This window comes from Juglans microcarpa x Juglans regia, chromosome 8D, assembly GCF_004785595.1.
Source record: "Juglans microcarpa x Juglans regia isolate MS1-56 chromosome 8D, Jm3101_v1.0, whole genome shotgun sequence".
Lineage (NCBI taxonomy): Eukaryota > Viridiplantae > Streptophyta > Magnoliopsida > Fagales > Juglandaceae > Juglans > Juglans microcarpa x Juglans regia.
In genome coordinates, this window is record NC_054608.1 from 22026803 (window position 1) to 22098891 (window position 72089).

Genomic DNA, 72089 nt, shown 5'->3' on the forward strand with positions numbered 1-72089 from the left:
ACTTAGTTTCTCCAGCGCGCGTTGTGTTTGCAAAAACCTGTAAAACGGTTGTCAAGAAAGCCTATTAATGTAGGTATGCCAGCAAAGATTGAACTACATTGAACATGAGATAGCAAGAAACTTTCAATCTCTCTCTTTTTTCTCAAATGCATGCATCTCTCTATCCTCACTTCATAAAGCAACTTTTTAAGCACTAGACTAATCTCTTAAGCCAACTCTTTTCTTTATTTCTGTCACAACTCCCACTTAAATAAATGACGAAAAATTCTTCTTATTAGCCATTATTCACCACTTCACACTCCACACCTTATGAAAAACACTCTTACACCCTATGAAAAAAATAAAAATAAATTTTTACGTCATGTGTGAGATGTGTAATGTGAACAGTTGCTGATTTGTAGCAATATAAATGACACACCCTAGTACTACATAACATAGCTAAAGTCCTTCTATAAAACCCCCCCTCTTCCCTTGTAGCTCTCTCTCTTCAATTCACCTGAAAATTTAAGCCATGGAATCAAATGAAAGCAAGGGATTCCATGATCTACCTCATGCAAATGTCCTTTTACATTTCCAGAGTCTTTCTCACACCCACAAACACAATCACATCTTGAGCCTCCTGAACATGCAGCCAGATGAAGCTGAACACCATAGCCTATCCCATGCAAGCCTATCTCGAAATCCAGAGTCCATACCATTTTTCTTTACTAGATTCTTCCCTGACTCTCAAACTCATGCCCCACTACAAAAGTTATCTCCAAATGCATCATCTGATCTCAGTAATGACACCACTTCTGACAAAGCAAAAGACCTCCAACAAAGCATCATCAACGAGAGGAGGCTCAAAAGAATGATATCTAACAGAAATTCTGCTCGGAGATCGCGCCTGCGGAAAAAAAAGCAAATTGAAGGGCTCCAATATCAGGTTCAACAGGTCCAAATTTCGAATCAACATCTCTCCCAAAAGCTTATCCAACTATTTGAGTGCAACCAACAAATCCTCCAAGAGAATGCTCAGCTCAGGGAAAAAGTCTCTTCCCTTCAACTAGTCCTCACCGACGTGCTAACGCCTCTAGGCCGAAATGTGGAAGAGGACACTTGCAATGCAAATCGATCCACCACTGAAATTTGAGAAGAAAAATGGTCTGGAACATATATTCTATATCAGGTACAACATATAAATAGCCAAACAACAGCTTTGAAGGACATGATTTGGATCACCAACTTTTGTTGTGATGTTTGTGATCATTTTTAGATATATAGCCTAAAGATACCTTCGTGATTCTGAGAACATTAGTTGTCTGTGGTGTAAATATATCTCCATTTTCTTGCTGCATATATAAACACTTCAGCAGTTATGTGGGAATGAATTATATATGATGTCTCTGCTATCCCTTTTGTCAACCCTATTTCGTCTTCATCAAAACATTTCTTGTCTGTCGACTTGGGTAAACGAATTAAAGATATACATATATATATATATACATGTATATAATAAACAAGCATTTGTGACGATAACGACTATTTGCCACAAAAACAAACTCATTTTGACAGGAAATAATCATTTTCACTGAAAATAACTAATCACAAATAAACAGTTTTTTTGTAACTTTAATCATCGAGGTGATCCCCATGGAATCTTGATTAGGAAATAGAAGCAGAATTCATGAAAAGCAAGTTGCAATAGCGCAGGTAGTTTGTGATGCATAATGAAAATAATATTTAAAAAATTGAAAAGATAATATTTGGATTCTCAAAATTGATGTTGGACGGAGAGTTTAGGGTTTTGAATGCTCAAAATTTTACCCTTTGAACATTGTTAATGTGGTGTAATATATACTGACACAAGCATTGTATATGCACGATTAGCTAATTCATAGGATTACATGCTTGAGACAAAATATAGATTCAGATGCCTTTTTGTCTCCCCAACTCCCTAGAGATCTCCCGTTTAAGCTTCGCAATTTGTACGTTTCGATCATTTGAAAGAAGGAAGGATCCCAAAAAATTGATCTTTCTATTGATCCTTGAATCTCTTGTTGATTGATTAATAAAATTATATTTTGAATCCTTTTGCTTTTATAGGAAAATAACTTCATTTCATCAATAAAACAGAACAACAAAAACTGTTTATCAAGCCAAATAACATTTTCAACAAAAGGGGCAACACTATGCCACCAAACTTGCATATCAGTTGCACTCCATGCATGTCTTCCAAGCGTATGTGCTGCCACATTTGCTAATCTGCTTGCATATTGCAGTTTGCACTCCTTGAATCCTCGCATCAGCCTTCGAACCTCAAACACCAGTGTTTTCTGTCCGCTGCAAAAGACTCAGTACCACTATTGACCTCTTCTATCATCAATAAGCAATCACTTTCAAGGATAAGATGATCAAAATCTATGTTCACACATAGCTGTAAGCCTCTTAACATTGCCAATACCTCAATGCTTTCGGGACCAAGTACCTCACCTTCCATCTTGCTAACAGCCATAAGCACTTCACCACTAGAATCCCTTAAAATAGCCCCTACACCTGCTTTTTTCTGAATAAAAAACAAAGCCCCATCTGTATTAAATTTGAAGAAACCAGTAGGTGGGGGGGACCATTTGTAATCCACTCTCTGGATACTACCCTTCAAATGCACCTTAGAGACGGATTTAATCTTCTGAGAAAGGGCAAAACCCATCACCTGATGTGGAAGCAAAACCCATCATCTATATTTCGAATCCTGATTGTTAATGAGATCGATATGATTTCTAGATTAATTAAGAACAATCTTTCAATTGGTTAAAATTTATATCTTTAACAAAATTAGATCTTGACCCAGGGCCAACTTGCATGAGGAGAGGAGAGGAGAGGAGATCGTCCCCTCCCTTTGAACTCTCTCTTCCCCTTCAGCATGGTGCCCACACCTTTCCCTCCCTCCCCTGTTTTTGTTTTTGTATGTTTGATAACAAAAACATTCTGAAACAACCAAACAGAGCAGCTTTCAGAATTTGTCTTTCAAGTCCACCACGCTTCATCATGTAAATAATGAAATCACGTCATGGGTCCGATGGAAGAGATTAATATTGCACCACATAGACCAGAATCATTCTTTATCAAATTTGAAATTCAGATACCCATACGAAAATTGAATCTTTTCTTTCAATTTGTTTTGGTCAGGAGATCCACCTACAACTGAAAATGGATTAAGAACACAACTCCTACAACTTGTTAGCCTTCTGGTATGTCAAAGGTGAATAATACAGCAATCTCAGCAATCTTTTTTTTGAATTATTATCCAACTATTCAAGTTCAGCAATGCTAGAATTGTGTCGTCGACATGAAGCACATTCGGATGCTCTATATAAGCAATATAGCCATTATTATGCCAAGGTGTATGTTGAATGTAAATCCTGCCATATTTCGCACCAATTTGCAGCCTTCACTTTTTTAAAGTGTTCATGATGGCTAATAATAAGCTAAAGTTTCTGGAACCAAATGCATTGATAATTGCATAAATGTGTACATTGCTTACATTAAGTGGGAGTCTGAGGCAAAGTTGTGGTTCATTTCCGCTGGTAGCTTCTTGGTCCACAACATGCATTCAAGTATACACAATACCATATAGGTAGGTCAAAATGGCTGGGAATAGCGGAAAGAGATCTATCATTAGCCATTCTTCTTCAAAGGGTGCTTCCCATTGGAGATAGTAGTTGGGGATTCATCTGAATAAGCAGAACCGCTGCTTCTTTGATCTTCGAAACCCTGCACGGGGTCTGCATATGATCGAGTGCAAGGCCACCTATAGGGACTAAAACAGATCAGCTTCTGCTACAACAGGAGTAAATTCAAGTTCAGAAACACATGGTTCAATTTAGTAGTACCTGCTTGACTTTATGACCTCATCTTCTATTGTTATATCCCCATCATAAATGTTGCCTGCAAAATGACAGAAAAAACTCAATAACAACGAGAATGACAAAGATAATATCAACTAAAATGATGAAACATAAAGAAATTTATGTGCAACATAGTTTTCCACTACAATACAAAAGAATTGAAGTTTATCAAAATAACTTTTGACTGTGGTATGGAAAACCTATAGAAATTGAATCATTGTCTTGTGTTCTGAATTGCATTAGAACAGAAAAGTCGGTATTACAATACGAAAAACTTATATAATATGACGTCAACCTAGAATCTTTTTTTTTTTTTTGCAAGTAAAAATAAAGAAATTATCCATTCCATAGCATGAAACAAATATCAGAGAGAAACGACTATCAGGAAGATGCTGTACTTGCTTGAAATATGAGAAAAATAAAAAAATTGCCCACTGAACTTGCACTAGAGAAATTGTAGCAACAGCACGTTAAGAAGATAGCCAATACGTTGTATGATTTCCTATGCGATGACTAATGATGAGATTTTAATACAGGTTCAGAAAAAAATGGCTAAATCATGGTTACGTACAAAATGGTGTGAAAAAATAGGTCTATATAAGTAAAATGCAGTTGCATGATGTTCACAAAGGTATGTGGTACAGGGTGCCAACCATATGGCATTCAATAAACCATCATACAAATCTCAAAGTCCTGGGAGATAAAGTGAGCAATTTTTACAGCTTTTTTTTAAACAGAAGAAAATTAACAGGGAAAGAAATTAAAGCAGAAAAAACGGTTAATAACATTAAAATTTGAGATGCATCTTAGATTAATCAAACGAAATGTACAAGGGATAGGATTAGTTATATTAAAAGTACACGACAGAGAGAAAGATAGAGAGAGCTGTTGTATTGATAAAAGGCGTATAAGAAAACTGGCCGTCAAGAACATCTTCTTGCTAACAGATATACAGAGGGAACTCAAAAAATGCAAACCACTTGCCAAAATCTCAATAAAAACAAATCATATAAAGTCCTGCAAAGCACATGAGTATACGAAAAAAACACAGAATGATCCATATCAAACTTTTCAGAGAAAGGAAGAAGTTATAGCAAACATTGCTTACCACCATAAAGATTCTTCTTTGAGAAGTATTTTGCCATTAGCCGACAAGTGTAGTCAGCTTCATATTTCTTGAACCTCTCAATGTATTCTGTGCTGTCAAGATACCTGACAAAGAGCAAGGTATATCTATCATCTAGCCTCTGATACACATCTACAAATGGTACTCCATTTCTCTGAAAATAAGTGTCCTCATTGAAAAAAGGCCACTTTTCTTGAAGAAGAAGGATCAACAAATGCATTGATAACACACCTTTTTGTATTTTATTTTGTAATCTCAATTTCAAAGGTCTAAGAGGATAAAACATATTTCAAAGCAGCGGTTAATATAAAAAAGTGCACAGTTGTATGCATTTACTTATAATAATGAGCATGTTTTCCTTTAAATACAATTCAATAGGAAAACAAAGGGGGGCATCTTTTTATTTTACAGAAAATAAAACAAAATAATAACATTATGATATCACTTAAGCACAAAGAAGTAAGTAGAATACCAAGGAACAGAAAGAGCATTTGCTATCATTCTATAGATATGCTTGAACTAACAACTGAATCTAAGCTATACTGAATGGTTCTAAGTAACTCCATGTTCAAATCGCAAGATAGACAACTCATGTAAATTATCTAAAGTATGCCATTTCTATGTGCTTACCTGAGCAATATTCAATCACCAGCATCATCTATAAATGTAATTAAAGGAAATCCCTTGTGGGTAATATCAATGATTCCAACTAATGGATATGGTTGAATTGCAATCGGACACAATTTTCCCCAACCTTAAATATAGGTTAAATCCCAAGGAGGAGCACAAAGGAAGACAGTTGATCCCAAACCAATCTAAAGCAGAGATCAAAGGTAACAAAATCATTGTCTTAAACCTAGAAGTGACAATTAAAATGCTTCAACCATCTTTTGAAGGACAAAGAAATTCTCATGTACTGAGATTGGAGACAGCTTAAGTTTTAGTAAATTCTGTGTAGATTTCCAACCTACACTGCCTGTTTGGCATTTTTGGCCATTTTGACAAATAATTGTTGAACAGTTTATTGGGCATTTTTGTCCCATTTCATTAAACTCAGCATGTCAGAAACCTTTATTTATTTCGGAGCCACACTTGAAAGGAGGTTAGCTGGTTGGAAAATGATCTACATGTCTAAGGGGGGAAGATTAACTCTAATAAAAAGTACTTTGTCTAACCTTCCCACTTATTTCTTATCTCTTTTTCCGCTGCTGGCAAGGGTTGAAAGAAGATTTGAGAGTTTATTTCGGAATTTTTTAAGTGGAGGAGTTGAAAAAAAGTTTCATTTGGTTAGTTGGAAGGTTTGTCAACCGACTGATTGTGGTGGGTTGGGGATAAAAAATTTGAGATTGTTTAATAGAGCATTACTTGGGAAATGCTTTGGAGATACCACTTGGAAAGTAATGCCTTTTGGAAAAATGTTATTGATGTAAAATATGGTAGTTTGTGGGGAGGTTGGTGTTCTAAAGATACTAGAGGTGCGTATGGGGTGAGTTTGTGGAAGTTCACTAGAAAGGATAGAGGGGTATTTTCAAATCATATTAGATTGAAGGTGGAAGATAGGAAGGGGATACTTTTCTGGCATGACTTCTGGTGTGGGGATTCTTCACTTAAGCTGGACTTTCCCTCTCTTTTCAGAATTGCAGGGGATTAAAATGCAGCTGTAGGAAATTCTTTCTGTTGCATTGACAATAATATTCAGTGGAATGTATCTTTATCAGGGATGTTAATGACTGGGAAGTGGATGATGTTAAGGCTTTTCTGGAAAGACTTTACAGTTCAAAGTTGATGCTGGGTAGGGAGGACAGCATGCTGTGGATTCCTGCAGGAAATTCTAAGTTTTCAGTCTCACCTTTTTACAGAATATTAACCAGTCACAGGAGTTGTGAATTTCCCTGGAAAAACATCTGGAAAGTGAAAGTTCCTTCCAAGGTTGTTTTTTTTCTGTTGGGTGGTACCCTTGGGCAAAGTGTTGACAACTGAAAATCTTAGAAGGAGAAGTATGTACATTGTTGATTGGTGTGTCCTGTGCAAGAAGGATGGGAAATCTGTTAATCACCTCTTTCTTCATTGTGAAGTGGCCAGGTTCTTGGGGAATGAGGTTTTGAATCAGACTGTTTTACTTTGGGTAATGCCCAAGGAAGTGGTGGATTTATTGGTAGGGTGGAAGGGATTGAAGGGTAGCAAGAATACTGTTCATGTTTGGAAGACGATTCATTCTTGTCTCAGGAGGTGCCTATGGCTTGAAAGGAATGGGAGATGCTTCGAAGACAACGAACGTTCATTGGGAGAACTTAGGGATTTTTTCTTTAGTACTTTGAGTTTGTGGGCTAAAACTTTTGTAATGGAAGATAATTTCCAGAATCTGTTTAGTTTTCCTTTCGTTTTTGGAAAGTAGTAGATATTTCCTTTGTATACGTCCTATGTACTTGGGCTTATGCCTATTTCTTGGGAATAAAATCTTTTATTACTTATAAAAAAAAAAACTTGTATCAGCAGCATACTTCACAGATTCTAAGAGGGGTTTACCACCAAAGTTTTTTAAATATTGTTTAATTACAGTCATGTCTATCTATTGTCACGGTTCATAAAGATTTGACCCACATATTATTTGTCGAGCAAAATAACAATGCTCAATCTTACAACTTATGAACAACTCAATCTTTGTATTTTTCACACAACACACTTTCTAGTACCGTTGATACATATAAAAGGCTGTTTTTCGCAATTTAGTTTGCAGATACATACAATTCGAATTAGTAAATTCCTCATTTCCCACCCTTCAGTAATCCAATACAAAAAAGACATTTGCATAAGTTTATTTCCCTGAATCATTATAAAATATATTAGTCAAGCTTGTTTTGTGGGCTTCCTTTATGATCCATTTGGTTGCTCAGAATGATAGAAAAGCAAAGGAACTCACTTCCTTGAACATCAGAATTTTCACTATTTGAGAACCTTTATAAGTATTTGAATATACTCATATGCAATGAAAAAAATAATGCTACTTGGTCAATATATGTTTTAAGGCTGCATTTGGATGCTGACATGATCTCAAATAATCTGAATTGATCTATGAATAGTACTATTTTGTAGATCTTATTGAGATGCGTTTCAATCTAAATAGGTTGAGATACCTGTTTAAATATATGAAGTAGGTTGTAATAAGTTTAACTTTTCTATAGGAAGTTGAAAAAGTAGTAGCTCCCATTAATAATTGGGTTGAGATGAGTTTAACAACTAAACACAGTCTTAGAGTGGGTTAAGGCAGATTCTTTACTTTGTCCCTACGCTTGCATTGATTTCCCGAGCAACCAAATAGATCTTAAGTGAAACCCGGTTGCAAATAAGGTCTATTCTTATTTACACCACACAGATAAAAGAAAAACGAAGAATGTGTTCCAAACGGGATTAATCTTAAAACCAGGAAAAGAAATATACTCATCCCAAAACTTTGTATGGATATACATTCAATAAATGACAAAGGAAAGTCAGACAAGTATAAATATAAGACACTAACTCGAAGTTCTCGGGCAAGTCAGGTTCTTTCTCGTCCAAAGTAAGAGTTCCTCCATTATGCGTTGCTCCCTCAACCTTACAAAGAGAAGAAACCCTAATAGAAATCATTACACATAACACAAACATACTTTAAAAAATAAACAGAGAGAGAGAGAGAGAGAGAGAGAGAGAGAGAGGACCTGGGGCTTCTGTGTGTGAGAGGTGGTGGGGCTGGTGGCGGAGTTCTCGGAATTGGAGGCTGAGGGAGGTGACGACGGAGGCGGTGAGCTCGATGGCACGCTGGCCATTGCTTCAGATTTTGGAGGTTTAGAAGGGTAGAGGCGCCGGGGGGGTGGGTGGTGCTAATTGCTTCTTTTGTTCCACGTTTTCTTTCTTTCCAGAGAAAAGTCAGACCGATGAACGTAAAATTATAAATTAGTTTTTTTTTTTCTTTTTTAATTGACAAGTACACGGCGATGGTGGGGATATTTGCTTAAGAAAAACTCTAGAAAACCTCCTACTATTCTATTCATACAACTTCCACATACTACATGATTAGAAAAAAAAAAAAAAAAAACTTCCACATACTACATATTTTTTAATTTTTATTATTTTTTCTTTTATTAAATATTTAAGGTATGAATAATGAATAAAAAAAATTAAATTATTTTAAAAAGAATAAACTCAAAAAAAAATTTTAAAAATATTAAAATTTAAAAAAATGTGGTGTGTAGAGGATGAAGAGGTTGTGTAGAGAAAATATTTCAGCTTATCATCTTTACATATTATACATTGAACTTATTTTAATTTTTTTATAATAGATGTATAATATATAAATTATAAGTAAAATAACTCAATTAGTTTAACAATAATAAAAATTAATATTAAAATATGTAAAGTGTGTGGTGTGGATGATGAGTAAAATCTCTCAAAAACAAATTTTTTTGAAATGGAATTACTTTTTTTTATAAAGAGACTGTACATAATTTATCTATTTGAAATTTATACAAATCATTTCTCTTATTAAAATAAAATAAATAATGAGGTTTTTATTTTTATTTCATGCATAAAAATTAATAAGGGAGCATAAAATATGTGACATGCACATGTTTCTTTTAAGAGTGTGTTTGGATGTTGAACTAAGTTGAGTTGAGTTGAGTTGAGAGAATAAAATATTGTTAGAATATTATTGTTTATTATTATTATTATTATTTTAGAATTTGAAAAAGTTGAATTATTTATTATATTTTATATTGGTATTTGAAAAAATTGTGATGATGAGTTGAGATGAGTTGGTATTTTCATCTGTCTTTTACTTTTTACATGCTCAATAAATATATATAATTTTTAAAATAGATTAGGAAACTTCCTCCAACCCAGTTTGAAACAAAATTTTAATCCTTTCTTATTGATGAAGTGTGAAGGGAAGGGGTAAATTTTAATCCTTTCTTGTTGGGAATGAATGTGTCCTGAAAACAATTTGCAATTTGCAATTTTTACATTTTAAATTATTGAATTTGGAGAAATTAATTTGAGCATTTAGCAGGTTGTTTTAAGTCTATAAATTATATCCAAAACGGTAATAGAATTGGGCGGTCTATTTGAGAAATTCTAAGGCCCGGTTTGGATACACAAAATAATCTCATCTCATCTCATTTTATCATTACAATTTTTTTTAAACTTTCATATAAAATATAATAAACAACTCAACTTTTTTAAATCTCAAAATAAAAATTATATTAAAATAAAATATTTTAATAATATTTTATTTAATTTTAATAAAACATTTCATTTTATTTCATCTAAACTGCGTAACTAAACGAGAGCTTTAATCTATGATTATGATAATGATCATAGGTAAGAGATTTCAAATTGACATGTCAGTTTAGAGACAATAATTAGATCATATTAATCTCTCTGCTGGCTGTAACCCAATAAATAGATCGAAATCACAAGTCTCTATGCTGATCACACGTAAAGATTACCACTAAAATTTGCAAGTATAGAAACTCTACAAACAGGGTGCTATACATTGGGTGCCCACACCACACTTTTAGATGCTACTTTTTCACTGGAATTAAAGAGAAGGTTATGAGATTACTTTACTGTGCCTTTGATTAAAAGAATACCACTACTCTGTTGTGCATATGATATCAGTATCATTTTTATATATTTTTCTTATTAGCATCAATCTCCTGGAACAACATCTCGACTAATCTCAACGGTGCACAGCAAATGATTTCAATATCATAAACCAACAACGGCCTAGTTTAGCAAATTATGCACTTTGGAATAACCACATGAAAATTGAAATCCATAATGTATGACATATTTGTGGATTATCGCCAGGATACACCATTTCAGATGCTTATAAAGTGGTGATAACTAGAGTGATTTGTTAATACCCACAATATTCTACTTCATTTTAATTATCACATAAAAATGAAGTTTCATAAAGATAGTAGCATCTATATTGATATTTCATTTATGTAATTTTGAGTCAATTTGTTGATGAAATTTATTGGCATGCTTGGGAAAGAGATGATATGAGAATTTTGTGAATTGTAGTAAGATAATTTGTTAATAGTAGTGAGATAAGTATTTATTGTGTTTTGAAAAAAGAAAGAGAAAAATTTGAATAAAAAATATTATAAAGTTAAAATATTGTTAGAATATTATTTTTTAATATTATTTTTGTTTTGAGATTTCAAAAAATTGAATTATTTATTGTTTTTGGTTTGAAAAGTTAGGAAAGTTCTGATGATTAGTTTAAAAAAGTTGTAACGATTAGTTTGAAAGTGTTTATGTTCGGATAATTTTTGGGAATGAAGTGAGATGGAATGAGATGAGATAAAATGGGTTGTGATGAAAAATGTTTTCAAATATCCCCTTAATGCCAACGAAGTTGTTGTATTTTAATTATCACATAAAAATAAAGTTTCATAAAGATATTAGCATCTATATTGATCTTTTAGTTATGTAATTTTGAGGACGAAATTTATTTAATGTCAACGAAGTTGTGGTTGTCAAAAATATTTTAGAAGATTGTTAAAAATCCAACCATTAATCCAAAAGTCTTAGGACTATTGGATACTAATTTAGTTAAATATTTAACCTTTGTGATCATAACATTCTACCATACTTCTGAATCTGATATCCATGACGATCCACTCTATGAACACTAACTCGATAGTAGCTCTTTCCCTCTATCAGTATTTAATGACTTAACACTACAAATACATAGTACTAAGGCATTTTTATCTAATCTATGGATCACCCCTGCATGACTTGAACTTGTGACATAATTCTTACTCTCATACTAATTGTTAAGGACTCAACTATTAATCTAAAACCTTAGAACTATTGGATACTAATTTGATTAAATTTTTAACATTCAGCATCATAACAAAGGTGGTGTTAAAGTGATAATTATATTATAGAAGATCATAAAGATTATCGGGATTATAATTTGTAATTAAATCATGAATCTGACTCGACAAGGAGGTCTTAGAGTGTTCATCTGACTGGAACAAAATTATGACTCGACCCAGTTTCAAACAGGTCGAAAAGTGTTTTGAATTGAATTCATGTTTCAGCAAAAATTCTGACTAGGGGCGAAGAAGTTTCAGTCCGAACTGAAAAAACCAACCAGACTAACTGGTTCGGTCCCCGAAACTGTATGTGGTCGATTTTAGTGCCACAGATGGTGGACCAAATGGGTTTCAGTCCAATCCCGAGGTTTGTGATTTTTAGACCAAATCGAAACCGACCAAACTATATTTATTTTTTTTAAAAATATATATTTTTTATTTATATAATATAATAATTGTATTAGTTAATTATGTGATTTTCATCTAATCTATTATCATTGACCATATAAAATGTTAAATAATATATGTTATCAATTAATAATATATCATAAATCATATTATGATTTATGTTATTATATGTAGATACATTCATACATACTCTACTATTTACACTTAATTAAATTAATACTAATTAGGTAATTTTTTTTTTAAAATACCTAAGTTAAGCATGAATAATCTATGTACAATAAAATTATTTGATATTCATTAATTATATATAAAATGTAGGATATTATAAATAATTATACATATTAAAGAGTAAAATTTAAGTTAGTAAATAATAACTATCAACATCATAAATATAATTATAGTGAAATATTTTTTTAATGAATTAGTTACATGATTTACATTAATAATTTACTTAATTTTAATTTTAATAATTTAAATAAATTTTTAATCATTTATTTTAAAAAAATGAAATAAAATAACTAGACCAGATCCATAGGACCATAGCTATCGGTATGGTCCACTAGGGGTGATCAATCCACTGGATCGTTTTACACCCCTAATTCTGATCCGACTCATGTTTCCGAGAAAAAAGTGATTTTCCAATTCACTCCCTCCCTCCATCTTTACCTTTTGGTTTTCTTTTTTTTTTTTTTTTTTTTTTCCCAGTTTAAGGGAACGTACTCCGGATAAACCTTTTTAAGAAAATTACAAATAATACGGAGGAACTAAAAGCCCATAAAACTTAGTACAAAAAATATATCTATTGGAGACAGAGCCGGGGTAGACAACTAAAGCAACCCCCGGGAGTAGGCCCCCCAAAAGGAAAAAAAAATTATATTATGACCTTAAAAAATAAATTATAAAAAAAATATTGATTAGCATAAAAGATGGAAATATTTTTACCTAAAATAAAATCAATCTTAAATAGTAAAATTTGGTAAAAATAAAATAAAACCAGTAAATATAAAAGCTTTACTAAAAAAAATCTTACTCAAAATATACAAAATTTTTAGACAACAGTGAAATTGGAATAGAAATAGCAAAATGATGATATATTACTCTTGAATATTTTATAAAATATGATGTTTATTTTGATATCGATGACCTTATTTGTTTTCATAATAAAATATTAAAAGAAGTATATATACGAATAACGAATAATATTTTATTTACAAAAAAAATTAGATTCTCTTTCAAATTGTTATAGTAATTATAGATATTATTAATTCATATTTGTTTTGCATTTCAGAAAATTTTAATAAAATTTTATTATTTAATATTTAAATATTATTATCATTTTTAAATTAAAACGTTATGTACTTTATGGTTGCCTTAGGCCACAAAATACAATGAGCCCTCCCTGATTGGAGAGTGAATCCATCCTCAAAGTGCAGTGTGGGGTGGCATCTTCTAATTTCAGTTTGACATGGAGCTTACAGTACTTAGCCATAAGGCCTCATTTAGATGTTGAGATGAGATAAGATAAAAAAAATTGTGAATAATAGTGAAATGATTTATAAATAGTAGTAAAATAGTTTAAATTAAAATATTTTATGAGATATTAGAATATGAGATAAAAAAATAATAAAAATATTATAAGGTTAAAATATTATAAGAATATAATTTGAAATTTGAAAAAGTTGAATTTTTTTGTGTTTTGTTTGGAATTTTGAAAAAGCTGTAATGATTAGGTAATGATTAGATAAAAAAAATTAAATATTTAAAATTGAAGAATGTTTGTGCTTGAGTGATGTTTGAATACTGAGATCATCTCAACATTTTAACCAACCCGGTTAAGTCTTTATATGGAGCTAGGAAGTCTCTTGTTAAGCTTTAGAGAGTACTCTTCCTTGGCAATGTAAGTTGTAATTTCAATACCAACTAGTTAAACACCCCCCAAAAAGTATTTGTATTGAATCAAAAATTTGTAAACAAACACAATGTTTCCCAAGAGAGAGCTAGAGAGACTTGGATGGAGATGTAAAGAGACTATGATGGCGAGGTAGGCTAGGGTTTCCAACTTTCCACTACAAGAGACAGAGAGCCAGCGAGCTAAGAAAGAAGAAACTGAGACGTAAATCGACTTAGGCATTAATCAAGAGCAAAATGACAGCGTATAACAATGGTTTCAAGTGATTCGGAATTATAAACAGTTATCGGGTATAAACCGATACCCAAACTGAAATTTTCCGAATTTGGATTTCCATATTTGATTTTTGACTTGTTAATATTGAGTTTGTTAATTTGTCTCAGGTCAAGTCGAAATGGTTGGGTTGGGGAAATGAGGTTGGATGGACAAATATTTTCCCAGTTGGATTGGGCTTGATCCATCTTACAGAGGCCCCCAAACGAAGCACCACAGGCCCAGCGAGTATCGCACGAAGGATCAAATAGTAAAACTACGTAGAGATATCAATATATTCGAATCACATTAATTATGGATTAATGATGTAATCGTCAAGGGAATCTCGAACCTTCCTAAAGAGGATAAACATCCACGATACTCGCCCACGATGCTGTTTCCCTCTTTGGCCTATCCAAGGCCCAATATTCAGCACCGTCAAAATAACTGGAGAGGATCGTGTTGTTATACTATCCTTATCGGTCAAGTGAACACATCTATATAACTGATACCAATTGGTGATTTGAGGTAACTCTTTAACCCCATTGATTTTATACTTCACTATTATAAACACTGACTAAGCCATTGAAGGTGTTTTCAACCCACCGAGCCCCTATGCTTCTTTCAGTGTAGGTTGATTGAGTTCATTGGCAGTAGTGCGAAACATGTTCTTAACAGTTGGCGACGTATATAAAATCTAGTCGGTAACCTTAGCGTATTTTTCATATGCCTGCTACAATGCATTCTCAAGTGACATGCAATCAAGAAGTTACCACGATAAACATGGAGGGAAGATTTGTAGAGATGGAGGACAGAATGAAGAAGATGGTGTTGGAGATGGAGAATCTCCAGTGGGAAAATGAAATCCTGAGGCAAAGGAACACTGATTCTGGGGAAAGTGTTGAACCAAGCCAAAACGATCGAACCGAAGCGGAATCACAAAGTGCTGGCAGGGTGGCTGCCGACGATGAGGATAATAAGAGCATTCACAACAAGTAGCGCAACCTCGTGGATAAATATGAAGAAATGGCCAAGAAGATAGGAGCATTGTCTTTGGTCGACCAGTTGCTCAGTAGCATGGATCTCCCTTACAATGTCGAGGTTATGGCCACACCGCTCCCACCTAAATTCGAAGTTTCACAAATGGAGATGTACGACGGATCTAAGAACCCGATCGAACATCTAGAGATGTTTAAGGCTCACATGATGCTCCAAGGCTTTCCTCTTGACGATTAAGGGGTCAGCCAGGGGATGGTTTGAAGTTCAGCAGCAAAACACCATTGACATTTTCGAGGAGCTGGGAAAACAGTTCCTAACGCAATTTATGGTCAATAGGAGAAGAACACCACGACCGCCTAACTTCTCACCGTAAAACAACAAGATGATGAGAGCTTGAAGGCTTACCTTTCCCTGTTCAACAAGGAGCGCATGTCCGCGGATGACCAAAATGAGAAGATTACACTAGCAACACTTCTGGACAACATTTGGCCTAGGAGTCCTTTCATGGCGAAATTGGTGGAAAAGACCCCTGCCATGCTACGAGGTGCGACGCCAGAAGGCCATGACCATCTCCTTTAATGAGAATCACCGTGAGGGGGTGATTTACCCCCACACCGACACCTTAGTGGTAACAATGCCAGTCACCCACTTAACCACCTGAAGAATTTTAATAGATAATGGAAGTTCAGCCGACATACTTTTTGGGAAGTGTTCGCAAAGATGAGAATCGACCAAAGCCGGTTGTGCCCATTGCCAACACTCCTAAGGGGATTCTCGAGGGAGACCATATAACCTTAGGGTTCCATAATCCTACTTGTGACAGTCGGGTCAGGGACATGCATAACTACCACTATGGTGAACTTCTTGGTGGTCAAAACTCATTCCTCCTATAATGCGATCATCGAACAACCGACCTTCAACAACCTGAGGGCCGTAGCTTCAAAGTACCACTTGAAAATGAAGTTTCCGAAGGAACTAGGCGTAGGAGAAGTGCGTGGCGAGCAAGTACTAGTGAGAGAATGCTACGTGCAAGAACTCAAAGATGGGGGAAAGGAGGTGCTTACAACGGAACCACTTGCAACCGGGCCATGAGTTCCACCCCCACCTCCTAAACTCATCAAGTGAGAAATGGAAACTCGAAATAAGCAAAATCTAAAGCACGGGGAGGTTGATGAATCCCTAGAGTTGGTGGCACTAGATGATGCTCATCTAGAGAGGAGGGTGAGAATAGGCACAAGAATGGAGCCCAAGGTGAGTTCACAGTTGAAACGACTACTCGTCGAGCACAAGAACGTCTTCATTTGGAGTCACGAAGACATGCCCCAGATCGATAAATATGTGATCAAAAGCCTTTTCAGTAAACCCCGATGTCAAGAAGATTCAGAAAAAATAGAGAAGTTTCAATACTATGAAGTACGTCGCAATTGCATAGGAGCTTCAATATAGTCCTGGTCCAGAAGTTGAATGGCAAGTGGAGAATGTGCGTCAACTTCACCAAACTGAACAAAACATACCCCCAAGATAGCTTCCCCTCACCACGTATTGACTTGATCGTTGATTCAACACCCAGACAAAGAATGTTAAGCTTCATGGATGCCTACTCTGGATACAGCCAAATCCGGATGAGTCCTGGTAATGAGGAGAAAATCACTTTTGTGATGGACCAGGGATTGTACTACTATCGAGTAATGCCTTTAAGCTAAAGAATGTCGGGTCGACCTATCAGAGGTTGGTAAACAGGATGTTTAAGGAGCAAATCAGGCTTAACATGGAAGTCTACATAGACGATTTGCTCATCAAGAGCATAGAACTAGAGCAGCACACCAACAATTTACAAGAAGCCTTCACGGTCCTTAGAATTATAAAATGAAGCTTAGCCCCATGAAATGCGCCTTTGGAGTAGAGTCAAGGAAATTTCTCGGCTTCATGGTCTGAGAAAAGAGGCATTAAGGCTAATCTGGAGAATATCTAAGCCATTATCAACATGAAGTCTCCTAATACCCTTAATGAGGTGCAGAGATTAGGGGGAAGGATCACAGTGCTCAACATATTCGTTTTCAATTTGATGAACAAGTGCTTGCCATTTTTTTAAGTGCTGTGAATGGTCCACGAATAAAATGAGAGTGTGAAGAAGCGTTCACTTGGCTCAAGGAGTACCTATTGAACCCTCCATTTCTGAGTCAAAATTTATGAGGAGAAACCCTATACCCATATTCATCCGTCACGATAGAGGCTATGTCAACAGCATTGCTACATCAGGTATGGATGATGCAGCACTACCATGGGCATTGATCACCAAAACGTTGGAGACCCCAATCATTGCGCTCGAAGTCTCATAAGTGAGGGTGGGAGTACCTGAATGGGCACAAGGGATAACCAAGTTCATAACCACCAGGGAACTACTGAGTGAAAAAGAAGAGGCGAGGAAGATGAAGAATAGGGTGGCCAGATTCACCTTCTTCAATGGAACACTGTACAAGCAAGGATTCTCCTCTCCCCTCCTGAGGTGTATCTCACCGGAAGAAACCCAGTACGTAATGGCTGAGAGACACAAAGAAGTATGCGAGAATCACTTGGGTAGAAGAACCCTGGCGGGAAAAGTCATGAGAGCTGGTTATTATTGGCCCCAAGCCTCCAAAGACACAGAATGATTCATTAAGAAATGCACGAAGAGCCAAATACATGCACCAATTCCACATTGTCCGCCTAAGGAGCTAACATCGATTACTTCCTCGTAGCCCTCTGCACAATGGGGGTTGAGTATTGTAGGAGCCATGCCCCCCAGGAAAAGGAGGTGTAACTTTCATCATAATCGCAGTGGACTACTTTACAAAGTGGGTGGAAGAGAAACCCTTCACAACAATAACTGGGCCAGCATCACTAGGTTTTGGTGCAAGGTTGTAGTATACTGATTCAACATACCACAAACCGTTATTGTGAATAACGTGCGACAATTCACCTTCAACCACTACCGAGATTGGTGCACAGAGTCTAGCATAATGGCCAAATATCCTTCTCGTGACACCCCTAAGCCAACATGCAAGTCGAAGCAACCAATAAAACTATGGTACGAATGAAGAAGAAACTGGAGGCTAAAGGAGCATGGACAAAAAAGCTCCAAGGGGTGTTGTAGGCATATCTAACCATTATTAAAACCCCGATCGGGGAAGTGAAACAGTGATCCTAGTGGAGGTAGGAATGCCGAGCTATAGAATCATGTGCTTTGACGAATGACTAAACGAAGAGGCATTATGCGAGAATCTAGACCTAATGGAAGAAAGGAGAGAAGCGAAAATAAAGAAAGCGACCAATAAGAGGAAAACATAGCAATACTTCAACAGAAGAGTGAGGCCAATATTGTTCAAAGTAAGGGATTTGGTACTAAAGGAAACAAGAGTGATCTCCCAAGAAGAAGGGAAGGGGCTGAAATGGGAAGGACTGTACGTGTCCATTTGGTCCGCTGTGACTGCATACCAACGACAATGTTCCTTGGCCTCCTTTAGCTCTACTTCCAATCGAGCTACCCGATCCCACCCAATATCTCACTCCGCTTCCAACAACTTGGCCTCGAGGTAACAACGAGTTATCTCCTTTGATTTTTCTAAGTCACTCTGGAGGTAAGACGCATCCACACGGAAGGCCGAGATGCTCCTCTAGAATGAGCAGGAATAAGCATCCGCATGAGCAAAGGTGGCTTCCGCCTCATCCCTCTCGGTGCTCACCTTGGTGACCTCCCGGTGAGCTTGGACCACTAAAGACTACAGTGCACAAGACTCGTCCCCTAGATTGGCCCTTTCATCAATGATCCATGTAGCCAGCGAGTCGACCCCCTAACACAAAATCACAAATTGGTCAACAAAGGAATGACAAGGGACAATAGACTGAAGATGAGTGTTGAGAAAGTTTATTGAGGAAAGACAACTTTTAAGCTTGTCGGCAGTCTCACGAACAAATTTGGTCTAGGCATTATGAGTGCTTGGACTGAACCTAGAAGGACGAGACCTCGATGGATGGGACCCAGAGGGCCAGGGCAATCTGAGAAACCGGGCCTCTAACCCGAGAGGGCGGCCTTAAGCCTCCCAGCTAGCCTAGCTAGTAAGAAAGATAAGGGGAAGGAGCCTGAGATTAAAGATCCACATTCCCGAGAGCGTCGGACCTTTGCTTACTTAGAGGCTCCACGTTACCCACAGGAGGAGTCGGTGGCATGGTCCCTCTAAAGCCATGAGTGAGACAACCTTTGGCTCCGAAGAGGTGTTGAAGGGTGAGAAAGGTGTCGAGACCTTAACCTCACCCAGATCCATGGTCAAGGGATTATCTTGGGACAAAAGCAAGGTCAAAAAGAAGAGTCAGGGTTTCACCTCTAGATACAGTGAAGTGAATAGAGCAAGGGGTGTGAGCACCACCGTCACCAAGGCCCTAGGAAATGCCAACATCCGAGTAGGAAGGCACCTCGGAAGTGGTCACACACACCCCAGCACCAGCGTTCGAAGGTGTAGCGATCTCCACAACATCCTCATGTGTGGACACCTTTGCAACATCCTTGGAAGGAACATCCAGAATGGGTTAGTGAGAACCTCTTGGAACGGGTTTGGTTTGAGAAAGGAACACCTAGTGAGAACCTCTCAGAATGGGTTCCTCCTCGTCCCGACCGAAAGCCTCAGCCAGCCCCTAGTATCCTGGTAGGGTAGAATGCAAATCCAAGGAAAAGTGATGGAGTAGCACACAAGCCTGACCAAGGACATTCAAAACCCAGTGCCATTGCCAAATTGACCTTAACTTGCTCCAAGATGTCTTCAAGGTTGTTTGGGTTGGACAGGTCATGCCAAGTTGATCTACTAGCCCTCGATGATGATTGAGCTCACAGGGACTAGCTAGGACCACTGAGCGGAAAGGGTGCCTCTCGTTCAGGCCCTTGGCAGTTAAGAACTTACGGCCACTAATGCACGACCGGTCCTACATCACTAAGAATTAGTTAATATTAGCTCTAGTCGAAAGAGCATTAGTTCAAACCTCTTCCTAGTGCCACAGTTAAACAAGTTCAGAGAAAACTCCTTGTCTTCTGGAACGACTCCCCACACAGCTCGAACCAGAAACTCTTGACGAATGACCTCACCGGCAGAGAATCCCAACCACTTCCCGACACAAGAAAATAACCTTTTAAACCACTCCTTAATGCGAAAGAAGCAGGGTTCCAGGTGGGCTACTTGGTAGTTGGTACGGGAACGAAAGTTGCACAAGCTGCCGTCATGACATCGTATCCTGGGTATAAAAAAAACACCCTAGCAATAAAATCGGGGTATTCCTCATCCTTAGTTCCCAGGACTAGGTGCCATAGGATGCAGCACGATAGGAGAATCCTCCACACGTTAGGATGGAGCTGCGAAGGGGCCAACGCGAGGTAATCCAAAACATCTCGAATGGGATGGTAGAAAGGAAGTCATAGCCCGTTCGAGAACATAAAGGGCTACAATGCGACCTTCTCAACATATCCCTTGAGTCAACAGCCCCACGGCAAGCCCCCTGTACTTCCAAGATGATGGAGTCAGGCACTCCGTAGGAATTCCTCACAACATCTAGGTCCAACGAGGCAGTGGTCATAGACCAATGGTATCCTTCCAAATACCGAGGATTGTTCTGGATAGAAGCCCCAGGGTTTTTGGGAGATCCCTTAAGACGTCACGAATGCGAGCCTCGAGATGAAAAATGGTAGGTGTTCATGGGTGTCATTTGCAACCGAGGGAAAAATCGGAAAAACTTGTCGAAGAGAAGGTAAGAACAGTAGAGAGTTGTAGGAAATAGTTGATAAAAATCGGGACTTGAAGTTTAAATAGGAGGACAATGTTGATTGGATGACTCTTAGTAGGAAAGTGACAAGTGTCACCAGAAAGAAAACGTTAGCGGCAAAAGCCATTATCCCCATTGCACGAAGAGATGTGGGAGCCTGGTCGTCACACATTACCCCAGGCATGGGAGCGTGTACCACCTTAGACAATGAATACGGGTCACTGAAGCATTGCTAGGTAAAAAATGAAATTCTCACCACACATGTACGGTAGGAATTTACGGGATAACTAGATGGAAAAATATTTCCCTAGTCAGAATAGGCCCGATATATCTTACAAAGGACCCTAAACGAAGCACCACAGGCCCAGCAAGTATCACACAAAGGATCAGGCTGTATAATCGCATAGAGACATCAATATATTCGAATCACATTAATTATGAACTGATGAGGCAATCATCGAGGGAATCTCAGACCTTCCTAAAGAGGATAAACATCCAAGATGCTCGCGATGGTGTTTCCTTCTTTGGCCTATCCAAGGCCCGATATTTAGCACCTCTTAAATTAATAGAGAGGATCATGCTACTATAATATCCTTATTGGTCATGTGAACATCTATATAATTGACACCAATTGGTGATTTGAGGTAATTCTTTACGACCCCATTGATTTCATGTTTCACTATTATAAATATTGACTGCGGCATCGGAGGTGTTTCCAACCCACCAAGCCCCCATTCTTCTTTTGGTCCAAGTTGATTGAGTTTGTCTGCAGTAATGTGAAACACATTCTTAACAAGAGTTTTCTACAGCCTGAAACTATCCTTATTTTCAGGTTTTTATGCCCTCAGGCAATGCCAGTACAGCGAACCAGTCCTGGTAGAGGACAGGGAAAATAAATGCATGCAGTGCAAGCAAATCAAGAGTGTACGCCCTTACTTCAGGAGAATTCAAAGAGGACATCTTATAAACTCAGGAAGCAGACGTACCCTGACTTTAGTAATTAGTTAAGAATTTAAGGAGCATAGTGTAAGTGGCAAGTTGTTCGGTCATTTCAGGATGAGTTGAATTATTACAACATTACACGAGTATCCTATTTGACTCGAGTGGAACCAAGTCATTTGTGTCCACTACGTTTTCTAGGATAAGTGGTCTTCAGGCAGAACCAATGTAGCAAAATATTTATGTAGCATTACCTAATGAAGAGACAGTTTTTGCACCAAGATGGTTGCAAGTCACTTGGAGATAGGCGAAACTCTCTTGAAAGCGGATCTGCTAGAATTTGGTTTATTGTGTTTCAATGTCATCTTAGGCATGGATGAGTTATTTAGGCATTTTGAAAATATAGATTGCCAATAGAATACGGTAACATTCCGAGTGCTTGGAATGGAAGTTAGAGTATTCCGTGATAGCAAGTTGCAATCAATGTCGAGAGTAATTACCTCGCTACAAGCCAATAAGGAGTTGGTAAGCAGGGCTAAAGCCTATTTAGCACATTTACTACTTGAGGAGAAAGAGCCTAAGGAGGTATGAGGCATACCAATAATAAAGGAATTCCCAGAAGTGTTCGGAGAATTTTCAGTTTCTATGCATAAACCACCCTATAGGATAGCCCCAACTGAGTTAAAGAGTAAATAGAAGGAATTACTGACAAAAAGATTTATTAGGCGAAGTATATCTCCTTGGGGAGTGACGGTGCTACTTTTTAAAAAGAAAGATGAGATCTTTAGGATGTACATCGATTATCGGGAGTTGAAGAAGATGACCAAAAACAATAGATACCCCTTGCCAAGAATAAATGACTTGTTTGACCAGTTGAGGATTAAGGAGGACAACATACCAAAAACAACATTTCAGACGAGGTATGGCCATTTTGAGCTTGTGATGATGCCATTTGGGTTAGCTAACACCACAACAACATTCATGGATATTATGAACAAGATGTTCTGTCCATTCTCGGATATGTTTGTGGTGGTGTTCATAAATGATGTTTAATATATTCCAAGAATGCCAAGGATCATGACGATTACTCGAGAATGGTGTTAGGAATATTTTTGAACAAAGATTTAAAATCCAACTTTGTTTCCTTTCCACCAAAGTCATTTCTTTCTTTGCATCCCATCCTTCTAAGAACACGAGCCTAGTGTAAGAATTTTGAAAGTAGAATAACTTGTAATTGGGAGTCAAAATGCCTATTTTCTTTATTTTCATCATTCTAGTTGTTATGGACATATTTCACCGCCACCACCTCACGATCACCTACAACCAAAGTGTAGAGACCGCATGGGTCTGAGGGAATGTCTCCGATGCCTAAATCAGTAATTTGAGGATAATAATGATAATAACAATAATCCAATCCCTTTACTTACCTAGGTTTTTCCCTATATATACAGTTTCGTGATCTATCTTTATTCTGCCATGGATAATGGTGATCTTTTATTCAAATTTAGAGATGACGATTCATCTCTTAGCAGATTCGAATAATAACCTCATTTATCTTTTGCCATTGACTGGATAGCTACCCCGTCAGTATTAGCTTATCCGGTCATTATCGGCCATGGGCTGGTTTCCTTTGCACTGGGCTGGGCTCCTCGGTTATGATATAGGTTTTAATCATTGGTAAGGGCCAAAACCCATCTTAGGGGCTAACCGATTGGGATATCCTCTCCAGTTAACCTGCAAAGTCTCATTGCGCATGGCGTGATGGGACTTAATTATTAGGTATCGTTTCTTTCTTCGAGGCGTGTTAGTACGCCGCTTCATTTTCTCTTCTCGGGCACGTCAACCGTCACCTCATTTCAACTCCTATTTATTTCCCATTTTCCCTTTTCTTTTGGTCTTTCGTCACGCTTCTTGCTTTCCACTTCTTCTCTGAGTTCTTGCACTTCTCTTCTCTGGATTCTTGCATTCCCTTTCCCTCTCTGAGTTCTTTGACTCTTTGCAATTTCTTTCAATCCTTCCATGGCTTCCTCTTCTTCCAAGGGTAAGGTTGTTGCTACTCCGAACTCTTCACCACCCTGCGACTTTCCTCCCCAACTCATCATTGCTCTGTCGGCTTCCATTTTTGTGGGTTCTCGTTGGTCTTCCGTCGTCACTGCACGTGAGTTGAAGAACGCTAGGAATAATCTCAACATCCCTAATTTCGTTGAGTTGAAAGCTCTAGCCCCCAACCAGAAACCTATCGACTCCAAAGGTATGGCTATCTTTGTTGCCCTTTATCTCGCTATGTTCACCATGGGACTTTGTCTGCCTTTTGTGCTCCCTGTTCGCGACTTGCGAGACGTCCTAGGGCTTGCTCCCGCTCAGTTGGTGCCCAACGCATGGAGGATCTTGATGGCCTACTGCGTTTTGTGGCGACGGGTGCTGGAACCCATGGGCGATGAGTACCTAGACCTAACAGCCCGTGAGTTTTTATCTCTTCACGGGTTTAGGCATTTGAATGGTAATTTATGCAGTTTTAGAGCTCGTCGAGCCTTGGTTGATTTAGAGCGCAAGTACTCTCATGTGAAGGAGTGGACCAATACAATTTTCTTTATTGCTGGCTCTGGCTGGGAGTTTCCCCCCGATAAAGTTCCTAATCTGAAATTTCCCATTAGGATCAGTTGGTGTCTTGTCCCTGACAGGGATGACTACAAAGTGATTCTTTCAACTAGTGAGGAGGCCCGTGTTAGGCTGGTAGATTCCTAGGTTCAAACCCACCCTAGCCTGTGCCTCTCGGATGCACTTTTAACCCCAGTAACATTGAGAGGTTCGTTCCCAGTCGGGCCCATGTTTTGGGGTGTGAATTTTTTGGTGCTCCCCCGCTGGCGGGAGATTTGAAAAAGAAGAAACATCCTGACAAAGGCGGGATGAAACAAAGAAATGTTAAAAAAGCTCGTGTCCCGCCTCGCTCCGATGAGTCCATCTCATCCAAAGGTGGTGTTCTACTTCCCTTAACGGTGGGCGGGGATACAAAATTGGTACCTCCCAAAAAACAGAGTAGGACCAAGTTGAGTTCTTCTCAGGAGTTGCTGAGTAATACTGTCCCCCAGAAAGGTGGGAGCACCAAGGTGGCCACTTCTCAGGAAGAACTAAGTGTTATGGAGCCACTACCTCTTTCTTTGGATGACGTAATGTTGTAGGCCGAGAAAGACCTTGATAGTATACTTGCCGCAGAGGCGGCCACCAAAGCTACTGCATAGCCTTCGATGGCTCCTACTGATAATTCCCGACAGCAATGCGAGGATACTCCAGTGGACGAAGACATTCTTGTTTTGAACCTTGTTCTCCTCACAATGCCACCATCTGTTCCTGCAAGCTTCCCGCCCTTTGTAGCTTCTACGCCTTTACTGACCTCGCACCTGCCAATTGTTTTTGTGCCTTGTGATGGTCCTTTGGATCTACCTAGATTGGAGGGAGGCGAAGAGGGGAGTGCTCAAGAGTTAGTTGCGGCGCTTAGTTCCCCCATTGCCTCAACGACTTCAGGTGGGGTTACTTCGGATTTGCCTTTGTTTTTCCAACCCTCTCCCTCGTTAGTGGCAGCAAGGTTTCGATTCCTTCTCCGCCTTTTAGTGTGTCTCCTCGAGGGAGTGGCGATGCATCTTTGTCAACTCCTGAGAGGGGTCTCGGGACCGATCAGGCTGTACCCTACCAGGATGAAACTAGTGAGATTGGGAAGGCCAAAGACTGCTTGGTCCCTCTTGTTGAACCAACTGTTTGCCGCCCTTTATTCGTTGCCAATGAAGCTGCTTTTCCTCAGGGGGATTTTGCTAACGTCTCCTGGCCGGCTGTCAACCCAAGGGGCTCTTCTAGCTTTTATCTAGTGGCTTTCCCGGCCTCCCTACATACTCGCCGAGCTGAGGCTATCAATGCCTTTGTTCAATAGCTTTGTGGTGTTTTTGCACCGGTATTGTTACGTTCTCATTAATACTTTGGTCAATAATTTCCGAAGAGTATGTTTTTAATCCTTCTTTTCCCTTTTTTTTAGGGTATTAATCATCTTGTTGTCGGCCTGGAGGATGATTATGCATTTGGAGGGCAAGAAAAACCAACTGGCTGACGAGTTGGCTCTTTTTGAAGCTCGCTCTCATTCTTCTGATGACGAGTTGGCTGCTCTTCACACCCAAGTTGCTTCGCTCCAAGAAGAGCTGGCAACTTCTTCTGTGGATGCTGACCACTATCGTCAGGAGGTGGTAGCAATTAGGAAAGAACGTGATGACCTTGCTATTCGCCTGAATGAAGCAGAGGGAGCTGTGCGTGAGAGGGACAACTTGGTTGCCCAGGCAGAAGTTTTTAAGAAAGAACGTGATGAGTTGGTTGCTTAGGTGGAGCGTGTTTTGAAACAGCGGGATGGCTTTACTGCCAGCTTTGATCGCACGAACTTAGAAATCGAAGGATTGGCTAAGTCCAAATCTAAATATGCTTCTTGCCTAGCCTCTCTTGGAGATGAAAAGATGGAGTTACTTATAAAGCTGGGGGCGGCTAAAGGGACAAAAGTTGAAGTCGAGAAAAACTTGGCTGAGGTGAATGGCCTTTTTAAAAACAGCGATCTCCAATCCCTTCACCTTGACAAGGTTGTTAAGTCTGCCAAGAAAACAATTTCTATCCTGGAACGCCAATTGGCTGAGATGGGATCTTCTTTGTAGGATTCTCAGAATGACCTTAATCAGGTTCTTCCCCAGTTGGCTGCTGCCCCCAAGATTCGATTACGAGCCTGGGGTATAGGCTTTAAGTTGGGGGTAAAACAACTTCGTGAGCTTCTTCTTCGGGAACCCACAACGAACCTGCACACCTTAGAATGGAAGTCTTTTTAGGCTAGTGAGGTTGCCCTTCATTTTTATGACTCCCTCGGTAGGGTTGAGATGCCTGACGCTTTTCGCCGCCCGTCCTGACGCTTTCTAAGTTTGGAGCTTTTTCTTTTAATTAGAGATTTTTTCCTTTCTCTCTCTTTTTTTTTTTTTTTATAAAAAAACCTTGTAAATGACTGAATTTTGGAACCCTCTCTCTTTTACATATTGGACTTTTTTAAGCCCTCTTTGTGGCTTTTGAATCTTGTTTGTTGGCTGTGAAACATTCATTGTTGCTTCTGTATAATGATATCAGTTCATGCTATTCGTTCCCTATGTATTGGCTTTGTGTTGTTCTTGACTACGAGTGTTACATCATCTATCAGTAGGAGCTTCTTTTGAACTCCTTTAACCCTTTAGGGCTAGCGGGAGAGTTCATCCACCACATCGTCTTCTTGCGAGGAGGTATTAACAGGAGGTTTCTTCGACCGTTTTTACCCTTAAGTTCTTAGGCTCGTGGGAGAGTTCCTCCATCACATCGCCTTATGGCGAGAAGGTGTTAACGGGAGGTTTCCTCTACCGTTTTAACCTTTAAGCTTTTAGGGTCGTGGGAGAGTTCCTCCACTACGTCGCCTTATGGCGAAAAGGTGTTAACGAGAGGTTTCCTCTACCATTTTAACCTTTAATTTTTAGGGTCGTTGGAGAGTTTCTCCACCACGTTGCCTTATGGCAAGAATGTGTTAACGGGAGGTTTTCTCTACCGTTTTAACCTTTATGTTTTTAGGCTCGTGGGAGAGTTTATCGACCACGTCACCTTGTGGCGAGAACGTATACACGGGAGGTTTCCTCTACCGTTTTAGCCTTTGAGTTTTTAAGGTTGTGAGAGAGTTCCTCCACCACGTCGCCTTATGGCAAGAAGGTGTTAACGGGAAGTTTCCTCTACCGTTTTAACCTTTCAATTGTTAGGCTCATGGGAGAGTTCCTCGACCACGTCGCCTTACGGCAAGAATGTATAAATGGGAGGTTTCCTCTACTGTTTTAACCTTTTGAGTTTTTAGGCTCGTGGGAGAGTTCCTCTACCATGTCGCCTTATGGCGGGAAGGTGTTAACGGGAGGTTTCCTCTACCATTTTAACCTTTAAGTTTTTAGGCTCGTAGGAGAGTTTCTCGACCAAGTTGCCTTATGGCGAGAACGTTTACAAGGGAGGTTTCCTCTACCGTTTTAACCTTTGAGTTTTTAGGCTCATGGGAGAGTTCCTCGACCACGTCGCCTTCTTCTTTTATATATATATATATATATATATATATTATCTTGGATACTTATTGAAAAGCCAAAGGGAGCAAAACAAGAGAAAGGGTGGACAAAGTGTGCTGGCATTTATTAAAAGCGATATTCATATGTAAATCAACAAACGAAATAAGAGAAAACTACATATCTTTACTTTAAACGCAGTACTTTCGCAAGTCCTCTGTGTTCCATGGGTGAGGTAGATGGTGTCTTGTGGCATCCTTGAGGTGGTAAGTCCCGGGCCTGTGGCTTGCCACTACAACGTAAGATCCCTCCCACCGAGGGCCTGATTTCCCTTCTTCTCCCGAGGTCACGCCAGTTTCCTTTAGCACTAAGTCGCCTGCTTTGAATGACCTAGGTCTCACTCATTTGTTGAAGTACTGCTCCACCTTCTTCTTAGAAGCTGCAACTCTAACTTCTGCATGTGCCCTTATCTCCTCTAAGAGGTCTAGGATTTCTTCTAACTCTGCTATGTTTGCCTCTGGATCAAAATTTCTTCTTCTGTGGCTTGGTAACCCGACCTCTACTGGTGCCATCACCTCACTTCCATAGGCTAGGGCAAAGGGTGTTTGGCCTGTTGAGGTTTTTGCTGTCGTTATGTAAGCCCACAAAATTCCTAGGAGCTTGTCGGCCCATAGCCTTTTTCTGGCGCCTATCTTCTTTTTTAGTATTCCCATGATGGTTTTATTAGTTACTTCCACTTGTTTGTTTGCCTGGGAATGGCTTGGGGAAGAGTACTTGACCTTGATTCCTAGCTCTACACACCATTGACGATAATGTTCGGAGTCGAATTGCCTCCCGTTATCAAAAATGATACACTGAGGTATCCCGAACCTGCATATTACAGCCTTCCATAGCAACTTTGCTATGCTTTGAATAGTTATTGTAGTCATTGCCTCAGCTTTTGCCCACTTTGTAAAGTAGTCGACAGCTGCAATGATGAATTTGGTTCTTCCTTTGCTAGGGGGTATTGGGCCTACCAAGTCTACTCCCCATTGGGCGAACGGCCATGGGGACGTTATGGACCGCAACTCTTCAGGGGGTGCACCTTGAATTAGTGCATGAATCTGGCATTGAACACATTTTCTTGCAAACTCTTTCGTATCTTTGAGTGCATTTGGCCAATAGTACCCTGCCCTTACAATCTTTGCGGCGAGAGATCGTCCTCCTGAGTGACTCTTTTAAATCTCCTCATGTACTTCCCTCATCACATACTCAGCTTCTTCTTCCGTCACGCATCGCAACAATGGGTTTGAGAAACCCTGCCTGTAGAGTACCCCGTCAATGAAGGTAAACCTGGTCGCCCTACTTTTTAACTTTATCGCCTCTTCCAATGGTGAGGGAAGTTCTTCTGTCTCCAAATACTTTTTTATATTAGTAGCCCATCCTAGCGTGTTCCCCTTGATATGTAAACTTTCTTCTCCTATCGCTAGTCTAGCCATTGCTTGTAAATCAACCTTCCATAGTAGTGTTTCTTCTTGCTTTGCTGAAGCCGTGCATGCCAATCGGTCAGCTTTGGATTTGTCTCCTCGAGGTATCTTCTCGATTCGAAAGTACTTGAGATTTTTGCTTTGTTCCTGTACTTGGTGAAGGTATTTTATCAACTTGGATCCCCTCGCCAAATACTCCCATGTGATTTGCCCAACTACCACTTGTGATTTGGCTTTCATCTCGACTTCTTCGCCTCCTAATACCCTCGTGATCGCCAAAACGGCGAGTACTGCTTCATATTCAGCTTCGTTGTTTGTCACCTTGAACTCCAATCGTACTGTGTGGTATAATTCTTTCCCCTCACTTGTTACTATGTACACCCCAACTCCTCCACCTGCCCGGCAGGCTAACTCATCTACATACACCTGCCATGGATTCTTCTTGGGTGGCTTGTGGACTTCTTCTTTGAAATGGAGAACTCTGCTAAAAAATTGACTAGTATCTGCCCCTTCACAACGCTTTTCGGTATGTAGTTGATGTCGTATTCACTTAGTTCAATTGACCATTTGACTAATCGTTCTGAGATGTCTAGTTTCTGCAACACTTTTTGTAAAGGCGACAAAGTTATTACCCTTATTGGGTGGGCTTGGAAATAAGGTCGTAATCGCCTTGCTGCTACTACCACGGCCAAGGCGACCAACTCCACTTTTGGATATCTGGTCTCTACTCCTCTCAATGCTCTGCTTATGTAATACATTGGCTTTTGCTCCTTCCCTTACTCTCGTGCCAATGCAGCAAATACTGCGTCTAGAGTTACTGCTAAGCATAATGACAGTGGCTCTCCCGGCTTGGTGTGATTGAGCAATGGTGGCTTAACTAGATACTCTTTCAACTGAGAAAATGCTTCTTCGCACCTAGCATCCCACTCTCGTGCTTTTTTAAACAACTAAAAGAAAGGAAGACATTTATCCGTTGATCAGGATACAAACCTGTTCAGAGCTGCGATCTTGCCCTCCAATTTCTGTACTTCGTTCAAGTTCATGGGCGACTTCATGCTTTGAGTTTCTCAGGGTTTGCTTCGATTCCTCTCTCTTACACCATAAAACCGAGGAACTTTCCCGACTCTACTCCAAATGCGCACTTTGTTGGGTTGAGCTTCATTTGGTAATGTCATAAAACTTGAAAAGCCTCTCTGAGGTCTTCTATGTTTTGGTCAAACTCCTTACTTTTTACTAGATGATCATCGACGTACACCTCCATGCTCCTTCCGATTTGGTCTTTAAACATTTTGCTTACCAACCTTTGGTAGGTTGCCCCAGTGTTCTTCAAGCTGAAAGGCATCACTTTATAGCAATATAGTCCCCGGTCAGTTATAAAGGCAGTTTTCTCCTGATTAGCATTCTTCATTTTATTTGATTGTATCCAGAGTAGGCATCCATAAAGCTTAACATTTTATGCTCTACTATTGCGTCTACTATCAGGTCTATCATTGGTAATGGGAAGCTATCTTTTGGGCAAGACTTGTTGAGGTCGGTAAAATCCACACATATTCACCACTTCCCGTTGGAGTTTTTTACTAACACCACATTAGACAGCCACTTTGGATAATGTGGTTCTTTGATGAATCCAGCTACCAATAACCGATCCACCTGCTCTGCGATTGGTTCGTACTTCTCAGTACTAAAGTTTCTTTTCTTTTGCTTTACTGGGCGTACTTTTGGGTCTACGTTCAACTCATGTTCGATGACTTCCTTGCCTATCCTGGGCATATCTTTATGACTCCATGCGAATACATCTTTATGGTTTAGAAGGAAATCTATTAGTTGTTGTCTTTTCTTTTGTGCCAATTTTGTCCCGATTTTCACATGGCTTTCGGGATGGTTTTGCTCAAGGGTGACTAGCTCTAGAGGCTCATCTGCCTCTCCATGCTTCAGTGTATCTTCGTCCCTAGTCTCTAACTCTGTCGCCATTACCTGCGGTCCCAACGGAAGGATCGTATGCTTTTCAGAATCCACCATACTGACCTCCTTTTGCCCTTGTCTGAGCTCCTGCACATAACACTCTTTGGCCAAGACTTGCTCACCACATACTTTGCATATTGCTCTTGGTCCGTGTACCTCGCCTGTTGGGAACTTCATCTTTAGATGATAGGTTGAGGTAATGGCCTTTAATGCATTCAACGTGGGCCACCCAATGATCGCATTATATACCGACCGAGTTCTCACTACTAAAAAGTCAGTCATCGTCGTGGCGATATAAGGGTCTGTGCCCATAGATACTGGTAACGTAATGGACTCCATTAATTGTACTACATCTCCAATGAACCCTTTCAGTGTAGTTGGTGTTGGTTTCAACTGTTCTTTGCCGATTCCCATTTTGCTAAAAGCATCCCAGAACAAGCTATCTGCCAAACTTCCGCTATCAATCAGTATTCTCCTGGTGGTAAAATTTGCCACCAACATCGTTGCTACCAAATCATCATCGTGGGGGTACACAACCCCTCGACAATCTTCCTCGTTGAAAGATATCGTGGGGGATCCTTGTACTCGGGGCTGTTTGACTGGCTTCTCTACGTTATAGATTTCTTCATACCTTGCCCACCTTGCATAGGTCTTTCTCCCTAAGGAAGTTAGGCCACCTCCTGCATATCTGCCAGCAATAGTGTGTATCTCGCCCACAGGTTGGTTTCTTCGATTTTCATTTGCTCTCACTTTTCGGTCCCTAGGTTCATTTGACCTCCTCTCCCTTTTAGATGATTTCTGTCGCTTGGGGCTCTTACTTCTTCTTTTCTTGTACTCATTTTTCCTTTCGTTTGTTCACCGTGGGGAGTCATGTTTTGGGTGATCAATCGTTCTAACTCGCCATTGTTCCTCATTTCTTCTACTTTTCGTTTTAGGTTGTAACAGTCCTCGGTTCTGTGTCCCCTTGTCTTATGATAAGTGCAGTACTTCTCGGTTTGCCGTTCTTTCTCAGCTGGTTCTTCTTCTTTTGTCTTTTTTGAATAGTGTACATAACCGCCATTATGCCTTCTTACACTACCATCCCGCTTTGACTCTTGCTGGTCTCTCTTCGCCCTTTGTCCTCCATCTCGGTCTTTCCTCTGTCCTCCTTTTATTTCCCGCTCACTCCTTCTTTCTGGTTGGGTGGTCAAGGCAATTAAGGTGTCTTCAGCATTAACAAAATCATCAACTCTATCCGTGAACTCTCATAAGGTAGAAGGGATTTTTCGGGCCAGCTCGGCCATAAAAGGGCTCCTTGGCCAAATACCTCCCAATAGAGCTACTAGCATGATTTTCTTCCCTTGGTCATCGGTCGTCATCTTTTCTTTATTGAAGCGAGTTAAATACGCTTTCAAGCTTTCATCCTCCCTTTGTTTGACAGTCAATAAGTAGGCGACGGGTCTCCTGCATTTTCTACTCACCATGAATTGGGTCAAAACTGTTGGCCTAGCTCTTCGAAACACTCGATGGAGTTTGGTTGCAGTGCACCAAACCATCCTCTCGCCGATCCCCCTAGAGTTAGAGGGAAAGCTCTACAAGCAATTGCCCCCAAGAACCCGTGAAGCATCATATGAGCTTTGAAAGTCTCAAGGTGCTCCACGAGATCTTTCGAGCCATCGTATAGGTCCATTGTCGGGACTTTAAATTTTACGGGCAGGGGCATCACCAGGATTTTAGTAGAAAACGATAGATTTGTACTTGTTAGCAATTGATCTACCGAAGAAGACGTTCCTATCTTCTTGGCCATCTCCTCATATTTGTCCATCAAGCAACGCACGTCGTGGTGTAATTTCTTTGCTTCCTCGCTCATGGGCTTTCCCACACTATTTGCCTCCATCTCTACTCTGTCAGCTTGACTGGGTGTCGCATCCTTGCCTGATGGCCTATTTCTTGACTTAAGAGTCTCATTTTACTTACGTAAGGAATTCATCTCCGTGGTAAGCTTTTTTATCATCTCCTCCATTTCCGTGATCTTCTCCTCCATGTTTTGTGAAGTTTCTCATTGATCTCTAGTTGCCTGAGATCAAGTAGTGATGGGCATGTGAAAAGCACGCAAAATGTGATACTTAATCAATCCCACAGACGACACCAACTGTTATGGACGTGTTTCACCGCCACCACCTCACAATCACTTGCAACCAAAGTGTAGAGAGCATGGGGGTATGAGGGAACGCCTCTGATGCCTAAGTCAGTAATTTGAGGATAACAATGATAATAACAATAATCTGGTCCCTCTACCTACCTGGGTTTTTTCCTTTATATAGAGCTCTGTGATCTATCTTTATTCCCTCATGGATAGTGGTTATCTTTTATTCAAATTCAAATTTAGAGATGAGGATTCTTCTCTTAGCAGATTTGAATAATAACCTCATTGATCTCTTACCATTGACTGAATAGTTACCCCGTCGGTATTAGCTTATCCAGTCGTTACCGGCCATGAGCTGGTTTCCTTTGCACTGGGCTGGGCTCCTCGGTTATGATATGGGCTTTAATCGTTGGTAAGGGCCCATCTTAGGGGCTAACCGGTTGGGATATCATCTCCACTAGTCTTAGTTTTTAACAACGTTGCAGAGGAATTACTTATAATTTTTAATTTTTCATGTAATTACCCGAATGGTTTGAATGTCTCACATGACATCTAGAGCAAATTGCTTATATTTATAGAATTATGCTTCTCTATACTCTGTTCGTACTAGAGTAGAGCCATAGAAAATCATTTGTTGTTTCGATTATTTATTTATATCAATTAAAAAGGGGTACGGTAAATAAAAGGATATTAGAGATAGTGTGACTTGATTTTTCATACTAACTTATTTGCAAGTTCTTTTCCACATTTCTTAGGATATCCACCGAGTCCCCAGCCATACAAACTGATAGATATCTATAATTGCTTGCAAGCGGCATGCAAAGTTTATGCACAATTGAAATGCAACATGAGAAACGGTGGGTATCAGTGGGTCGAGGTTCACCTTTGCTTTGACATGCAACAATGCTGCCCATATCAGTTTAGCCAATGCAGTAACAACGATCAGAATTTAGTCAATTTTTCCAACGAGAATATTGTGCACCAAATCAAGGGGTAAGTTTTTCTTTTCTTTTTTTCGTCTCTGTTTTTTTTTCTTTTTCTTTTTTTTAATTGGGGGAGGGAGGTTTTAAACTCCAGACCTTCATTTTGGAGGCCGCAGGTTATACCAATCAGGTCACATGCCTTTGACATTACCTAGCCATTTTTTTATGAGTAATACTATTTTTCTTCTTAAATATTGTCATGCTTAGTGATACTCGTTGATGTGATATATTTTAAATAATTCCATATTTCAACCACTTAAATAATAACCACTGAACATGTGCCATATGAACAATTGTAACTTATGGTGATAAGATTTAAAATAATAAATAATATTTCTTTTTCTTTCTCGCCTTTAGGTTTTTTTTTTTCAAATTTCCATTCAATTTTCTCTATATGCAAGCCATAATTTCATTCTAATTGTTATTTGTTTCTTTTTTCTATCGAAGTAATGTGACTTCTAGGACCATTGGTCCCACTACAGCCACGTAATGGTTAATCCAAATCCAATCCTCTTTGGTGATACGAATAAAAAATGTCAAATGATTAAATCTTGTTGGGACACCAAAATGTATAAAATGTAGAGATAATTTTCCAAGTGATTGAAATATAAAATTATTTAAAATGTGTCAAATCGACAAGTATCCCTAAGCATGACAATATTAATAACATTACTTATAAAGAAAATGGATGGGGAACGAAGGAAAAAAAAAAAAAAAAAAAAAAAAAAGCAAACCCATTATTTTGTCCATTGGGGAATAAAACAAATGCTTTATGGTTGTAACCGCATGATGGGCTGAAAGAACAATTACGAAGTTTCCTTTGACGGTCAAAGCAAATACGAACCTCAACTAGCTGCAGATACCTACCGTATCTCTTGTTCTTGCATATCAATTGTCCATATGTGCGGCGAAGTGCGTGAAACAACGCATTATTGATAGTTTCCCATGTGTATGGCTGGTGTCTTGGTGGACATCCTTAGAAGTGCATGTGGAAAAGAACTTGCAAATCAATTGATATGAAAAATCAAGTGGCACTAACTCGAATATCCTTATTTACAAAACCCATTTGCAATTGTCAAACCAACAGATAAAAAAATAATAATCGAAACAACAAATAATTTAAGCATATCGATGGCTCTATTCTATAAATAAAAACAATTTGCACTGGATGTCATCTGACAAATCTTAATATATGCCAGAAGTTGAAGTCATCATGGGGACCAAGGCTAGGCCAATACTCTTGTAGCTTACTTAATATAGGACCTGGGAGCTACAAGTCATGCCAAGATATATATATACATATCAAATTTAAACCGAGTGAAAGGATTTTTGAGCAAACGTGACTGTAATGTAGTCTAATTACCTGGCTAGAGCTTGTCAATTCATTTCCCGTACAATTTTGCACGGAAGGCCACAGACCGTGTATTAAAAAACTTCGATAGTTCTCCCAGCGTTCCGGACAAGCTCGATCACCACCCACACTATTGCATACAGAATTTGGCCATTGGACTGCCAACATATATGGGAAATTCTCTGCAGCATTGCTAGAAGCTAAGACTTGAATGATGAAAAATAAAGAACGTAGAAACCCTTTTTCTTTTTTCTTTTTTCCAGAATGAAAATCAACTTTCGTTGAAACAGATGAGGATACCATAAAATTCTAGAATAAAGCCAAATGGAGAGAGAGAGAGAGAGAGAGAGAGAGAGAGAGAGGGATCAGGGAGAGAACACAAGCATGCTATAAGAGACCCCATAAAAAAAAGCAAATCAATTTCGGTGTGCTAAACCTACCACGAGAAAATTGCAAAACAAAATAAGAACTGGAAAAGTAGGATTAATAAGCGAAACTATAAAAGTAGGACTAGTAAGCAACAAGAACGAAGCAGCAAACAAAAGCGTGATTTTCACTTCCATGACAAAGCACTTGGACCGAAGAGAGAGAGATATTTGTGATGAATTTCACATGCTGGTCTGGGAATATTTATAAGGTTTCGGGATATTGGGTAATCGAGTTTGGGTCCAAAGTACGTACATTCACTTTATAGCTCCGAATATTTACATTTGTCTATACATCTCAATATGCAAAGTCATATTTGCATGAGTCTAAATTCTTCTATATTGATTTATACATCTCTAAATATTTAGCTAGTTATGAATAGGATCTATGTAAATTTGGAAATTAACTATTCACTCCCCAAAATATATTTTGTTTGTTTTTTCTCTCTCCTCCCTTTCTTGAAAAAATTGTATTGTATTGTAATGATGTTGGAGAAATTTTTATTGTAATGATCTTGGAGAAATTTGTATTGTAATGAATTTGTATTGTAATGTATTTGTATTGTATTTCCATGTTAATATGTGTTGTTTATGAATTTGATATACTTTTTTTTAATAAGAATTTGATGCACTGGATGCTATGAAATTTTATTTAGGTAAAAAATTAATAATAATAAAATAATAATATTTTATTATTATTTTGTCTCAAATATGTATATATAAGTCAATGTAAGAGTTTTGCTTGAATGATAAAGTGGATATGTAAATTAAAGAGGTAATGTATAAATCAATGCTAATACTGCCAACTGTTTGGTATTTTTTAATTAATAATATTTTTAATAACATTCCTTTTTACCGATGCTTTCCTTCACATAAATGGCAGTGTCATAGATAGATATCTTCAACGTTGTTTTTAACGGGCATTAATCTTTTTTTACTTTGGGAAGAACGACGTTGGCTCTGAAGGGTTTAAGATTGTTCATCCGAAGTTTGGTCTGGAATATAGGTATATCCGACCAGAATTCACATTTGAAATTCGAGCCAAAATCTGAATTAGCACGGATCAGATCCGGGTTGAAACACGAATAAATCCAAATTTTTTTAAAACTGTATTTCGAGCTCAGGATTGAATCCGATTTTTTTTTCTTATCATTTCAGTTTCAATGTTTTGAATCTTTTGTTTACGTACAGGTTATCTCCATAATCTCAAGGGAAAATTAAAAACGTATAGGTTACCTTTACATCGACAGTTTAAATATGACGAAATTAAATGAAATATTTTAATTAGTAATTACATAAAATATTATGAAAATATATTTGTTAATATTATTTTTATTTTATAATTTAAAAAATTAAATTATTTATTATATTTTTATATAAAAATTTAAAAAAAATTGTAACGTTTGAGATAGACGAGATTATATTAGAGGATTGTGTATCTAAAGTGAGTAGTTTTTTGTCCCTCCGACTCTAGCACTCTGCAACTGCCCAATGTGCCCAGCATTCATTGGTGCATGGTTCTCTAGGCTATTGACTTTACCTATAGCACCGTGCCACTTTGCAAACTCTAGGCGCATTGGGAAGGAAACTCTAGTTTAATCAGAATAATTCAGAGTTCTTGCACGCAAATTCGCAATATCTTTATTTTATTTTCATCCTACCTATATTAAAAAATAATCCAAACCATTTGGAATCCAGAATTGAAATTTGGTTTCTCGGATTTCGGTTCGGACCGGAAAAGAATTCGACTCGGATGAACAGTCATAAAAAAATTTAAGTTGGTTATTTAATTGTTTTTCCCGTTTACGTGCAGGCCAATCGATTTTTTGTCCAATAGACAATATATATGTTTGTTTATTCCTGATGTACGAGTGAGATAAAAATATTTTTTAATGAATAATATTTTTAATAATGTTTTTCTTCCCGTTGCTTAGAGCATTCTCATTAGGTTCTCCATATCTCCCATATCCCTATAATTTTGAGAAAATTTTAAGGTTTTGGAGAAAAACTCTCTCCATCCCAATCCCCATTTTGCGATTTGTGTTTATGGTGTGTACAGTCGTTCCCCATATATGGGGAACGACTGTACATCCCATCGAATTCAGTTTGGCTGTCGTCCCGCTTTTTCTTCTCTCTCTGTTGGCCCCTCCCTTGCAACACCAACGATCGCAACCCCTTTTCATCGGCAATTTTTGTAAGTTTGATTGCGGTTTTTTCAAAATTGTTACCGTTTATCTCTTCCCTCATTTTCTTGTATTTTTCTTGGAATATCTCTCCTTCTCTGTTTCCCGCTTCCCCTTTTTCTTCCTCCCGACGCCATGATCAAGATAAGTATGCAATGGAGGGCATACGGTATACTCTCCACGTCGGCGATGTCTTCGCTGTTTAGCTGTCGAGAAAGCTTGCAGTGCTTTCACCAAGAAGAGTATTCCTTTTTTTTTCTTTTTTGTCATTGTCGTTTAAATTTATGATTTTGGGCTTTGTTTGAGGAAATCGCTTCATTTTTTTTCTTGCGTTGCCATTGATTTGTCTGTATTATTTTAGTTGTGTTGACTGTTTGGCTACCGAGAAAGTGATGATGTTTTGACACTTTTTTTTAATTACTCTGTTTCTCTCATTGCAAAACCGACTATTTTTCTTGATCAATCCATTCATTTAGGCTTGGGATTGTGGATTTTTTAGGATGATTTGCGTTGGGTTTTTGGTTGTGTTCACTGTTTGGCTGCTGAGAAAGTGATGAGCAATTTCACACAATTTGTTTTTTTTTTAAATCTATTTCTCTCATTGTTGTCCAACCAATTTTTTTGATCGATTGTTTGTGGTTTGCGACTGTAGCTTTTTTAGGATACTCTACAGTGGGTTTTTGGTTGTGTATGTGGTTGGCTGTGTTGATTGTTTGGCTGCCGAGAAATTGATGATGCTATCACACGAAATTGTTTTTTTTAATTTGTTTCTCTCATTGCTATCCAACCATTTTTCTTGAGAAGAATTTGGTGGAGTTTGTGGTTATAGAATTTGTGAGGTTTTTGGTTTTGAGGAGAATTTGGTGAAATTTGTGGTTATAGAATTTGGTTATGGAATTTGTGGGGTTTTTGGTTTTGAGGAGAAATCGGTGGAGTTTGTTGTTATGGAATTTGTGTGGTTTTTGGTTTTGAGGAGAAATTGGTGGAGTTTGTGCTTATGGAATTTGTGGGGTTATTGATTTTGAGGAGAATTTGATGGAGTTTGTTGTTATGGAATGTGATTTATCATTGTTTGTGGTTATCCATTCATTAAGTTTCTCTATATATTTTTTACTATGTTGGGTGAATTTTTTGCTTCCCAACATTGGTTTTTTTATATCCAAAAAATTCAGTCAATTCTTTCAATTAATTCAGTTTCATTATTCTTTCCATGGGTAATTTGTTATGTGTTGTTGGATACTTTGCAGTGTTTCGTATCTCTCAGAGGAGAGGCTGTTATTAGGCTGTGATGATGGTGTTACAGTGCGGGTTAATTCACAAGTGTTAACAAGGCCCATCGATATGTCAGGGTAATCCTCATCCAGATTGCCATATTGCAGTTTGTGGTACTTTGCAAAAAAGACAATGGACGTTTGGACGGGGTTTTGCAGCCATTCGATGTGAATGGCTCCTTACTTACGCATGCTATCAATATTTCCACCATTCTGAACCTCATTTATTTATACATTCGATATAAATGTACTAGATGAGAATGCTCTTATTTAGTATTATTGTGATTTGCATTGTTGTTTGGTTGTTGTTTTGTGAGAATATGTGAATTGGTCAGTTCTGTTACATTGTTTTTTGTTGTGTCATTGTTTGAGAAAGTTATGTTGTGATAGAAAAGTCATGTGTAAATTAAACCCCCACGACTGTGATGATGATAAAGCCTGGTGGGGATGCAGGAAATTTATGGTCATTTCCTCAATAACTAGGTAACCTGGACTGCCAACAAGTAGTGGCAACTGGTTGTTGCTGCCATGAGAGGGTGACCTAATTTCGTAAATGTCACAATTTGGTTTCCTGAGCCGGCGATGGAAGAACTCCAAACTTCATACTTACGTGTCTAACATTTCAATGCATTTTTAGAGATGGATTCACAAGACCCTGGACATATATACTTCACCAACCTCTTAAGTGAAGATCCTCAACTAGACCACACTTACGGTGGGCAAAGTGGAAACTCTCCTATGACTGTTAATGACTCTCCACCCCTACCTCATAACAATCCTATTGGCGTTAGGAAATCAGTCAGGGGTGCAAACTTCACCCCCAAAGAAGACAAGTTACTTGTCTCCGCATGACTTAATTGTAGCCTTGATGCCGTCCAATGAACAGACCAAAAACACTCCCAACTTTGAGAATTTTTTTTTGAATACTTCTAGCAATTTAAAGAAACCACAAATGACCGGATCATAAAGTCTTTAATACATCGGTGGTCGATTATTCAAAAGTCGACAAATAAATTTTGTGCGAAACTAGCCTAGTTTGAAGGGTTGGATCAAAGTGGCATGACCGAGTAAGACAAGGTAGAATATCCATACTCTTACATGTTTTATGAATAATTAGTTTTTTTATACATTGGTTTAACATAAAATTTTTTGTTTACATACAAGTTTGACAAGGCCAAGGTTATGTACCAATCGTTAGAGAAATGTTCATTCCAATTCGAGCATTGTTGGCATTTGTTAAAGGACCAACCTAAATGGATTTGGCTTTTGACAACGGAGGATCCAAAGCGAAGGAAGATGATGTCCCCGCCCCTGACCCTGACTCGATGTTCGGGCGCTACGGTGGATTCAGTTTTTGATCTCAAGGCGGATAATATGATAGATAATGACATGATCAAATTGGACCGACCAATGGGAAGGAAAGCTGAGAAAGGAAAACGAAAGGCCCAAGCCACGTTAGCACAGGAGATTGTTGGGCTCAGCAAGCTGAAGTATACGCTTTTGGAGGATTCATGTGCTCAGGAGAAAGATTATTTTTGCCTCAAGGCCGAAAATATGGAATATGCAAGGAAAAAGAGCTAAATTTCATCCATCTCGAGGATGAAAGATTGAGGTTGGATGCCGAGAAGATGAAAAATGAGAAGAAAAAAGAGTTAAATAAAATTCGACAAGAGGACGAAAGACTGAGGTTGGAAACGGAGAAACTAGAGCTCGCTAAGAAGGAAGTGGATCAGCGCATTATGATGACGGACATGAGTGCCATGCCAGGACTGCAACCGTTGTATTTCCAGGGACTGCAGAGGGAAATCATGGCGAGACGCAATGCTGCAGCACATTTGGATTGATAAACCTTTTCTGTAATTTGTTTATTTGTTTATTTATTTAATGTTTCAGACAATGATGGATGATAATATTATTGATACTAAGACAATTTAATTTTTTATAGAAATTGTGTAAATTGATATTTTGAAACAAGGAAATTGACTATTACAATTTCAGAAACTATTACAGATTCCCTCAAATATAGCCACTATTAACATAAAGGAAATACGAATGTAAATTTAATTAACTCAAATATAGTTTATACTAACATGAAAGAAATACGAATTGAAATTTGATTAACTCAAATATAGTCACTATAACATGATGGAAATACCAATTAATTATGTGACATGTCTGCTGTTGGGAATATAATAGCCATTGATGTTCAATTAGATCTGCTTGGAGTTGATGATGTGCCAAGCTGTCTCTAATATGATGATGACGATGGATGAAGTCCGTAAGCTCAGTTGTATGATTGCGCGACAGTTCCGGAACTTCATCATCAAATTGATCATACTCATTGTTCGGACCCTCACTATCATCATGCTCGTCTTCAATGATTATATTATGTAGAATAACACATGCCTTCATTATATTTGTTAGTTCCTTGACTTTAAACATTTAGGAAGGTTCACGAATGATTGCAAGTCATTGTTGAAGTACCCCGAATGCACGCTCGACATCTTTTCTTGCGGATTCTTATGCTTTCACAAAAAAAAAAAAAAAAAAATCTTATTCCCTTGTGGTGATGGAATCTTCTTCACAAAAGTTCGCCACTTGGGATAAATACTATCCGCAAGGTAATACCCCATCTGGTAGTGGTTATCATTGATTGTGTAATTTATTGGAGGAGTACGCCCTTGGACAAGTTCAGTGAAAATAGAAGATCTATCTAGCACATTAATGTCATTATGTGAACCGGGCATACCAAAAAATGCATGCCATATCCAGAGATCATATGAAGCAACTACTTCTAAAATAATAATAATTCACGAATGTGGCCGGAGTACATACATTTCCAAGCTAAGGGACAATTTTTCCATTTCAAATGCATGCAGTTAATGCTTTTCAGCATTCCTGGGAATCCCCGTTGTTCACCAACCGCAAGCAATCGAGCAATATCATCAGCATTTGGAGACCGCAAATATTCATCTAAAAAAATACTTACTATTGTCTCAGATAATTTTTTAAGGCTCTCCATTGCGGTGTTTTCACTAATACGTATGTATTCATCTATAAAATCTCTAATAACCACATACGCCAGCATTCTAAGTGATGCGGTTATCTTTTGCATAGAAGATAAACCGAGTCTTTCGGCATTATCTATTCTCTGGACGAAGTACGACTCGTAAAACTCTACCTCATTTAAAATACAAAGAAATAGGGGACGGCTCATCCGAAATCTCCTTCAAAATAGATTCGAAGGATATACTGGATTTTCTACAAAATAATCGTGAAATAGGCACTCGTGCCCTTGTATATGATCACGCTGAATAAACTTACGGCGTTGGCGATTGGCAAGATGCCTCAATGACTGTCCTCGTCATTAAGAACAACATCCAACTCATCTTCAAAAGATAAGTATGTGAGCAATTTGCGAAAGAATGTATGAGTCATTTGATGAAGGGAGCGGGAGATTAGGGAAGACTATTGAATTTCAGTTCTTTAGATCAAATGAGACTTGAGATAGTGAGTGATAGGCCACGACGTTCGGGGAGGGGCCTAAAACCAAATCCCAAGTATATGGGAGGAGGTTAAACGTGCAAAGGCATGGACGTAGTGCATGGAAAGGCATGGACGTAGTGCATGGACCGAGTCATAGTTGTTGAAGTCACATGCGTGCATGGACTGAGTCGTAGCTTGAAGTCAGTTTCTATTTTCTGCTGCATTTATCTTTCTGTTGTTGCATTTTATCTTTCTATTGTTGCATTTCTATTTCCGTTAGAACGTGGAGTGTGTAGGCGTCAGTCACTAGTAGTGGCTCTAGGTGTTTCCTCTGTTTTCGGCAATTCTGTTTTCACTTTGTAATTTCAGTTTTGTGAACATGGACTGCTATTTAAGCAATCGTGGGTCATCAATAAGAACACAAAAATTATTCCAGCAAATAATTGTGGTACATCCTCACCCGAAGAGGACATATACTTGAGTTTTATCATCTACTATTATAAGGGACCTATCATTGGCATCACAACCAGGTTCTTATGGGCACTAACAAGGAACGAATCAAACACTTGGAGTCCGGACTTGGTACAGTTCAAGAAGGACTTCAGCGGATGGAGGAAGCTCTCACTAGACTCTCAAATGTTTTGCTCACCAATCCGGAATCCTCAAATCATGGCCATCACCACCGAGACAACCAAGAGGGAGGTAGACCGATCGTTTCGTCAAAATCAGCCAAGCTAGAATTTCCACGCTTCTCTGGAGAAGACCCGACAGAGTGGTTCAACCGAGTGGAACAATTTTTCGAATACCAGGGCACTGCAGAAAACCAAAAGGTTTTCATGGCTGCTTATCATCTAGAAGGGGAAGCCAACCAGTGGTGGCAGTGGCTTCGAAGAACGTTACAGGAAGATGGACGAGCGATTCCATGGGAACAATTCGAAGAGGAATTATGGGCTCGCTTTGGACCATCAGGATGTGAGGACTTTGATGAAGCACTCTCAAGGATCAGACAGCTAGGAACGTTGAGAGATTATCAACGTGAATTTGAGAAGCTGGGCAACACGATGCGTGGATGGACGCAGAAGGCGTTGGTGGGAACATTCATGAAGGCGGAAATTTCTGATGGGGTCCGGATGTTCAAACCGCAATCCCTCAAGGAGGCTATTAATCTAGCACTTATGAGAGATGAGCAGCTCACAAGACAGCGGCGGTTCATGCGACCACCACCTACAAGAGTTCCACTAGCTCTCCCACAAACCAATCGGGTAGCTTCTGTTACCTCGTCAACTCCATTCAGGCATTTATCATGGGACGAGATGCAGAAGAGAAGAGTGCAAGGTCTCTGTTTTAACTGCAATGAACGATTTACAACTGGGCATAAATGCCAAAAACCCCAGCTATTACTCTTGGAGGGCTACGCGGACGCAGGTAATGTGATCTGTGAGGACATCACTGATCAACATACGGTGGAAATTGACCAAGGGGGAGACACGGGAGAAGTGCAAGAACCAGAACTGGAACCTGAAATCATGCTCCACGCATTGACGGGATGGACCACCCCAAGAACAATGCGTATAACTGCAACTATGGGCTCCCGCGAAGTAATGGTGCTGATCGACAGTGGATCCATGCATAACTTCATCAGTGATCGCTTGGCAAACTCACTGCGTCTACCAGTGGTGCCAACAGAACCGTTCATCGTTCGAGTTGCTAATGGCGAACAACTAACATGTCAAGGACGATTCAATGAGGTATTGGTGAATTTACAAGGCATTGAGTTTTACCTCACCCTTTTCTCTCTACCTTTATCAGGTCTTGATCTAGTGTTGGGCATTCAATGGTTGGAAATGTTGGGTTCCGTGGTATGTAATTGGAAGAAGTTAACCATGGACTTCAACTGGAATAAGCAAGCCCGCAGATTGCAAGGATTGGACGAACAAGCTGTTCAAGAGGCTACATTAAAAGAAATGTCAAAAGAATGCCGAATGGGCCATACGTTGTTTGCACTATGCATTCCGTCGACCACGAAGAATAACTTACAAGGTGAATTTTCTGAAGTCAAGCATCAAGACTTGCAACGGGTTATACAGGAATACGAGGATGTGTTCCAAGACCCCTCGTGTGTACCACCTATGCGCGAAGTAGATCATTGCATTACACTCAAAGAGGGCACCGAACCGATTAACGTGCGCCCTACAGATATGCCCATTTTCAGAAGGAAGAAACTGAAAGGCAGGTCCAAGAGATGCTGGATTCCGGGCATATTCGTGCTAGCACCAGTCCATTTTCTTTGCCGGTACTTCTCGTAAAGAAAAAGGATGGAAGTTGGCAATTTTGCACGGATTACCGCGCACTCAATAAGGTCACTATCAAGGATCGATTTCCCATTCCAACAGTGGAAGACATGCTGGATGAATTATATGGCGCATAATATTTTACAAAGTTGGATATCCGAGCCGGCTATCACCAAGTAAGAGTAAATCCTCCTGATATTGCTAAGACTGCTTTTCGTACTCATAATGGCCATTACGAATATCTCGTAATGCCTTTTGGCCTTTGTAATGCACCCTCGACATTTCAGGCCATCATGAATTCTATATTTCGACCTCACCTTCGAAAGTTCATTTTGGTTTTCTTTGACGATATTCTCATCTATAGTTCGACGTGGGATAAGCATGTGGTGCATGTGGCACAAACTTTGGAGATTTTGAGACAGCATAAATTTTTTGCAAAAATAAGCAAATGTGGCTTTGAACAGCAAGAATTGGAATATCTGGGGCATATCATTACGCCTCAAGGAGTGAAGGTGGATGACAAAAAAATTGCAGCCATGCTCGCATGGCCACGACCTACTAATATTTCTGAATTGTGTGGTTTTTTAGGCTTGACAGGATATTACAGAAAGTTCGTTCAAAATTATGGCATTATCGCTCGACCCCTCACCAATCTACTCAAAAAAGGGAAGTTTGGATGGCATGAAGAAGTCGAAACAGCTTTCTCGACTCTTAAGCAAGCAATGACCACTACCCCAACTTTGGCTATGCCTAATTTCAATGATTTTTTTACCATTGAAACCGACGCATCAGGCGAAGGAATTGGCGTAATCTTAACTCAACTAGGCAAGCCCATTGCCTTTATGAGCCGAGCACTGGGAGTCACAAAAAAATCATGGTTAACCTACGCCAAAGAAATGCTTGCCATTATAGAAGCCATTCGCCTATGGCGACCTTATTTACTGGGAAAGAAATTTTTTATCCAAACTGACCAACGTAGCTTGAAGTATTTCCTGGATCAAAGTGTAGCAACTCCGGAGCAGCAAAAATGGGTAGCCAAATTAATGGGCTACGACTATGAAATTATTTATCATCCGGGACGTGAGAACTCAACTGCAGATGCTCTGTCACGCAAGCCAAACAGCCCAGTAATTAATCATCTACACGTAGCAACGGTAACTTTGTGGGATGTGATTAAAGAGGCTTACGAAGGTGATCGCTATATTCAATCTATTAATCAGACGGCCAAGCTCAAACCGAAGGACCCTATACACAACATCAAGGACTTTTGTTCTTTAAAGGAAGGGTAGTCATTCCATCATGCGAGTCATTACGCACTAAGATGTTGCATGAGGCACACAATACCAAGATTGGAGGGCACTCAGGCTTCTTACGTACATGCAAACGGCTATGCCAACAATTTTATTGGCCGAAAATGCACCAGTCCGTCCAAGAGTATGTCAAACACTCTGAGGTATGCTAGAAAATGAAATTTGAAACACTTCCCCCTGCTGGGCTCCTGCAACCTTTGCCCATCCCATGTCAAGTCTGGGATGATATTTCTCTTGACTTCATTGAAGGTTTACCAACTTCCCACGGCAAGGATACAATCTTAGTAGTAGTTGACAGGTTAAGTAAATTTGCACATTTCTTAACTCTCACTCATCCATTTACTGCTAAGAGCGTGGCTGAAAAATTTGTTGAAGGAGTTATTAAATTGCATGGTCTCCATAAATCGATTGTTAGCGATTGAGATCCCATCTTTATTAGTCAATTTTGGCAAGAATTTTTTCATATGTCTGGTACTCAGTTGAAACTCAGCTCCGCCTATCATCCGCAAATCGACGGCCAGACGGAAGTGGTGAACAGATGTGTCGAACAATATTTGCGCTTCTTCGTTCATCAATGGCCACGCAAATGGACCACCTACATTCCGTGGGCTGAACTATGGTATAATACAACATATCATGCATCTATTGGAATGACTCCGTTCCAAGCTTTATATGGTCGATTGCCTCCTCTGTTTCCCAATTACCATAGTGGAGACTCTTGGGTCCATGAGTTAGATCAGAATCTCGTGTCCAGAAATGAGCTGCTGCGTCAAGTAAAAGCAAATTTGGACACTTCCATTAATCGCATGAAACAATCAGCGGATCAAAAGAGAAGGGAGGTGAGTTTCGAAATTGGGGATATGGTGTTTCTCAAGTTGCATCCCTACCGCCAACAATCTATCTTCAAACGTGCTCACCAGAAACTTGCTAGTCGCTTTTATGGACCATACCCAGTTGTGCAAAAAATAGGAGCAGTTGCTTACAAGCTTCAGCTGCCGGAAGGAGCTAGAGTTCATCCGGTCTTCCACGTTTCACTGCTAAAAAAATTCGTGGGCAATCGGGTGGTACCATCTACGGAAATGCCGCCAGTCACCGATGAGGGCCTTATTGTTCTGGAACCAAAAAAAATATTGGACACTCGCTGGGTCAAACGAGGAAACAAATTTGAAGAAGAAAGCCTGGTTCAGTGGAAACGTCTACGCGAAGAAGAGGCCGCGTGGGAGACAAAGCAATCGTTGCTAGAGAAGTTTCCGAATATGGACCTTGAGGACAAGGATCCAATTGAGGAGGGGAGTATTGATAGGCCACGACGTTCGGGGAGGGGCCTAAAACCAAATCCCAAGTATATGGGAGGAGGTTAAACGTGCAAAGGCATGGACGTAGTGCATGGAAAGGCATGGACGTAGTGCATGGACCGAGTCATAGCTATTGAAGTCACATGCGTGCATGGACTGAGTCGTAGCTTGAAGTCAGTTTCTATTTTCTGTTGCATTTATCTTTCTGTTGTTGCATTTTATCTTTTTGTTGTTGCATTTCTATTTCCGTTAGAACGTGGAGTGTGTAGGCGTCAGTCACTAGTAGTGGCTCTAGGTGTTTCCTCTGTTTTCGGCAATTCTGTTTTCACTTTGTAATTTCAGTTTTGTGAACATGGACTGCTATTTAAGCAGCCGTGGGTCATCAATAAGAACATAGAAAAATTATTCCAGTGACCTATCAGTGAGAATGTGAATGAAGGCAGAATGAGTATTTATAGAGGAAAAAGTTACCGGTACATATAGGACAAAATATGTTACCGTTTGAGATTGGAGAAAAAAAAGTTACCATTGGAGAAAAGACAAATTTAGTTACCGTTGGAGGAACTTTCTCAAATTGTTACCGTTTGAGAAAGTCTTCAAAATCTTACCATTAGAGAAAGTCTTCAAAATCTTACCGTTAGAGAAAGGAGAAAAAATGTTACCGTTACAGAAATGACAAAAATGTTTATGACCAATACGTGGCTAGGTATTACCATTAGAGAAACTGATAAAGAGTAGATATTAAAAAAGACCATCACGTTAGAACATGCACATATTAAAAAAATTACTATTTTTATAATATGGATTTCGGTTTGAAAAATAATACTGCATCCGGTAGTCAAAATTGTATAAGTATTTAGTAAAATGTAATATTTGAAAAGAAGATAATTAAATAAAAGAATTAGTAGTTAAGATTGTAAATTGAAGCGAGTGAAAAAAGTAATAAAAATATAATAGAGAAATATTATTTAATAGAATAGAGATAGGGATGGGGAATGTGATGTATGAGACTTTTAAAAAGATGAATAAAATTTAGGGAAAACTTTTAAGGAATGTGAATTTTAGTTAAATTATAGGAAATTTATGGGGAACCCAATGGGAATGCTCTTATACATTTGGTTTATACCGGCCATTTGTTAAGGACGTTGCTACGTCCACAAAGAATTTCTACCGAAATTCTCTACCGAACACTTCAACTCTTTTCTTTTTATTTTTTTTACTTTTTCTTTCACCATTTTCTTTAAAAGCATTTAGATATTTAAAAAAAATGACATATTCATTTAAAAACATTTACTTAACCATTAAGAAAAAAAGATAAAAATTTAAAAAAATTTGGTAGACCGAAATCTTCTGTGGGCATAGTGTTTCCATTTGTTAATGGTGTAATAAGTTAGTGCAATCGGGTTTTAGTTAATTGGCTCCTATTAGTACCATTGATTGCCAACGTCTTTTTTCTTGTCAATTTCTTTTTCATTGATGAACCAGTTGCCGGATGGAGGAAAACGACTATTTTTTATTTAAATGGTTGGAGCTTATTGAGAGAAGATGGGATTGGTCCAGTATTGTTTTTGCATTTGAGTGTGGCGTTGGTTTTTTATACAATATAGGGAAAAATCTCTAGAGAGATTAAAAAGAGGGTTGTACCTAAATAATTTTGAGAGTATTTTCAGATAAAAGAAATGTGTTCTTTTGGTAGAGTTTTGAGCTCAACCACTTGTGCAGAGTTGATTCTGGCAATACAACAATCAGTTGGGTTGTTGTATCCTGGAGGAGTCAAGTCATGAAGAGTTTTGCTGTACCGATTAATTTGAGACTTTGTACCTCGCAGAGGGCTTGAATCTCCTTAAGGAGAACGATATTTCCATGCCTCAGTTCAAACTAGTTTCATTTGAATGTTAATTTTATTGTAATTTTTATTACATTATCGTGTATTTCACTAACCATTTTAAGGAGATTCAGATGGAGCCTACAATCGAAAAGTGCACGGAAAGCGTTGGAGATCTCCATAAGCCCTTTCAATTTGTTGAAGGGTGGTTGGCAGATTCCAGTGCCAATAGGCATATCTGCTATGATAATGGTTGGTTTAAAAATTATACTCCCTTTGAAGTAGAGAAAGAAATTACACTTGGTATTCAAGTAAAACCAAGGTTGTTGGAAGTGGTGAGGTTGAATTGAAATTTACCTCTTGGTGTATATTGACGCTCAAAGATGTGATTTATACACCGTATATGATGAAGAATTTGATGTCGAGTTTTTTACTCAACAAAACGGGTTTCAAACAAACTATTGAATTTGATAATTTTGTTACAATGAAAAATGTTGTTTTGTGGGCAATGACTATGTTTGTGATGATATGTTAAAATTGAATGTTGAGCATAAAGCATCGAACATTTCTGTTTATATGCTTTCTTCTTTAGATTTTTGGCATGCACGTTTATGTTATATCAATAGTACATATGTTGCTATCATGAGTAGTTTAGGATTGATTCCCAAACTGACAAAGGATTTTAAAAAATGTGAAGTTTGTAGTCAAGCAAAAATTACAAAATGGCCTCATAGAAATGTTGAAAAAAATACCAAATTGTTAGATTTAATTAACACCAATCTTTGTGAATTTGAAGGAATTTTAACTCGTGGAGGAAATAGATATTTTATCACTTTTATTGATGATTTTTCAAAATACAATATCTTTATTTATTAAAAAATAAAAGTGATGCTTTTGAAAAGTTCAAAGAGTTCCTCCATGAAATTGAAAATCAATTTGGTAGAAAGATTAAAAGATTTAGAAGTAATAGAGGCCGAGAATATGATTCAAATGAGTTTAATACTTTTGTTCAGTCATTGGGAATTATTCATGAAACTACTACACCATACTCACCTGCATCTAACGGTGTGGCTGAGAGAAAAATAGAACGTTGATTGAGTTGGCGAATGCTATACTTATTGATTCATGCGTTCCCTCAAGTTTTCGGGGTGATGCAGTTTTTGAATTATGGAGAGGGTATAAGCCAAATTTGGGATTTTTTAAAATTTGGGGTTGTTCGGCTTTTTTAAGGTTAACAGATCCTAAAAGGCCCAAATGGAGTGTTAGAACTATCACTTGTGTCTTTCTTGGATATGCAAAAAATAGCACAGCTTATAGATTTTTTGATATTGAAAATAAAGTAATTTTTGAACTAGTCAATGCAATTTTTCATGAAGAAAAATTTCCTTTTAAATAAATAAATAGTGGGGCTCAAGAATTTAGAAAAAATAATTTTTCTAAAGCTAGTTCTTCTATTCCTCTAGAAAGTGAAGAAATTTTTGAATTCAGGAGTAAGAGAGCTAGAATTGAAAAAGATTTTGGTTCCGACTATTATATTTACAATATTGAGGAAAATCCAAAGAATTTACAAAAAGCTTTAACATCACCTGATTCTGTATTTTGGAAAGAGGCCACTGTGGATGATGAGACGGATTCACTAATTTCTAATAAAACTTGAAAATTAGTTGAATTACCACCGAGTTGCAAATTTATATGGTGTAAATGGGTTCTTAGAAAAAAAATTTAGATCAGATGGAACAATTTAAAATTCAAGGCCAAGCTAGTTGCAAAAGGTTTTAAGCAAAAAGCTGACCTTGATTTTTTCGACACTTTTTCTCTAGTTCCAAGAATAACATTTATTGGATTATTGATTGCCATTGCAGCAATTTATAATTTAAGGATTTATCAAATGGATGTTAAAACAACTTTTTAAATGGAGACCTAGATGAAGAAATTTATATGAATCAACTCGGAGGCTTTGTAGAGTCTGACCAAAAAAGTAAAGTGTGTAAGTTAACAAAATCCCTATATGGCTTAAAACAGGCCCCTAAACAATGACATGAGAAATTTGACTCTTGCATGATCGAGAATGGCTATAAGTCAAATGAAAGTGATAAATGTATTTATTGTAAATCTTGAAAAAATTCACATATTATTATTAGCCTATATGTGGATGATTTATTGATATTTGGTTCTAATTTACATGTTATAGATGAAACAAAAAGCATACTTTGTAACCATTTTGATATGAAAGATCTTGGTGAGGCTAATTTCATTTTGGGTATGAAATTTACCTAAACGTGCGATGGTATTTTTCTTGATCAATCGCATTACGTAGAAAAATTATTGAAGAAATATAATTATGTTGGATGCAAACATGTTGTTACTCCTTTTGATTCTAGTATTCATTTATTTTTTATTGAAAATGATTATAATGTGATTAATCAAGAGGAATATGCTAGCATGATTGAGAGTTTACGTTATGCGACTGATTGTACTAGACCTGACATTGGTTATGCGGTAGGAGTACTTAGTAGATTTACTACCAATCCTGGAAAACATTATGGCTTGTTTTATAAAAAGTATTCTGCTGTACTCGAAGGCTTTAGTGATGCTGATTGGAATATCTTGTCAGGTGATTCTCTTTCAACTACTTGTTATATTTTTACATTGGGTGGTGATGCTATATGTTGGAAGTCAAAAAAATAAACGATTATTGCTAACTCAACCATGGAAGCTGAGCTTATAGTTTTAGCTTCAGCAAGTGAGAAATCAAACTAGTTGAGAGATTTATTACATGAGATTCCCTTATAGGAATAAACAGTTTCACCTATTTTAATTCATTATGATAGTACTAGTACTATTGGTAGAGTACAAAACCGTTACTACAACGGTAAATCCATATCCTGTGAGATCTTATTTGACTGATAGTGTTATTAATATGGATTATGTTAAGTATTGTGATAATCTTGCAGATCCACTAACCAAGGCTTTGACAAGAGAAAGGGTTTGGAATACATTGATGGGAATGAGATTAAAACCCATAAATTCATGAGTCATGTATGAGGATACCCAACTTGAGGACCAGAGATCCTGAAAACTGGGTTCAATAGAAAAAACGAATCATATGATGGTCGTAAGAAATGTCCTATTTATTTTATTTCTCATTTCTATGATATGAATGCATTTATTTCTCATTCAAGGTTTCAAGTAAAAAGTTGTTCTATTAAAGAAAAATTATATGTATTTTTTTAATTTTTTTGTGATAAAAAAGAGTTAAAAAATGAACAGTGTATATATATGTAGTCCATCAAGATGAAGTGCAGAAAAAAACTACTTCTTGTGCTTTTATTATAAGTTATAAAACTACTTCTTGTGCTTTTGTTATAAGTTTCATAAATTAACAGAATATCTTCACCTACATCATGATTAGCTGCTCCTTGTACTACTGCAAATTTAACCCCATTTGCATGCACACTTGGTACTGATCTTCGTGAACATACATACATGATCAGGAGGAGAGGTCAAGTTCTGGAATCAAACCCAACGGCTTATAAGTAAAATGAGAGCATCCAAGCTGGCTTGATCGAGTCGGTGCCTATCAAATATTCTAGTTTTGGTATCATTTTTTTTTTGGGTGATGCCGTATCTGATTTTGTATAATCAACAGTTTGGTTGAGAGGTCAATTTTGTTAATTGCTCAAGTTGGTGCATGCAGACCGGAATATTATTGAAGTTTGTCTAACTTTTTATCACTAATAATAAGAACTAAATAAAGAATAATGTACGCATGTTCACCATATAATATACATATATGTATATATAGTAAGATCCTCTTAAGGCCACCAGTTCTACATTAATCCAGCGGTTGCTTGAGGAAAAGGCCAAATCAATAAAGCATTTGTAGGCTTTTGCCAAATTGCAGGATAAATTAAACAGAAATATTATTCTTTATTTCTTTTTTTTTTTTTTTTGAAAACATCAAGTTTCATTCAACAAACACTATGGCCTTCAGCCATTACAAAGTTGAGATCAGGAACCGACCCTACATTATCAGGGTTTACAACATCAACACCAAAATGTACAAGGCCAGGAACAAACATTACAAAACCTGAATTTACAACATTTACATCAGACTGAACAAAAGTTGTTCCATCTTCACACAAACTTTATCTTTGTTTGTCAACAATAACCTGAGCACTTATAACTGGGTTGATACAGTCAATATCCATAATTTCACAATTTTGATAAAGTACTTTCTGTGCTAGCTGGTGAGCCACCTTATTAGCATTGCTTTTTACATGTGATATCTTCCAACTAATACCTGCCAAGATCGAGTGCACATCTTCCATAAGGCATTGTAGCAAACCATTATTCTGAATATTTTGATTCACTGCATTAACAACCTGCAGTGAATCTCCTTAAAAAACTACTCTCTACAAACTAAGCTCTTTACACAACTTGGTTGTTGAAATTAAACCTCTAGCTTCTGCTAAATCAGCTTGTGGGCAAAATTGTAGTGGTTGCATACATGAAGCCATCATATCCCCTTCAGAGTCTCTAGCAGCAATCCCAACTCCAATCCGAGAACCCATCTCTTTGACTGCAACATCCCAATTGATCTTGATCCATTCTATCTCTAGAGGTTGCCAATGAACACAATCTGGTTGAGCCACCCTACCATTGTTTCTAGAGTTGAGTTGCTTTTCATGTAGTTGATGAAAGTCATTATACTCTTGTGTTGCTCTCTTTATCAGTATAGAAGGGGCTAAGAAACTGTCTTAAAAAATCATCTTATTTCTTCTTATCCATAACATTCTGGCTATTTCTGCAAATAAAGAGATTTCAGAGTTACCCAATCTGTGCAGCATGTTCATAAAAATCTCTCCAAACTCGTGATGAGTGAATGCAGCCTTCTAAAATTTTTTGCTTCCTAACATCCACACATCCTGTGCAGATGGACAGTTCCAGAGGACATGAGATGTAGTTTCTTCCACCTGCTGACATATTGGACAGAAAGAATCATTTACAATTTTCCTCTTGCCCAGATTTGTCTTAGTGGGTAGAGCATCATTACACGCACGCCAAATAAATACTTTGACAGCATTTTTGGTATTCATTTTCCATATTTGCTTCCATAATTCTTTGTGCAGCCTTTGTGTTGAAGATTCCCCTTTTTTCTGTTCTTGCCTCTGCTTACATAGATGATAAGCACTTTTGACTGTAAAACAACCATTTCTTGTATACTTCCAAACAATATTATCCCTTGAAATGTTGGTCTGAGCTACAGGTATTCTTACAATCTGTTGCACATCTTCTTCCCAGAAAATATTCTTAAGCATCTGCATATTCCACCACCTTGTATTATGGTCAATAAGTTCAACCAACTTAGCATTTGATGACAAAGTATTCATTGGAGACATAATTGTACCAGATTCATGAGTTGGAATCCACTGATCTTGCCATATCTTAACATTTTCTCCATTGGCAATTCTCCAAATCATTCCATTTTTAACAATATTGATTGCTGAGCTAATGCTTTTCCAAGTATAAGATGGTCTAAATCCAGCTGTTGCCTGCAAAATAGAGTTATGAGGGAAGTAAACAGCCTTGAGAATTCTAGCTGCCAAAGTGTTTGGATTATTGAAAATTCTCAAGACCTGTTTGGCCAGTAAAGCTGAATTGAAAGCCACCAAATCTCTAAAACCAAGTCCCCCACCTGCTTTATTCTTGCTCAAACAATCTCATCCTTTCCAATGAATCTTTGCAACATTATCCTGAGTGTCCCACCAGAAGTTGGAAATCAGTGAGTTCAACTTAGTACATAAAGTTTTTGGAACAGGAAACACATTCATGCTATAAGTAGGTATAGCATGTACCACTGCCTTGATTAGAATGTCTTTACCAGCTTGTGAGAGAAACTTCATCTTCCAATTCTCCATTTTTTTACTCACTTTCTCAATTATGCCTTGGAAAGCTATTGATTTTGACCTTCCAATAACTGATGGCAACCCCAAGTATTTCTCCATGTTTGATGAAGCTCTCAAACCAGCCACTTGCAAAATATAATTCTTTGTTTCTTGCTTTGTGTTGTTGTTGAAATATAAGGAAGTCCTGCTTTTGTTGAGCCTTTGTCCTGAGGCCTGCTCATATCTATATAAAATCCTATTCAAATTAACCCACTCTTGGATATTAGCTCGACAGAAAAGCATACTATCATCAGCAAAAAACAAGTGGGTTATCTTGATCTGATCTCTGCCCATGGAAACCCCAGTGATCTGTCCTTTCTGTTCAGCTTCCATTACATGATCAGTTAGCACTTTAGCACAAATGATAAACAAGAAAGGAGATAAAGGGCAGCCTTGCCTAAGACCCCTAGTTGGTTTAAAACAATCTTGAGGGACACCATTTACTAACACTGAAAAGGAAGATGAAGAAATACACCTCAAAATAAGTTCAGTCCATCTAATATCAAACCCCATCTTCAACATAGCTTCTTTGAGAAAATTCCACTCAATTCTATCATAAGCTTTACTCATGTCAAGTTTCAAAGCCATGTAGCCCTTCTTTCCTTTCATCTTAGTTCTTATGGAATGCAAAACTTCATAGGCATCCAAGATATTGTCAGATATAAGCCTACCTGGTACAAAGGCACACTAGTTTTGAGAGATTATGGATGGGAGTATCTGTTTGAGTCTATTGGCTAGTAATTTAGTGATGATTTTATAAAGAACATTACAAAGACTAATTGATCTGTAGTCAGTAATGAGCATTGGGTTACTGCATTTAGGAATCATCATTAAATAGGTAAAATTGATATCTTCCATGCCTTTATCAGAATTCAGAAAATCAAGGATAGCCTCACTGACCTCTTCCCCAACACATACCAGTATTTTTTATAAAAACAAGCCCCAAAACCATCTGGACCTGGTGCTTTGTGTGGTCCCGTCTAAAACACAACTTCCTCAATTTCCTCTTTTCGAAATGGTGCCAAGAGAGTTTCATTCATCTGGTGACTAACCTTTCTTTTAACTCCCTTCATCGAGTCTTCCATATTAAAATGATTGGAAGTTGCAAAAAGCCCTTTGAAAAACTGTGTAAATGCCTCTCCAATTTGCTTGGAATCTGAAATAGTCCTTCCATTCTCATCAATAATCTTGGATATCCTGTTTCTCTCTCTTTTTTTTTCTTTTTTTATTTTATTTTATTTTATTTTTTTATTTTTTTATTTTTTTTTCTGAGTTGCACAAAGATGATAGAATCTCGTATTTCTGTCTCCTTTCCACAGCCAAATCTCTTTTGCCCTTTGTTTCCATTTTACATGCTCCCTTTCCAGCTGTCGATCAATTTCTTTCTGCAAATCCCCAAGGTACTGCACAGATGTTGCTGTAACAGATTGTTGCAAAGTCTGAAGAGATTTCCTTTTCTGCTTTATACTTGCTCTAGACTCACACTCTTTTGGGTAGCTCCATTTTCTCAACACCTGCAAGCAACCAACCAGCTTTGTGTTTATCTTTGAAAGGCCATCTTTATTTCTACCATGTCTCTACCAAGCATTATTAATAACATCCTCACATTCAAAGAAAAGAGACCAACTATCTTCATATCTAGAAATATGAACTGATTGCCCATTCCAATCATTTTGTTTCCCAACAGTCATCAAAATAGGGCAATGATCTCAAGAGTATGATGCTAAAACTTGTACCTCTCCCCCACCAAAAGCTTCGCACCACTCAAAATTGGCAGTGGTTCTATCAAGCCTTTCCTTTGTGAAATTATGATCTTCTCGAAGATTTGACCATGTATATTTACCTTGGATACAACCCAAATCCTTCAACTAGCACTCCTGTAAAACACATCTGAAATCATCCATCTGTTTTTCACCCCTTCTAGCTTCACCATACTTTTCACTATGATGCAAGATTTCATTAAAATCACCTATACATAACCATCTTCTAGGCTGTAGGAGATTCAGATGTCTTAAGATTCCCCACCCTTCATTTCTCTTATCAGTTTTAGGGTTTCCATAAAAACAAGTTAGCATCCACTCAGCATCTGGTTGAACAACCCACATATTAATGTGTCTTTGTGAGTAGGAGCTAATATTAATCTGAACATCATCTGAACATAACAGCATCATGCCTCCACTTCTTCCCACACTATCAACTAAAAATAAACATTTGAAACCCAATTTCATTTTCAAAGCATCTAAATTCTTCTTATGCAATTTTGTTTCCATGAGAAACAAAATGCTAAGCTTGTGAACCTTAACCAACAAGTTAAGATCTCTAACTGTTCAAGGGTTGCCAAGCTCTTGAAAGTTCTAACTTAGGAGCCTCATTTCTCCTGGCGGGGCTGACAAACAGCCTCTGCCGATATATCAAAATTAGATAGTAAAGCTTGCTTCTTACCCCTACTATCTTGTTGATTTTCCTTTGCCATCAAAATAGATTCTTCATCATTTTTCCTCTTCCTCGTAGCATAATTGGCAGATTGTATCAATTCAGTGCTTTGCTGTCCCCTTGCCCCCCTCTTCCATCTATTAATACAAACCTCAGGAACTTCTCTGTACTTTTGTTGATTCTGCACAATTTCTGACTGATCAAGCTGAGTAGTTATCACCATTGGCAGAGAAGGTTGAACTGCATATTGTTCCAATAATTCCTTTGAATTGTCAAAAATTAGTACTTTTGAGTCTGCCTCCCTATTAAGCACAGATAGATCATTAATTTGAAGATGGCCAACATTACTACCTTCATTATCCTCTTCTATTGTATTATGAGTCAGCAGTTCTTTACTTGATTCACTTGTCACCAGCTGAATTTCTTTTTGAGTCAGTTGTTCCACCTTATTACTTGATCCTTACTTTATTGCAGGAGGAAATAAAGGACCTGAAGTGCTACCATAACTAGAAACTGCAGCTGAGCCTGAAGCACGTAGCCATGACCATATTGTTGCATATTGTAATCTTTGTTATCTTCCTTCTGTTTATACATCCCCACACAACCTTGTACACCATGCTTAATAGCCCCACATTTAAAACAAAATCTAGGCAACCTTTCATATTTAAATTGAATAAAGCTTTTCTGGCTAAGCAACTCCATAATCTTTCCTCTTATTAAAGGCTTCATTAAGTCCACCTCAACCTCCACTCTAATCCACTTACCCCAACAATTCCCAAAATAATCAGCCTCCACCTAAATAACTCTACCAATAGTGGATCCAATCCTACCTCCAATATCCTTATTCATGCATCTGAGAGGTAAATTATGCAATTGAACCCACAAAGTAGTTGAGTTAAAATTCAGATCAGTAGGTGGTGTAACTCCATCAAATTTTTTTATACATACCAGGTTAGTGTCAAACAACCATGGCTGGCCTCCCCAAATTTTGTTCAAATCTTCCTCAGTTTGGAATTCAAACACATAAAGATTATCGCCTACTTCATGAATTTTGGCTCCAGCACAAGATTTCCACACTTTTAACATCGTGTTCATAAACGCATCCTTATTAATTTTTTTATCAGCAATTACTTTTCCCACCAGACATAATCTCCCTCTCTTCAAATTATTCTCGATGTCTTGGTCAGTTATTGCAATTATTCATGAATAACTTTACATGAATAACTTTACAATTATTCATGAATAACTTTACAAGTATTCTCATACAATCTCATACCTTTCCTCATGAATAACATTACAATTATTCATGAGGCGCTTCTTCAAGCAATTAATTATTAGGTTGCGTTTGGATGTTGAGTAGTTCTTTATGAATAGTAATGAATTGAATAGTAGAGGGAGTTATATAGGATCCATCTAAACTAAGTTTAAAATGTGTTTAGATGTTAAGATGAATTTAATACTTTTTTATAGAAAGTTAAAAAAAGTCGAGTTTTACGTAGAAAGATATGTTAAGTTAAAAAGATTGTGAATCTCATATATAAGGAAGTTTTAAATTGAGATAAATTTAATAATTTGAAAGTTGAGTATTTAAATATTAAATTCATCTTAAAATTAGATTGAATTTAACTTAATTCAGTCAAATCTTGTAACCAAACGCAGATTTAGGTTCCCTGGCGTGGCTTGAGTTGCGAAGTCATATACAGATGAATCATGATTTCAGAGTTCAATGATCATAAATTAGGCTTATTATTTCGAACACATTACGTCCATTTCTTTTTTGGGATTGTCATATATACATGTATTCTTTCATATTTTGTCGCATTTAATCAATTATATGGGACCGTATTGGACAGTGGAGCTTTAGATTTAGAAAAAGCTTACTCTTCCGCTTTCATATTTCCGCTCAAGTGTACCGTTTGAAAAAAAAAATTATTTTTTTTATTTAGTGATTAAGAAAATAATTTTAAGTATATTGATATATTTTATTTATTTTTAAAAAATATTTAAATATATTAAAAAAATATAAAAATAAATATTCAAAAATTACTGTACAGTCAAACCGAGAGAGTAGCCCGACTCTTAGATTTATATTGAAGTGATCGATCGATGAGCCTCAGTCACTGGGGTGGGTGGGATACGGATGAAAACTCATCTCATTTGGATGCTTCAAAGGCAAGGAGGAAGGAAACAAAAAAGAAGAAGAGCCAGCGAACTTGCGTTTCTTTTATGTTATTGAGAAGTACTATTTTAGTGCAGTAGGCCATTTAAAGTAGTACGTACATCAAAAAATCATTTTCAAAGAAAAAGAATTTTCAAACTCCCCCAAAAGAAAAATATTTAATTATGAAAAATCTAAACATTTTGTATATAAATGTCCTAACAAGTCCAAAACTATTAAATTTAAAAACAAGCCTAATCAATTAAATATTAATGTCAATGATAAAAAGGAATTGATTCGACTCCTAGAATCAATATCGTCTTCATCATCTAACATTGATGAATTCAGTTCTAATGATTCAGAATATCACTCTGAGATTAGATCATCTGATTCTCCAAATATTAAGGTTGGATGTGGTGATTCTTGTTACAAATTTTTAAGTAAAACAATTAATGTTTTAACCAAAACTGAGGAAAAAGAAAACCTTTTATTAGCCTTGATTTCCCAAATTACTAATCCTAAGTTAAACGAGCAATATTTTCATAAATTTAAAAAGACAATAGTTGGTCAAGAATTAAAAACTTTTAAACAAAGAGTTAATTTTCAATACACTTTAAAACAAAAACACAAGGATATCTTTACAAACGATTTGCAAAGGAAAATTTGTTTTGTTAAAAATAAATTGTTGAACTCAGAGTTGAGATTAACAACCTCAAATTTGAAAATGAGAATATTTATAAGGTTTTAGGATATTGGGTAATTGTAATGAAAAATGATAAACATACATCACTTTTCATAACAAATTATACAATTATATTTTAAAATGGAAGATAATTTAGTAAAATACTTAATAAAAATAATATCATTTTATAAAAATATTCTCACTTTTAAATAAGTATTGTGAAGTATATTGTAAAATGTACAGTATAAATCATTACTCAATTATAATGCCCAGTGACATCATTACTCTTTGGACTCTACCCACTACTTCGACAACTCCCCCGCAATCACCTCATGATTTCCTTTCCGTTTTATCCACCGCTCAGTTTTTGTTTTCATTCTCTTTCGGTGAATCATATGATTATCTATCAATATTAGAGACATATATATATATATATATATATACACACTAGCAGTAGGGCAACGTGGGAGACATATTTTGCCGGTTGAATGAAAAAAAAAAAAAAAAAACGTGATCATTCGCAAAAGAAGTGGTATATGAAGAATCTTTTTTCTACACCTAATAGGTGAACGAAGATAAGGAGAATCTATGTGGTATATAGAGAATCTTTTTTCTGCACCTAACAGGTGAATATAGATATGGAGAATCTATGCAATGACGACAATGTGCGAGACACATTTGCCGGTTGAATGAAAAACAGTAATCGTACACAAAAGAAGTGGTACATGGAGAATTTTTTTCAAAAAATTCTGTATACAACCGCTTGCGTCCCCATTGCGGCATCGCCATCCGACGTGCCAAAAATTCAAAACGGCGTTGTATCCAACCGTTTCAAACACAACTAACTTTGAAGCCTTTCACCTCTCCCTCTCCCTCTTCTCTCTTCGACTTTTTCTCTTTGCTTTCTCCCTCTCCCTCTTCTCCTTTCGACTTCTCCGTTTTCTCCTTTCGGCTTCTCCTTTCGTCTCTGGTTTCCTCTCTGGTTTCTCTTTCTCTCTCTCTCTCTCCCTTCCTCTTCTCCCTTCGTCTTCTCCCTTCGTGGTATCCCTTCGGCTTCTCCTTTCAGAAGATTCCCTTCCCCTTCTCCCTTCGTCTTCAATTTTTGAGAGCCCCGAAATCCCCTTCCCAGAGCCCCGAAATCCTAACGCACGACCTGCATCACCGTTGCGTGAAACCCCCTTCCCACATAGCCTGAATCTCTAACCCTAACCCGAAACCCATGCACGACCTAACCCGTACCCTTCCTAAGTTCAAAACTTCAAACACACTCCATACCCTAACGCACGAAGATAGGTTGTCCCGATAAGGTTCCATGTCCGTTGTCCTATTTTTCTCTCCTTTTTGGCACACATATATTTTTGAAACAACCATTAGCTAACCTAACCTTAAATTTTTTTCAATCCTTTGAACAGGTCAGATATATGTTCAGTGGAATCATAGTCTTTGAACAGCTCAGTTATATGTCCCGGTAGAGGTGGAATTGAAATTGCTTTTTTTTTTTTTTTTATATATAATTCGGTGGAATCATAGTTGCTGCAGATAATTATTCATTTGCTTGTTTCTCTGTTGATAGCTATGAGCTAAGTTATGTTGAATGTCTCGACATTGGTGAACTCCTTTATGATTTATGACCTACATGGAACCTTGATGGTTTGTGAATTGTTTGTGAATTATTTGTGAATATGTAATTATTTCTGCCTTTGCTGATTAAGTTGCTTGGCTTGTTTAGATTATTTTTTACACAAAAAAATTGATTTAGGGATTGTAGCAATATTTTGATAAGGAGTCTACTGCCAAGTTAAAACTTACCTACTTATTTAAGCTTTTCTAGTGTTCCAAATATGAGCCAGTGCTGTTTTAATTGGCAAACCTATATCTATAGTTCAAACTTTTTTCTACCCTGTTTTGGCAGCTGTTGAAATATGTAGATCATGGTTTGTCTTAGTATTATTTATTGGTGTTTGAACTTAAGTCTTTTAACTCATATTGGTTAAATTGCTACGATTGGACGTGTAGCAACTTAACCCTCACACATGGTTAGGATTACATAGGCCTCACTTTTCCACCCTGTTTCTTTCTGACATGAATACACAAAACATCTTTCATGAGACTAGAATTTTTGAAAATCAAAGTTATAATGTTTACAATTTCACCACAAGAATATTTTGGTTCATCTTAGAATGTCGTCGTCGTCGTCATCATCAACGACTTTTGGCTCATCCTTTGCTAAACACACTTTGGGCATACCATTCTCTTTCTGTGATGTGGAAGCCACACTGAAATTCTCAAATACTACAAAAAATTTAGGACAACCCTTCTTAGGGTGTCCAAACTACAACACAGAGGTGACTACATCTTTGCCTTACATAATACATTTTTAAATCTTAATGATTAATATGCTGAACATCTATCATTTCCTATATTTATATTTGTATCAAATGATTAGGGATTACCATATTATAAGTTTTTCAAGTGGGTAGATAGTAATCAAGTGAATGAGTTTCAACTTCGAGAAAGAACAAATGAAGTGTTAAGGAAGGAGAGAGAACTCGAGAAGAGAGTCGAAGATGTCGAAAAGAGGGAGATTGAGCTCCGTAAGAGATCGGATGACATCGAGAAGAGAGAGATGCTGCTATCTAATATTAATGAGGAGGTTCGGAAGAAGGAGTTGGTGCTTGTTGTACGTGAAGCTAAAATCAAGCGTTCAGGCACATTACTCCGGGTCTATTGGGCGTTTGCATTTGTATTTGGCTGTTGTATTGGACTCTATACTTGATGTAAATATTTTAAGTTCTTAGTTTCTGCCCAAAGTTGGTGACTAACTTTAATCTTAATCTCACTTGAAATCTGTTCCTTAGTTTGTTTAAAACTTTGAATGTAGATCTGCTTCTCCATGTGGATAATGTCACTTGATGTATTTATGTTATCTAATATTGCTCTTGCAGTTTATTTATCCGAAAAGGAAGATATTATCCTTCCTGTATTCATTGTGGGGTCGTTGTCTATTGCTTTTGTTTCTTTTGCAGTGCTGTTTTTATGTCATTTTTGTTGTTAGTAGAAACATCTTTAGTTATTCCATGTGATAAGAGACCAATGTTTGAGATGTCAACTCCAAACATTATACATGCATCACACAGATTTGTGGCGAATTGAAACAGGGAATGTTTGTGGGAATGTTATTCCAATCATATGTTGAACTCTTCCAAAGGAAGATCGAATTCTTCCAGTACTCATTACTGGACAGATTAAAAGAGCACACTCTTTTTAAGAACAAAATTAAAAGTAGTCCTAATTGAAGTTTATTAAGGCCTCACTTAATAAACTAGTACATGCAATTGTAACAAACTCAAACATGATCTTGAGAGTCACGTACGAACCTCAATAAAACCCAAAACCAAATGCCAAAAACGGCCACTTACAAAACTAACTTCAAGAAACAATAAAAATCATTACAAAACCCAGTCCGCATATGCATAAAACTCCTTGCTTTTGATACACAGATAACAAATTCCATTAAACATCAACACTGCCTCAGTATACATGCATCACACAGATTTTGAAATTACCTCTTCTCAAAGCATTACACTAATTCCTTTTCATTACAAATGAGAATCAAAATGTAACATAAGTTCCCAAAAAATTGTCGTTGATCCATTTTCATTGTATGGCCCTTTACCAATGGTGACATGTCTCTTCCAAAAATGTTTGAAATATTTATTCCTTCAGTCAACACCTTAAATAAACCAGTCCAAGCCCCTTAAACAATGCTTTCTATGAGCACTTCCAAAGATGTCTGAAATATTTCCACCAACAATAACCAAAGGAAGATAGATCAGCAGATGAAGTGTTATTGAATAAAAGTAATTTTCTAATACTAAAAAAAAAAAAAATGGTTTTTTGTTCTATATTCGTCTTGGAAAAGAAAAATAATAATGAAATGATAAACCAACATAGGAAACCTTCTTTTCTTTTTTCTTTTTTTTTTTTTTGGAGTTAAAGGGACACAAAATTTTACATCAATTTGAATTAAAGTTGAAATAAACAAATCTTGGTATGTGTTTTTTTTACATGAAACAATAAAAATATGAAATCTTACTGGTCATAAAAAAACTAGCATGCGGTCAGCCTAACAAAATCTGGAGCAAAACAACGGCTTACCCTTCTGCATATGCTTTCATTCGTTCATAACACTAGCCCCAACAAACCCATATACAATGAACCCCCAAATATAAGTCTAAATATAAGTCTATATGGTTTCCACCAACAATTTATATTTTCATCTTCCTAACATGACATCATTAAAAACCAAAGTTCATCCAATCCAAATGTGCAATTAATATCACAAACACTCAAGCAAGCATATCCAACCTCTATAAGAACTTTATGATGCATCCAACCCAAAGTACACTGATTGTGATCCATCCAACCCAAATTGTAGCTGTAAACAAAAAAACCCAATTACTAATGTTTCTTGTGTCGATCTTTAGATTTAAATATATCGAAAACAACACTTACACTTTCTTGACTTTGAAACATTGTTTCTTGTGTTTGGGTTCCATTGATGTCAATAGCGGCGCTTTCTGGAACAGCCTGGACGCCACCAAGATTTGACATATCGATCTCTGGAGTAAGGAATAAATTCCTGCATGTTTGTCTTACGACTAGTGTATATCCTCCATCACACTATTAATCAAGTAAGAAATAACAAGTTACACGTAGGAATAGTTGCATTTATAAAATATTAATAAGAACCAGGTATTAAATAACTGCACCTCTTTACATTTTGTTTTTGCTTTAGCTTTCCACATGTCATTCTCCATCCTGGATGCTCTTCTCAGAGATGGGAGTTTGCCTTTCCCACTCACAACATGTGGACTGAGTACTTGCTTAGAACTACCAATTGTGGTTGTGTCCTTTGTCGTACAATCGACACTGGAACCCGTTTGGGTCATTGATGGGGGTTCTTGATTGGCACTATACATGTTAATCATCGCATGTAACTTAGTAGTTGCATCCTCTGCATTAGATTTCGAACCCACTGCATGTGTGATCATCTGATAACAGATATTCAGCAGACTTGAATATCTATTACAATCTGTGCGCTGCTCCCCTTCGTCATAGCTGCTGTGCATCAAGGTGTATCTCTTTTTTATCTCCTTTCTCCACTGATCCAAAATGTACCTATCTGGCAAAGATTTAATCCCGTTACATTTGAATACGGCCAAAATATGCCGACACAATATGCCCCTCATTTCAAACAAACCACAAGAACACTTTGCAGATGCATCTTCCTCAGTAAAGTCCACATAATGCGTCACCAGTTTAGTGAACTCTTCCAAACGAACTTCATCCTCTAGCGAATAGGTATGTACTGCACCATCCCTCTTAAGTAACTTTGGATCCATATTGATGATGCCAGTAACTTGTTGCTGAACTTCCTTGAATTTGGCATTCGTGTACAAATCTTGAAACCTCTTCTCAATCAGAGATCTGGATATGCAGGGAATTGTGACGTTAAATGTGTGCAAGTCCGCGGCATTTTCATCCTCAATTTTTTTTAAAGCGTTCTCAAATTGGTCGACAAACTCTTTCAAGTTTGTCTTAGCATGAACATAACCGTCAAAGAATACATTCATGCTCTCACTCCGCTACGTCATACTCATTCCAGCCCAAAAATACCCTTTCAAGAATGCCGGAACCCAATGCGCATGCTCAGTGTATAAACTTTACAACCACACATTCTCATGCAAGTTGTAAGTGGTAATTAAATGATCCCAACATTTCTCAAACTCTTCAACGCTTTGGGTGTCATACACACATTTCATTAGGTCATTTTTCATTCCACTTTTGTATAATCCATAGGAGCCAAGCTTTTCTAGAACTTTCTTCAATATATGCCACAGACAAAATCTATGCCGGCTTTTGGGAAAAACAATAGCGATTGCTTTTTTCATGGCTTTGTCCTGATCAGTGATTATAGCTTTCGGAGCTATACCATCCATGCACTGCAGCTAGGTTTGGAATAACCACACAAACGTCTCGGTATCCTCACTAGAAATCAAGCCTGCTCCCAACAGAATTGATTACCCATGGTGGTTTACACCAACAAATGGTGCAAAAGGCATCCCATATCTATTCGTCAGGTATGTGGTATCGAATGTGACCACATCCCTGAAATATTTGTAGGCTGCTCTACTACGGGGGTCTGCCTAGAAGACATTTTTCAACCTCCCCTCATCATCCAAATCCATCAATGAAAAAAATCCAGGATTTTTGTATTGCATACATCTGAAATACTCTTGAAGCGCTCCTGCACCACCTGCGCCAAGTCTTAGATGTCTTGCCTTGTCTATATAATTACGATAATCTTTTTTCAAAAACGGGAGGTTCTCAAACCCACCCGTACCAACAACAAGAGATCCAAAGCTCTTATTCATTCTGATGCCAGCCAAATCATTCATGTCTAAGACCCTCTTTATAGCATCACTCACTTTTCTATTACATCGAAAGAACCGAGATCTTTTTGGACTGAGGCCGTGATTATGGATGTTATGAACTGTAGTCAACCGAAACTTTCCCTTGGTTTTTAACGCATTGATCTTTGCCTTACATTCATTCTTTCTTGTCGGGCGTAGATTGGCGACATTCAAAGTCCTATTCCGAGCCTTCCCACCACGGGCACAAGCAATGGTGACATATCTAATAGTTTCATCATCTCCCTTCTCAGTCCTTTTTGTCATCATCCCAAATCCGCATTTCTTACCATATTCCTTATAATAACTTATTAAATCTTCCAGGTAATTAAATTTCATCCCCGACTTTGGCTCCTCAATCATATCATCACCATCCAACTGCACATTTTGAGATGACCCGGCATTGCCATCCTCGGTTTCCCGTGGATTTGGTCTATGCTCATTACTTTCTTCAACTCTAGATGTACATGGCGCATAAGTTTGACAACCATCAGGTCTATTATCATCTGAACCAACTAGTTTGTTTGTAGCGGAGCTTGTATTGATGGGAGGGCTCAAAGGTTCCATGTCATGCTGACGTGGATAACCAACATTCTACAAAAAAAAAAAAAAAACTGCAATTAAACTCCTGAAAAGAAGCCAACATTTTTAAAAATTATACATGATAAATATTACCACCTGTATGTTGATTGGATATTGGTTGTCAACTGGATAAGGCAGAAAATCCGGTGACCACGCAGGCACTGGTCCATAGTAACCAGACATGTAATTTGGAATGTTTGGATAAGTTGATGGTATGTCCTAACATGTCACTAGATAAAGTTATTGATGGATTCTGAGATTTCAATATCAACTCAACAAATTCAAGTGTTATTGAAATATTCAATGATATAACATACTGCGGATCCGGGATTTGAGCTAGTTGGTGTTAGCGTAGATGGTTGTTCTTTCCCGTTTCCCATGCTGAGAGGGAGACAAATGCATTATAAATATAAATATAAATATTATTTATATAACAAATGAATTTTTAGAACAATATATAAAGAAGTTAGTATTTTAAGATCAATGTGTAACCAGCAAGTATTTTTAGCGCAATATATAAGTGCAAACTTGTAAACGAAGAAACAAAGTTGACCCCCAACAACAAATTAAGAAATCTAACCCGTACAGTTCAACTAATGACATTTGTTTCCTTTAATTCACTAGAACACTAATTAATGCACATGAGTTTGTGAAGCTTATAAAGAACATAAAAATAGCTTCCAAGTTCCATGTCATGTTTCAAATAACCTTAAGCTTTAGTTGTCAAGAAGTTCATTTCTTTGTAAGTATCAATGCAAAAGGAAAAACCATTAATTCATGATGTTTTGCAAACTTTATGAGTTTGTCTTGCATCTGGGGTAAAAAATTACAAGATTAATGCATTCTAAATTTTTCAAAACCACTACAGAATTTTTGATTAGCAAATGATTTCAATTTTTTCCAACTTCTTTTAATGGTGTGTTCTGGGTCCATTTTAATGCATTTTATATTTTCCAAAACCACTATAGAAATCTACTATCTCCATTAACCATTAATGCTATAAAAGTAACAATATCATAACTACCTAGTGCTTTGAATGATTTTTACTGAGATGATGACCTTTTACTAGATTCGCCCACAAACTCTGCAGTGCTTGTGTCAAAGTACCCAACAACCTGTTCAATACAAAAGCCATCATTGACAAAAATTTTAAACACGATAAATATCAATGTCTGAGGAAATTTTTGTTGATGAAATTCACCAAGAATGTTCGGAGGACTGGGTCTCAACCGAATGTACATGGTTTTGCTCTCTACGTTCGCTATACAGCAGGGTACGAAATCTCAAAATTAAATCTCAACCGTATCAAGCAGCTCTTTTTTGTAGGATATCACACAGGATGAACAACAGAGACCAACGACGCACGACAGCGAAGACGGATCCAACGCACAAAGACAAGTTTCCCTCTCTGGTTTCGAACGAAGACAGGTTCCCTCTCTGGTTTTGCACGAACACAGGTTTCCCTCTCTGGTTTCGCACGACCTCTTGTGTTCGCACGAACTCTCTGCTTTCCCTCTCTGGTTTTGGTTTTGATCTACAACACCCAACCCAACGCAGCTTTTTGGTGCCGATTTCCCTCTCTGGTTTCGCAAGATGCATCCAACGCACGACGGCCCAACACACGACGGGACTGGTTTTCAGTTTCTTCCTTTCTCTGGTTTCAAACAAACAGAATGCTTTCATTTTCGTTCTCTCCCTCTCTGTTTTCTTTCTTTTTTGGTTTTTCCTCCTTTCTTCCGCCTTTTTTTTTTTTTTATTACACTCTGTCTGCCACGTCAGCCAGTTCCACGGCGGGTGTAAAACGCGGGTGTATCTAGAACTATTGTTTTTTTCTGCACCTAACAGGTGAACATAGATATGGAGAATCTATGCGATTATGATAGTACTCTCTTTGTCCTCTTTGTCTCTCACTCACTGCAGCCTCAAACGAACAGTATCCATTCTCAAGATTGTCAAAAACCCGTCATTTCAACGTCATCTAAGTGAGAAATGATAAAAAAAAGTTGAGAATATTTATAAATAGTAATAAAAAATAATAAATTATTTTATTTAAAAAGATATTATATAATATTTGTTAATAGTTAAATCGTCTCATCGTTAATATTCTTTAGATCTAAACATAAATAGATATTATACTCTCTCTCCTCTTTGTCTCTCACTCACTTCAGCCTCAGACGAACAGTGCCGGCCATTCCCAATATCGTCATCAACCCGTCATAAACGCCATCTAAGTGAGAATAAAGAATATTTGTAAATAATGAAGTAAGAATACTTGAAATAATCTCAAAACCTAAAAACTTTTTTTTAGCTCGTCATTTCAACTCCACATGCTTGCATAAAAAAATTCACACCATCATGCACAATATAAATTACAGAAAAAATTGAAAGCAGAAGAAATAACAAAAAATCTCCACAACCTCTTCATACTCCATATTCTATTATTTTTTTTAATTTTTATTATTTTTTTCTGTTATCAAATATTTATTATATGAATAATTGAATAGAAAATTTGAAATAATTTTAAAAATATAAACTCAAAAAAAATTTTTAAAAAAAAATTAAAAAATTTTAAAATTTTAAAAAATATGAAGTGTAGAATGTGAAGTATGATAGACATTATGTAGTAAAACTCACGAAATAAACCGACCTGCAGAGACTTTTTAGTTTGGTAAAGTGCGGGGAAACAAGAAATTATTACTGCTGCAGTTGAAAGAGACTGGAAACTTCAGAAGAATCTGTGAAAGAGAAAAAAAACAATAGAAATTAACTATTTTATATTAAAATCTAAAAGATGCCAGAAAGAGAGATCAGAAAATATGCGAGAATACAGCCCTATTGTGAAAGATCAAACTCGAAAGAATAGAAAGTAGAATAGTCAGGGCTCAACCGGAAAGCAGGACACGAGTTAGGGGCGCAACTGTAGTTGTAGCAGGTCACACGTGGACATAAGCGTCTCTGAAAGTGTAAAACAAAAAACTATTCATTTCTATTCATTTGCTTAGAGCATTTTTAATAGATTAATTAAAAATTTAATTTATTGAATATTTAATTATTAAAAAGTAAAATATACTCATAATGAATTAGTTAAATTTTAAATATTTAGAATTTAACTACAATAACTTTAAAAAATTTTTAAATTTAAAAGTTACTGCACATACATCAAATATATATTTTATTAATTATTTCTCTTTCATTTCTTTCAATCACATATTTTATCATAATTGGTATATTAATTTGAGTTAGTAATATATTAATTTAATAAGAATATGATTATTAATTAATATATAATAGATAAAATAGTAAAATATGATAAAATAAAATAAAATAATAATTAAAAAATTAAATATTTTTTAAATTATTAGTTATTCATTACTATATAATGAATAAATAGATAATTTAATATGGAGATTTGATGTGAATAATCAAAACCAAATTCATCTTATATTATTTTATTGTTATATAATGAAAAAATAATTATTCCAATGTGGAGATTTATGTGAATGGAATAGCCAAAAATTAAATTTCTCTTACATTCATAAAAAAAATGTCATTTAGCTTTGGCTAATCCATTGAGAGTGCTCTTATAGCAACATGCA

General features: G+C 37.4%; 6 protein-coding genes across 6 annotated transcripts; 3 read left to right on the forward strand and 3 right to left on the reverse strand.

Moving 5' to 3' along the window:
* The first annotated feature begins 465 nt into the window (after positions 1-465).
* LOC121243618 (basic leucine zipper 43-like) lies at positions 466-1400 on the forward strand. The gene has a single exon (XM_041141742.1). The coding sequence runs from the start codon at positions 512-514 to the stop codon at positions 1130-1132; it is 621 nt and encodes a 206-aa protein (XP_040997676.1). The 5' UTR covers positions 466-511; the 3' UTR covers positions 1133-1400.
* A 2073-nt stretch (positions 1401-3473) lies between these two features.
* LOC121243619 lies at positions 3474-9002 on the reverse strand. The gene is made up of 5 exons (XM_041141743.1): positions 8709-9002; positions 8531-8604; positions 4996-5099; positions 3873-3927; positions 3474-3790 (listed from the first exon to the last, which is right to left on the reverse strand). The coding sequence occupies exons 1-5, from the start codon at positions 8814-8816 to the stop codon at positions 3658-3660; spliced, it is 474 nt and encodes a 157-aa protein (XP_040997677.1). The 5' UTR covers positions 8817-9002; the 3' UTR covers positions 3474-3657.
* A 19643-nt stretch (positions 9003-28645) lies between these two features.
* Positions 28646-31118, reverse strand: LOC121242287. Its single transcript, XM_041140173.1, has 4 exons — positions 31008-31118; positions 30491-30657; positions 29480-30191; positions 28646-29347 (listed from the first exon to the last, which is right to left on the reverse strand). Exons 1-4 carry the CDS (start codon positions 31116-31118, stop codon positions 28646-28648), a joined length of 1692 nt encoding a protein of 563 aa, XP_040996107.1.
* A 12914-nt stretch (positions 31119-44032) lies between these two features.
* On the forward strand, positions 44033-45802 carry LOC121242288. The gene has a single exon (XM_041140175.1). It carries the CDS (start codon positions 44033-44035, stop codon positions 45800-45802), a length of 1770 nt encoding a protein of 589 aa, XP_040996109.1.
* A 17759-nt stretch (positions 45803-63561) lies between these two features.
* On the forward strand, positions 63562-64332 carry LOC121243621. Its single transcript, XM_041141744.1, has 2 exons — positions 63562-63783; positions 63885-64332. Exons 1-2 carry the CDS (start codon positions 63619-63621, stop codon positions 64212-64214), a joined length of 495 nt encoding a protein of 164 aa, XP_040997678.1. The 5' UTR covers positions 63562-63618; the 3' UTR covers positions 64215-64332.
* Positions 64333-65819: 1487 nt separating this feature from the next.
* Positions 65820-67074, reverse strand: LOC121242289 (protein FAR-RED ELONGATED HYPOCOTYL 3-like). Its single transcript, XM_041140176.1, has 3 exons — positions 66211-67074; positions 65954-66121; positions 65820-65876 (listed from the first exon to the last, which is right to left on the reverse strand). Exons 1-3 carry the CDS (start codon positions 67072-67074, stop codon positions 65820-65822), a joined length of 1089 nt encoding a protein of 362 aa, XP_040996110.1.
* Between the last annotated feature and the right edge of the window lie 5015 nt (positions 67075-72089).

Coding starts and splice junctions, on each gene's coding strand:
- LOC121243618 (XM_041141742.1), top strand. CDS start 512: ATGGAATCAAATGAAAGCAAGGGATTCCATGATCTACCTCATGCAAAT.
- LOC121243619 (XM_041141743.1), bottom strand. CDS start 8,816: ATGGCCAGCGTGCCATCGAGCTCACCGCCTCCGTCGTCACCTCCCTCA. Junction 5,100..8,530: donor GACTTGCCCGAGAACTTCGA/GTTAGTGTCTTA, acceptor GCTCTTTGTCAG/GTATCTTGACAGCACAGAAT. Junction 3,928..4,995: donor AAAGAAGAATCTTTATGGTG/GTAAGCAATGTT, acceptor GTCATTTTGCAG/GCAACATTTATGATGGGGAT.
- LOC121242287 (XM_041140173.1), bottom strand. CDS start 31,118: ATGAAGAATGCTAATCAGGAGAAAACTGCCTTTATAACTGACCGGGGA. Junction 30,658..31,007: donor GGGCAACCTACCAAAGGTTG/GTAAGCAAAATG, acceptor CCTTTCTTTTAG/TTGTTTAAAAAAGCACGAGA. Junction 29,348..29,479: donor CTGAGTATGTGATGAGGGAA/GTACATGAGGAG, acceptor GTTCAATGCCAG/ATTCATGCACTAATTCAAGG.
- LOC121242288 (XM_041140175.1), top strand. CDS start 44,033: ATGGGCACTAACAAGGAACGAATCAAACACTTGGAGTCCGGACTTGGT.
- LOC121243621 (XM_041141744.1), top strand. CDS start 63,619: ATGTCGTCGTCGTCGTCATCATCAACGACTTTTGGCTCATCCTTTGCT. Junction 63,784..63,884: donor GTCCAAACTACAACACAGAG/GTGACTACATCT, acceptor TCAAATGATTAG/GGATTACCATATTATAAGTT.
- LOC121242289 (XM_041140176.1), bottom strand. CDS start 67,074: ATGAATGTATTCTTTGACGGTTATGTTCATGCTAAGACAAACTTGAAA. Junction 66,122..66,210: donor CAAAAACAAAATGTAAAGAG/GTGCAGTTATTT, acceptor CTTGATTAATAG/TGTGATGGAGGATATACACT. Junction 65,877..65,953: donor TGTTTCAAAGTCAAGAAAGT/GTAAGTGTTGTT, acceptor TTTTGTTTACAG/CTACAATTTGGGTTGGATGG.